Raw genomic sequence first — 72,089 nt, 5'->3', positions numbered from 1 at the left:
AAGATGATAAAATTTTAATTTGTCTTAAATATTTTTTTCTAAAAAGGAAGCTCCTTTGATACCGATGTGAAATTAAAAAGTTTGACATTGTAACTAGGGGTGTAAATAGGCTAGGTTTTGGCTTAAATAGGTCATGTCTGTGTAAAAAATATTGGGTATGACTTGACCTATTAGCCTGTGTAGGTCCCAAATTACAAGTCTGGTCTAACCTGTATTTAAAAAATAAAAGTCTTGGCCTAAGCCTGTTAGCCTGTTTAAGCCTGTTAAATATTCAACAATTTAAAGAATAACTAAAATAATTTATTTTATTTTTCAAAATTATTAAAATAATAATTTTATTTATTATATTTAAAATAAATAATATGGTATAGGCCAGTCTGTAGGCTTATAAGCCCGACATGTACAAAAAAGCTTGTGGCCTATTTTCTAAATAGGCCACTTTAAAAGTCTAGCCCTGTTCTATTTTACTATTTATAATAAGCTAAGCTTGACCTAATATAGGCTAGGCCGTAGTCTATTTTACTATTTATACTAGGCTAAGCTTGACCTAATATAGGCTAAGCTTGGCCTAATATAGGCTAAGCCGTAAGCCCCTGTAGGCTAACTTAGTCCATTTACACCCTTAACTGTAACGTCCCGTTGTACACCTCGAAACGTTAACATTACTTATGATATTAAATGCAGTTACAATCACATTGGTTCAATTAAAACTACGGATAAACTTTTTCACAAAAACATTGTTCATTTACTGACACCATATCTTAACCGTTGATTTTCGTGAATGTAATGGTTATTGTGCCACACTTATTAATTAATTATTAATTTTCAATAAATTATAACCTTCAGATTGACAGAAATTAACGATTAAGATTTGATGTGTTTTTGTTTGACACCGATGTCAAATGATCCTATCCTTTTTTTTAATTTGTAAGATAATTTTAAATGAATAATTATTTATTAAAATAATATTCAAAATAAATTTCAAATAAATAATTTTAGATAAATTTTATTATAATTTTAGTATTTAATTGTATAATAATTTTAATTGATAAGATCATAATAATTTTCTATGGATAAAAATTAGGAAAAAAAAAAACTACTTTTATTAGACACAAGGGGTATAACGTATATGTGATCCTTTTTTAAGTTATAGTTAAATTACATGGGTTAAATTATTGCAAAAACTTAGTTAATTATTTAAATGTTATTTTGAAAATTGAAGATATTATTTATGATAAATAAAATGTGACTGATCTCGAAAACATATATAAGCTAAATAAATTAAAATGGATTTAAAAATTTTATTTCCCCTTATTTTTATCACAATAAAAAATTAAACTAAATATTATTATTTTTAATTTATATCTCAAATCTTTATAATACTATAAATAAATTATATTTAAAAATAAACAATCATTTAAATTCGGCGTATTGTCTAAGATGATAAAATTTTAATTTGTCTTAAATATTTTTTTCTAAAAAGGAAGCTCCTTTGATACCGATGTGAAATTAAAAAGTTTGACATTGTAACTAGGGGTGTAAATAGGCTAGGTTTTGACTTAAATAGGTCATGTCTGTGTAAAAAATATTGGGTATGACTTGACCTATTAGCCTGTGTAGGTCCCAAATTACAAGTCTGGTCTAACCTGTATTTAAAAAATAAAAGTCTTGGCCTAAGCCTGTTAGCCTGTTTAAGCCTGTTAGATATTCAACAATTTAAAGAATAACTAAAATAATTTATTTTATTTTTCAAAATTATTAAAATAATAATTTTATTTATTATATTTAAAATAAATAATATGGTATAGGCCAGTCTATAGGCTTATAAGCCCGACATGTACAAAAAAGCTTGTGGCCTATTTTCTAAATAGGCCACTTTAAAAGTCTAGCCCTGTTCTATTTTACTATTTATAATAAGCTAAGCTTGACCTAATATAGGCTAGGCCGTAGTCTATTTTACTATTTATACTAGGCTAAGTTTGACCTAATATAGGCTAAGCTTGGCCTAATATAGGCTAAGCCGTAAGCCCTTGTAGGCTAACTTAGTCCATTTACACCCCTAACTGTAACGTCCCGTTGTACACCTCGAAACGTTAACATTACTTATGATATTAAATGCAGTTACAATCACATTGGTTCAATTAAAACTACGGATAAACTTTTTCACAAAAACATTGTTCATTTACTGACACCATATCTTAACCGTTGATTTTCGTGAATGTAATGGTTATTGTGCCACACTTATTAATTAATTATTAATTTTCAATAAATTATAACCTTCAGATTGACAGAAATTAACGATTAAGATTTGATGTGTTTTTGTTTGACACCGATGTCAAATGATCCTATCCTTTTTTTTAATTTGTAAGATAATTTTAAATGAATAATTATTTATTAAAATAATATTCAAAATAAATTTCAAATAAATAATTTTAGATAAATTTTATTATAATTTTAGTATTTAATTGTATAATAATTTTAATTGATAAGATCATAATAATTTTCTGTGGATAAAAATTAGGAAAAAAAAAAACTACTTTTATTAGACACAAGGGGTATATCGTATATGTGATCCTTTTTTAAGTTATAGTTAGAAATTACATGGGTTAAAATATACGAAGTACCGATACTTTACAAGTCCTGACGTGTCGTACCCAACACTCTCGGCACTTCAACACTTCAACATGCATTGCAGAGACTTAAAAAAGAGTTCAGAAGTTGCATTGTATTACATTTTTAGTTCCACCTATTAAATTCGTTGAATTACAATTATCATTTTATTGAATTTAATATAAATATTTGAGACATCTTATATTTCTTTATAAAATTGATGGGTATTATAATTTTAGCTTTATTTTTTTATTAAATTATTGAATATTAAATATATTATATATTACATAAATTAAAAATATTATTTAATATCAAAACGTATCTTAACGTGTCGAAATCTAATATTTTTTAGAATTAACGAGTCCGAGTATCGTGTCGTATCATGTCTCGTATCCTATGTCAGTGTCGGTGCACGTAGGTTCAAATAATACACTTCTGCAATTACAATATGTTTAAGTGATAAATTTTAAATTACGTGGAATGAAGTATTATATCATATAATTATATAATAATAAGGACTGAAAGTGTTTTTTTATTATTATTAATAATTGAACTAAACATATATTTAGATTAGAGTGAACAATCTCATATTTGTTTTAATATGATTATATCATTATCATGTAAATCGTGCTTAAGAAAGGTGGATGAAGAAAACTCAGAGAACAAATCTGTGTAAATCGTGCTTGAACAAACCTGTGTAGGAAACCGCGAACAAAGCTCTGTATTTTTTTCCTTCCGTAAATCGTGTTTGAGAAAGACAATAAAGTATGTTGTCCCGCTATTTGACTATTTTATCCATCATTAATTAATTAATAATTATTTTGTCCCTGATTCAAAACTATTTACTAATATGTCCTTCTTTAATCGACTACCTTGCATTTTTAATCGACTAAATAGTTGTTGGGAGATTTAATCGACTAAATCTCCCTACTTAATCGATTAAGAAATCATACTGACTTGTTTTCCTTTGTTGTCTGTTAGGAGATTTAGTCGACTAAATAGGGAGATTTAGTCGATTAAATCTTCCAACAGCCATTTTTGTCTGTTTTGGCCATTTAGTGGATTAAAAATGCAAGGTAGTCGATTAAAGAAGGGCAAATTGGTAGATAGTTTCGAAACAGTGGCAAAATGATTATTAATTAATTAATAAGGGGCAAAAGGGTGAAAAAGCCTATGTTGTCTGTTATTTTTATAAAATGAACTCACATTTTCAATAATATTTGATAATTAATCAATGGTTTAGTTTTTTCTGCAGTAAATGCAGATAAGTTATCTGCATTGAACCTAAAACAATGTCGTTTTGGGACGACAGAAATCAAGGTATTTTTATAATTTTAATTTATTTTAGGCTTATAATAGTCTTTATAATTATAATTTTTTAATATTTTAACACCAAAATGACGTCGTTCGGAGAGTAAATGCAGATAACTTATTTGCAGTAACTGCAAAAATATTTGTCTGTTAATCAAATATAAAATAAATAATTTTAATTCATTGTTTTTGGTAATATTTTAATGGGATAGGATATTATTACTACCAAATAATATTACTACAATGTCACTATTATATCTTAATCGTTGATTTCCGCTAATCAATGATTATCATTTATTGCGAATTAATAATTAATTAATGAGTTTAATTTATGAAAATAATAACCGTTGATTGACAGAAATCAATGGTTAAAATATGATAGTAACATTAATAATAATATTATTTGGTAATAACAATATTCTATCCATATTGTAATTTACTAAACAGTTTGTTTGGTAACTTTCTTAAAAATTTATTTTCCCATTTATGAGAATCATATATATGGGGACAAACAATTTATCATCTATCAAATGTGCCTTAAGTGGAATTAAGTGAGTCAAAACGACAAGTCAACTTTGCGTTTAATCAGCTACAACACAAAGCGTATCTGTCCGTTCATTTTCGCTCTTCATCTTGTTCTTCTTCTTCTTCTTTCAAGAAACACCAAATTCCAATCCTTGCAGCCATGGATTTTTCTGGCTACAACCATCAACACTACCAACAGCAGCAGCAGCAGCAACAACAACAACAACAACAATATCAACATGTCTATGACTACGACCCTTCTCAGATTCAATCCTACGATCAATCATATTCATACCAACCATATTACGCTTATAATAACCAATATGGATACTTTCCAAATACTCATCAACCCCAATTTCAATTTCAACCCGAACCCATCCCGGTTCACCCTCCTGGAGTCGCCCCAACCGCTCCCGAACCGGCTCCATCTAGGGCAACACATGCACCGGTAAAAATTTCCCCTTTTTCGCCCCCTTTGTAATTGTAGTTTAATTCGTAATTCTCTCGATTCTGTTTACCTTTTTATGTTTATTAGTTTATTTGTGGAAATTTTTAAAGGAAAATTTTGTGTTTTGGATCATGACCTAAATGAATTGTAGATTCAATTGTGTATTTGAGTTGGATTTGCTAAGAATAATGAATTAATTGGTATTCTCTATTAATTCTATTTACCTCATGGTGTGCTTGAAATTTGGTTCTTAAATCGGTTTCATCAAATGGAAGGAGTAGTTGTTTTTGTGTTGATTCAACATTATATTGGTGATTTGTTTTCGTAAAAGCTAACATATTGATGAATGTGACTGTGGTGTGTGAGTTATGTACTTGAAGTTTGATGGCCAACAAGAATCCTTTTGGGAGAACTGTTTGTGATTTTCTGTACTTGAATATTCTGTTCCCATTGCAACTTTTGTTATTCCGTATCTATCTCATTGTAGTTTCTAGTTATCGAGCAGGAGAGACCTAATAGTGATTCTATATGAAGTTTTGCTTGTCTATGTGTTTTTCTAATTATGATAACATACAAATATAGAAAACCAATTTTTCTGCAATTTTTTATGGTCTGTACCGGATTACTTTGTTTCATTTTAATATCATATTTTACTTCGATAAATATGTCATTGATTCATTACAATTTTTCTGGAATTTGGACCAACAACAACAACAACAACGAAGCCTTATCTCAGTAGGTAGGTTGGCTACATGGATCAATTGACTGCATTAATCTAAATCAAAATCCAAATTTTTATGTAAAGTAAGGTTTTCTTTGTTTAATGATGAAATATCCATTACCTTAAGGTTTGGTTGTTAATGTTCTTGGGTTGTGGTAGTGGTGTGTTTCTAAATGTGTGTGTGTGTTTTAAATACTCTGATTCTACTAATTTTGCTCAAAGATCATGACAGGGGGGGAAAAGGAAGCCCGGGTAGCTTCTTTTACTCGTATCTCTGGCACTAGACAAGATTAGTAGAACCAACCATGTTATGGATTTACGCCATCTTCCTTCCAAATGAAGGCTTTGACATAGTATAGTTTACATCCAGCACAGGCTCTGTATTTAATATTTCTATAGTGAGATCATTGAAAGAGATGTATTCTATTCTATGCCAATCAGCTTTGGCTCTGGCAAGTTGCTTTGCTGTAGCTGAAACAAGATGACTTAAGCTTGATTTAGTCAAAGTTAAGCCATTATTTGATATAGTTTATTCCTCCTCAACTCAGTTCAGCATATTTGCTACTACACTAATATGCTAGTTTCTTAATTCACTACCAAAAGACACAAATATATTTGAAGAAGTAAATAGAAAAGGCTGATGGAAGATTCTGCAATGCTTTAACTTTTTAAACATTTTGTTATGCTTTTAGAGAGAATATCTTGCTGTGCTCCCCCCAGGCTCCTTTGGGACATTCTCTGGACAAAAGGCCGATCCTGGAATAGGTATTATATCCTTAGCTTTTCATTAAAACATTCAGAAGATGTTGAGAATTCTGCAAGCTTGGCCACAACACCCTAGAGTGACCAGATAAAGACAGTAGTTTCACAATATAAGCTAATAATCAATTGTGGCTATTATCTTTGATGCCACAATAATGCAGCGTGGTAGTGGGTCTTTGCTGGTTGCTTTAGAGCTGATGTAGGCAGAAGATCATCTTGTTTCTCTTCTGAACTGTCTGGCCTTTTAAAGGAATAATGCCATGCCTTACAGTTTAGGAGAAGAAACTTTATTCTTTTAGTTATTCGTTGGATATAATTTTTGTTTGATTTGCTTTATTTCTTCTTTTGAGGGTGTTTCGTTTTCAGTTTCAGACTTAGGGAAGCATTGAGCATGTTTTCAGGACCTTAAATTGACCACTTGTCAAGGATTGCTTGATCAACGGTATCTTGAGGCTGATAAAGTTGTCGATGGGCATGAATTGGCCAAAATCCTTGGTCGATGGGTTGGTGTATTGGTTGATTTGAAAATTATGATGAAATGGTCTGTGAGTCATAGATGTTATACCAACCGTAATAAGGGAAATTCATGTTTGTCTTATGCCTTATAAACAAGAAAATTAATTTCAGAAAGAGGGAAAGTAAAATAGTTGATAAGTTTAAGCTCATCCGTGCATGCTTCAAGTTTCTATGCTCTCCTTATAATGCTGTTTTCTTTGGAGATCAAATGGACAAGGATAATTGTAAGAATGCTGGAACTCTTACAAATGCTGGATCCAATTGCTATTATTAGTCCACATTTGAATTTGGAATAAAAAAATGGTGGCTCAAATGCATGAGGGGCACACCTCTGATTTGAATTTTGGAAGGGAAACTAAAAATGAAGGAAACCATTTGAAAGACTAAAATTGTTAAGCTATGAAGCAAAGTGTTCAATCAAATTTCAAGTTGTTTTTCAGTTTCCTCCTTTTTCTGAGATTCAATTAGATCCTTATTATAATGTTAATTGACATAACTTGGGGCATTTAATTTTATGTTGAATTGATGATTAATGGTTTTAACTTTTAGCCTTGTTGATGTTTAATATTCAAAAGTTTGATTTTGAGATCCATGATTGAGCTATATATTAAAATTTGAATGATTCTGGAAATTCAGGATGCCTTGAAAGCAATTTCAAGGCCATCATGGTCTGTCCTATTCGTTAATGTTTGTGATAATTTAAAATGACTTTCTGTTTTAAATTTTCCCTAGATTATCACCTGGTTGAACCAGATTCCTTCTCTTATTCAGTTTTATCTTTCTCCATATCTCTTTTTTCCAGTATTTGCAGGCTTTTGGAGAATCATGAGTTTTTCATTAATTGACTCAATTTCACCATGTTGACAGATTATTGTGGTTTGGATTAACTATTGAGAATTTTAAGTATTATTACTGTTTTCTTTTACTTCTCTCTCTCTCTCTCTCTGTGTGTGTCTGTCTATCTCTCTTCTCAATACTACTACTCTTATGATATTGTGTCATTTGTGTGCACATCTTTTCATTATAATCGTTTTTCCTCAAATTTCCCATTTTTATTCATACCCGAATATTGCGAACAAATCAATATATGCTTGGGTTCATATTTGAATTCTTATTTACAGACTGGGCCATCTCAATACCGAGGTAGGGGTGGCAGGGGTGGTAGACCATTTAGAGGGAATGGTCGTGGTCGGGGCCAGTTCAATCATGAAAGTCCAGCCTCTCACTATGGTAGGGGACGTGGAGTGGGTGGTGGTAAACACTTCCCATCTCATTCTTCTGGACCTGCTATTTCTAATGTAACAGGTGCACCTACTGCTGCTGGAGCCACTTCGGTGGTGCAACCTTCATCATCAGTCTCTGGGCAAACACCGTTACCTAAACCAACTCAAATGCCAGCTGCCACCCGTAAGGCATGTTGTGAAATTTGTAAGGTTGAGTGCAATACTCCAGAAATCTTGGAGCAGCATAAGAATGGAAAGAAACATAAGAAGAAGATGAAAGTACATGAAGAATTACAGAGACGCAACGCCATAAATGAACAACAGAGTGGACAGATTCCTACCTCTCAGTTGAATTTAGCAGATCAAACAAAGAAAGTTCAGGAATCAGAGAAAAAAGGATACACCACAGAAAATCTGGGATCTGAAGTTACAGCTGATAATGATAAGGATGAAATAGAGCTGCAGAATAACGTGGGAGAGACTTCTGAAGTTCCAGCTGAAGAGCCTGAGGGGAAAACCACGGATAAATCTGCTGTAAGAGGCCGTGGATTGAAGCGTAAGATGAGGGGAGGCAAAGGAGGTAAATACATGAGGACTAATAACGGTTCAAGGCCCGTGGAACTTCCAAAACCTGAGCAAGCTATATCTTTTAGATGTGAGTTGTGCAATGTTAAATGTGAGTCCGAGGTTGTTTACCAGAGTCATCTGACAGGAAAAAAGCACTTATCAAAACTAAAGCGTGTCCATGGTCACCAAGCTTCCTCTGGAGTAGCTCACCAAGCTTTGGCTGGAGTAGTAGGGCTTCAAGGACTTTACCCACCTGACATTAATGCTCTGTCGAATGCAATTAATGCTCAAATCCAACAAGGTGATAATGATCCACAGGTACTTTTGGCTCAGCTCCTGATGACTGTACTATCTCAATCACAAGTACCAGCAGTAGCACCACTTACAGGCCATGTGGCTGCTCAGATACCAGGACCAGCATCTGTGGCTGGAGCAACTTATGAACCCCAGTTGTTGCAGACACAAATGTCAGAAACCACCTCACATGTTGAGATGGACAATCTTACTGGGGAAGCAAAAAATGAACTGTTATCTGTTCCACTGGAGTTAAATGCTATGCCAGGTTCTTCAAGCATTATCACCCAAATTGAAGGTGGAAATTCTGAAACTAAACAGCAGGTGCTAAAACATCCCCAAGATAGTTCAGTCATGACCCCCGCTGACAAATCAGGTGCAACAAATGACCACATACCTTCAGAATGTGAAGCTCCAACCTCATAGTAGGATCAAAGAAGACATAATTACTCTCTCTCTCTCTCTCTCTCATGATCTTTTTTACTCTTTTGGGCTTAAATGTTTATTGTTTATTATATGTTGTTGATTGAGACTTTCTTTTCTACCTGGGGGAGATATAAATGCTGTATGAATTGCTCACATTGATGTGACAATGTGCCAGAAATCCATTACCTTTTGCTTCAATGTGCTATGTTCGTTATCGGGACGGATTAGAAAATGCGGTAAGGACAGGAGTCACACACACCCACGAATAAGAGTAAAATGATCTCTCTCCATACGTGTGTGTGTATATATATATATATATGTATAAGTCTTATCATTTGACAGATTTAATCACACACACATACCATATATAAGTCTTATTCTGGGGTAAATATACACTATATATAAATCTTATTCTGAAGTAAAATGATCTCTCTTCGTGCGCGCGTGTGTATATATATATATATATATGACTTTAATATTTTTAAAGTGAATGTAGATAAGTTATTTATATTCTCTGCTAAAACGACGTCGTTTTAAATTGAAAAATTAAAAAATCATAATAAAAAAGAATATTATAACCCTAAAATAAATTATAATTACAAAAATACCTTGATTTCCGTCTCAAGATGACGTCGTTTTGGGTTCAATGTAGATAAATTATTTATATTGACGGTAGAAAAAGTGAACCCTATATATATATATATATATATATATATATATATATATATATATATATATATATATATATATCATTTGACAGGTTTAATGGTACGGAAATATATAGTATTATTAAAGAGTTTTTGGTCTTTTGACAATTTAATTAGATTTTAGAATTTAATTTGTCCCAAGGATAATGAGTGCGAATTATGAGAGTTGCAACTCTTGGGGAGGATGGAGAGATTTAAATCTGAAACTAAATTAGTCGTTTTTATTAGGGTTTCGAATACTAGTCGGTGTTTATCCGAACATAAAACATCATGTTTAATCAGAAATTTCTGGTTATAGACAAATCTGAAGAATGAAAACTTGCAAATTAGAGTTGACGTAAGCTAAAGAAAAAAAATTATTTGAAGATGGGTATTTTGTTGTAATAATGATTGCGCTTTGCGCATAACATTGATGTAGTAAAAAACAGCATTTAAATTTTTAGTTGAACTAGCGAAACAGCATCAACAAACAAGTTATGAGAGATTCATTATAGTCGTCATTCTAATATTTTCTCATTATAATGATTTAATTTTTGGGATAGAATATTCTATTTATCATTTTTTCCTTACCTATTCATTTTTAATACTATTGGATAAGAATTTTACTCTTTTTTTCTCTTCTTAAGATTTTGATCCAATGATATTGAAGATTAGTAAGTAAGGTAGGCAAGAAAAAAAAGTAGGAAGAATAATCTATCTCTTGATTTTTAGACATGAAGCTTTATTTATTTTTTTGGAGTTACCCAACCCTAATTACCTCTTTGAGGCGAGTTGGCTTCCTCCGGTATCCTCACGAGCTTCTACTCTTTGAGCTGGCTATGAGACTAATCCGGAGTGCGGGGGAGCAGTGATGGCTAAAGGTTCAGCCCCCTCCCCAATAATGCATTCAGCATGAATCGAACACATGTCCAACCCCACTAACTCAGCGTCAAATTACCAACTGAGCTGCACCCATTGGGTGACATGAAGCTTTATTGTTGTTTAGTATCTTATTATGTTTTTTAAACAAATTTAATTATTAATTGCTTTCAAAAATATTATATTAAGTTTTTTTTTTCAAATTTCAGCTATTTATATTTTTAAAGTAATTAATTTTAAATTTTGTTGTTTACGTTTAATTTTTTTCTTCAAATTCCAATTTTTATATTCTCAAATTTTCTCTTTACGTTAAAACTTGCTCTTTCGTTTTATTATTACATACAAAATTAGAATATTCTATTTTGAGAGTGATTCAATCTTTTTCTCTCCTTTCTCGTAAAGAATAATACGTGTTATTTTCAATTTATCTTTTTTGAAATTTTTATTTTTAATTCTTTTGTAGTAATTATTATATCTTTTTATAACTTCAAAATTTTACATTTTAATTTATATCATTTAATATATTTTCTTTTGATTTATACTTTTTAAGTTGTACTTAAATTTAAAATATATGTTCAATGATGAGATACTTCTAAAAGTATTTTTTATCAGTGTTAATAAAATCGGACCGATCCGGCCGGGTCGACTCGGGAAATGGTAAACCGGTTATATAACCGGTCCGGTTGAAGCAACAGACCGGCCATGCATCAGAATCGGTGCGACCCGGTTCGACCTGGCTGATTTTCATGAGAATCAGTGACTCGATCGGTTAATCGTTGACCCAGCCCGGTCCCAAAAAAAATAATTCCAAAATTGTTTTATTTTTCGAAAAAAAATGATAATGGACATATTTGAATATTTTTTTGCTTATTGACTTAGATAAGTTATGTACCTACAATACTAATATTATCTCAATTATGTATTATGCAGAAAATTTTGATTTTATTTATAGTTAGAGATGTTGTTTTCTGAACTTAAAGCCTCGTATCACGATCATTATATTTTGTTTGATCCTTTATTGGATAATAATATGTGATTTATTATTTTTTATATTAAAATATTTGAAATTTTTATCATTTTTTTAGATATTTGAATATGTTTACAATTTTTTAATATAAATTATAAAATTTCATATAATTACCGAGTCATGCGGTTGAACCAGTGACCCAATACCTCAACCAGATCAATGACCGAGCCAATTTTAATAACATTACTTTTTATTCTCCAACAACAATCGTCTTTTAACACTTTTCTTTTCAATTTTATTCTTACAAAGTTCGACTGTTAATTATTCTCTTCATAAATTAAAATTTAAAAATAAAAAGGATAAAATTGTAAAGGAAATAAAAAACTTCTACAACAATGCATAACAATGTCGAATCCTGTTTTTTTTATCAGTGGGTCTCATTTTTCTGTGTCCGCTACACCAAAAAAAGATTTCCAGAATGGATGGGTGACATCCTGGCGTTGTTATGTGTTACTGGGGGTGTAAATGGGCTGAACTTTGGTCTTTTTGGCCCAAGCCTACGTCAAAAAAAATTCAGCCTATCTGGTCTACTGGCATATTAAAGGCTTTATTTGTAGGCTAAGCCCGACTCATTTTTAAAAATAAGAAAGTCTGGCATGGCCTACAGACCTTGTAGGCCTCCCACTGTAGATACTAAGCAAAGAAAATAATTGTATAGAGCAAAGAAAGGTCCATTCATGCATGCACTAGTACTTCTCATAAGAAAAAAATGACAAACAAGAAAGAGTCAACATAATACCCCAGCTCTAGAATGTATATTATATACGAATAGAGTTAAAAAAATGGAGAAAATAAAAAAAATACAATTACCGGATGCTGAAATAAAGTCTACAAGAGAATGTCATTTATCTAAAAATCTTTAAACCACCATGAAGACAAGGGAAAGAAGAGTATTATTGAAAGATCTTCATCAGTAACATCATAATCCAGCAAGGTACCCATTACTCCATGGTATTAAGGTGCAACAGCATGTAAAATTTGGAGACATTAGACAAGTTTTCCTTTCATAATATAAAATAGCACAAAAAGTAAGAGATATTGGTATTTGGCACTTTGCGTCTTTGCCACATAAAATAAATATTATTTTATTTTAATAAATTAAATAGGCCAGCCTACAAGGCTGTAGGCCGGGCTTGACAAAATTGCCTTATAGCCTATTTGTTAAAAAAACTTTTTTATAAGCCTAAGCCTACTCTACTTTTCTGAAAGGCCGAACCTGGGCCGGGCTCAATGTAGGCCGGGCTGGGCCAGCCTGACCCATTTACACCCCTATGTGTTACTGCAGAAGTTTTTGTGATAGAAAAAATATATTTCCCTTATAAATATGATAAACTTTAAGAGAAGCTTAAGAAGTATATTTCCCTTATATATATTTTTCGAGGGATAAGTTATTCTACTTAAATTTTTCTTATGTTTATCTTATCTATCACTCTTCAACATCGTTAGATCAGAATCTTAATTAATGCTTACTATTTCTCTCTCGTCTTGATATTCTAATATAACGGTATTGGAGAATAGTAGACAAGGTAGACATAAAAAAAAATGATAGGTAAAATAATTTATCCTTTTTTTGGATGGGAACGGATACAGTTACCACTAGAAAAAGTTTACCACTCTTACAACCAACTTAATCAGCGTTGATTTCCGTCAATCTAACGGTTATAATTTATTGAGAATTAATAACATTTATTGAGTCACATTTATTAATTAATTATTAATTATCAATAAATTATAACCGTTAGATTAGCGAAAATCAACAATGATTAAATTGGTTCTAAGAGTGATAAACTTTTTTGGTGGTAAATATATATGTCCCCTTTTTGGATTAGTATTTATCCTTTTAAAGAGGATATAAAATTATGGGGGAATAATTTATGTAGTTGTGGCGGAAATCATCTCCTTTGCCACTACTGATAAAAAGTTAAGAGAGAGAAGAGAAAAAAATGTGAGAGAGAAGAAGATGAATGAGTCGATGGCATAAATTATTTTTCTGCTTTTGAGGCAGAAATAATTTTCTCTAATATTATATCATTTTAGTTAAAACTACTGTATTTTGTATTGAGAGAAACATAAATTACAGGGAGAGAAAGTGGAAATTTGTTTTAATTTAAATATTAAATAAAAAACATTAATTTTTTTTTTTTTTTGATAACATTAAGGGGCGAAGCCCCAAACAAAAATAAACAAACAACCAGAAACAAAAAATAACTATCCAGGGTCTATACCCCTACAAGAGGAGATTCCCTGAAGATCGTGATCAAATAACTGAGCAAGGTGAAACGGCATAACTCTATGACTCCAGAATCCAGTATCTTTGTGAAGAGCAGACTTGGCTAACCAATCAGCACAGGAATTAGCTTCTCTTGGAATATGAGAAAGCGTTACCTCCCAATCCTGACCGATGAGTGCTTGTATCTTAGCCACTATACGAGGCTGACAAGCTGCATTGCAATCAGCAAGCAAAGAGAATACTTCAGAAGCATCTCCTTCTAGTTCCACCTTCTTAAATCCCAGTTGCCAAACCAATTCCAGACCTTTTAGAGTTCCCCAAAGCTCCGCCATTAAAGGAGTGCAAGCACCAATATGATACTCAAAGCCTCCCAACCAAGAGCCATCATCAGATCTGATAATCCCACCACAAGCAGCCACCTCAGTATTCCTTTCAACTGCCCCATCAATATTAATCTTCACCCAATTTAACCTTGGAGGTTTCCATAAACTCATACGAGTTGGATGAATGCTAGTAGTAGCCATAGCCTTCCTACCCATGCAGTTACGAACTTCCTCTATATACATAGCAATTATGTGCGTTCCATGGGTTGGATGCTTGAAGTTAGTATCATGGACACTTTTGTTCCTCCATCCCCAAATGAACCAACAAGAGATAAAAAAGACATCACGCCAATCATCTGAATTACTTTGATTCCAAGCTTTTGAGATATTATTTTCAACCCAATCTCTAAGATCCAAGCTGTAGAATAAGCTCTGCCGATTAGCTGAAACCAGAGAATTCCAAACACTTCTAGCATGCTTACAATCTCTTAGAACATGGAGGTTTGTTTCCAACTCACCAGGACATATTTTACAATGACCAGATTCCCCACTCCATCTAGATGTGCGGTCTTTAGTAAGAAGGCGGCCATGCATTATGATCCACATACAAGATTTAACACGTTGAGGCCCATGCCATTTCCATATGGTAGTCCAAGAATTTTTCAACGGCATGAGAGGGAAACCAAGCATGTTATAATACGCGGTTTTAACTAAAGAGCAGCCAACCTTTTGATTTCTCCAAATAATGCGGTCATTTCCATCCGATGCGCTAGGAATGAGAGCAGCTTGGATCCTTGCAACAGCTTGATCATTGAGATATTGACGAATATAGGGAAAGTTCCATTGACCAGTATTGCTGTTCACGAAGGCACTAACAGGGAGATTCAACTCCAAACCAGTTGGAGTACGAGTAGCCAGAGAGGCAAGACACTCAGTTAAACCCAACCAATTGTCTGTCCAAAATAATGCATCATTACCGTCTCCAATCTCCCATTGCATTGCTTGAAGAAAAGATGGCCAAACACTACACAGATTTTTCCAGAAGTATGAGTCATATGCATTATGATTTACTTCCCTCCGAAGATCCAAACCTCTCTTATATTTACTTGTTACAACTCGAACCCACAACGAATCGGGCGAAGTAAGTATCGTCCATGCAAGCTTGTGAAAGAAAGCCATATTTTGGACACGAAGGTTAATCACCCCTAAGCCACCCATGCTCTTAGGCTTGCAAATATTATCCCATGCAACCAGATGAGATCTCCTTTGACCATTTTTATCACCCCAAATAAAGGCACGCTGCAACTTCTCTATTTCATCACAAATGGCTACAGGAAGCAGACTGTGTTGCATTTGAAATATAGGAGTTGCTGAAATAACGGAGTTGGAAAGTGTAATTCGACCGGCAAAAGATAAGACCTGGTTACTCCAACCAGATAACTTGTGCCTAATTCTTGCAACAACATCAGCATAATGGTTTTTGGTTACTCGACCATGTTTCATCATGGACCCAAGATATCTCCCTATATTGTGAGTTTGCTTGAAGCCACACACATTTGTGATATCATCTGCAATGTGAGCATCTGTATTTTTCGAGAAAAAAATACTAGATTTCGGAATACTAACCTTTAGGCCAGACATTGAACTAAAAGTCTCCAAGCAATCCACTATAACTTTGATTTGATCTAGAGAAGCTTCTGCAAACAACATCAAATCATCAGCAAACATCAGATGGGCTATCTTAGGACCTTTTGATCCCACGGAGATTGGCTTCCATCTCTTATTGTCAACCGCATCTTGAATGAGATGAGACAATTTTTCCATGGCTAGAACAAAAATGTAGGGAGATAAAGGATCACCCTGACGAACTCCTCTTGAAGGAAGGAAGTCACCTGCAATGGCTCCATTCCAAAGCACTGAGACCTTATCAGAGTTGATACAATTCATGATAATATTTGTGAACCAGTGTGGGATTTGAATTTCATCCAAAATTTTACGAACAAACTCCCAATTTAACATATCATAAGCCTTTTCCAAGTCGATTTTAATTGCCATGAAACACTTTCTTCCTCTCATTCTACGCATTGAATGGATCAGCTCTTGGGTGATGATGATGTTGTCCTGGATATGTCGTTTAGGAACAAAACTAGCTTGGAAGGGAGACACCATCTCTTCCATTAGGGGCTTCATTCTGTTAACCAGAATTTTACTGAGGATTTTATAAATGACATTGCACAAAGAGATTGGTCTGAGCTGTTAATTTTAACTTTTCCATAAACGGATAAACAATTTTTCCTTTTTTTTTTCTTAAATTATTTTCTCAATCTTCTTGTGAGGCAACAAAGCAAATTGGTTTCGAAGTACTAATTACTGTTTTTCATTATCCTCTCTATTATCCTTCTCTGTGTCCAATGTGTACCCAGCAACTGCTACATCTACCACCCCAGAAACTCCTCTTCTGTTCTTCACCTCCAAATGTTACAAAAAACCAATCTTTTGTGGAAAAGTGTTGGACCCAGAATGGTAAAAATTGTTATAGCAGAGTAAAGGCAACAACTTTGGATGAACTTCCCCCAAACGCTCTTCGCAGGAAAAGAGACCCTCAATGGAGAGGAGGCTTCAGCCTTGGAGTTGACTTGGGAATGGCTCGCACTGGCCTTGCTCTCAGTAAAGGATTCTCTATTCGCCCTTTAATGGTAAAAATCCATGCTTTCTTTCTGAATTTTGATGCCCATGTTTCTGTTTCATTTTCAGTATATAATGTTATCGTGTTCTCATGTGTTTTTTTACTTCAGATTCTGTGGAATTTGGGTGTGAACTGAGCATGTAATTTTTTACTGTGTTTTGGGGTTGTTTGTCCATTTTGTAAACATTATTGCAAAATGTTGGAAATAGAATTTCCTAGAGTGTATTTCCCCCCCCCCCCCCCCCCCCCCCCCCCTTTTTTTCAAGGGTCTGAAGAAAATTGAACTTATGTGGGCTTAAATGGTGTTGGCATGTAAAGTTTATCCTCATATATATGTATGTTGTTAGTTGCTAATGTACTGCAGAGTCTGAGGTAGTGATTGCACCTATGTCTATTTTGTTATGTCATTGGGATAGGTTGTGTCTGTTGTTTAGTATGTGGAAAGAAATCTTGTGTTTATGGGTTATGTATTTTGTAAGTTTTGATGATAAAATTTATGGGTGGAGCACATATTACTGCTGCAATTGGAAAGAAAATGTTGCTGTTGGTCTTGACAAGGTTAATATGTTGTTATTACTGCAAGTGAAATCATGAATCATGTTATTTGTGTTTCATCAGCCATCCTTCCCTTATAATTTTGTAGTTGCTTTAGGTTTTGGAACTGCGAGGACAGAAGCTTGAGGTCCAGATTCTTAACATTGCCGAACAAGAGGTCTGGATTCATCTTTTGTGTCTTGTAGTACTTAAAAAATTGGTTGATGAGGTTCTGTTTCTGTATAGAGATAACATGATTTTGAAACTGTAGGAGGCTGATGAGTTTATAATTGGACTTCCTAAATCTTTTGATGGGAAGGAAACACCACAGTCGAACAAAGTCCGTAGTGTTGCTGGAAGGCTCGCTGTTCGAGCTGCTGAGATGTAAGGCATTTTGATGTAGCTTTTACAATTTAAATTCTTCTATCTTTATTTATAAATTCCAAAACAAGAAAAGGAATAGCAATTGGATGAAATGTTCATTATACTCTGATCACAATTCACAAGCACATTCTTCTTCAGTGTCAGTTTTATATATTATATTCTATTCATTTTACAAGCTGCTAAATGAATAGAACCCTAAGTTATGACTTATGATAATGCCTCCAATACCCAAGGATTGACCTTAGCCATCATATTAAGATATATCTCGACTCTAATTTCAGGGGTTGGAGAGTATATCTACAGGATGAACATGGGACAACAACAGAAGCCGTAGATCGAATGATCAACCTGTAACTGCGTTTAAACTTCTTTATTGATTATATTATATCCTTTCCAATCATCTCTTTTTTGTGTGAAATGGCTAATTTCCTAAGTAATATGAATTGTTTAGGATCAATATCCTTGAATCAATTTATGGTAATATTGGTGATTATTTGGCATCGGTTACAATGACACCAAAGTGGAAAGTTTACACAAAGGTTATACTGCTTGCAGGATTCTGTATTCACTATTCACTTAGTGTATTTTATGGGACACAGTTCTCTTATACTACATGAAGGAAATTTGATGGGAAAAGAACCTATGTAACCTCCTGATTGGATCTTGTTCTCGAAGTATCATTTTAAAGTTCTTCAGTGTAAAACAAGTAAGCTAGTAGGTGAACGTTAAATCCTTCATAGTCTGTACAGAAGACTTCCTTGGGAATAAATATGCATGTTATCTCTTAAAACTTTGAAAAAGATTTTATAAAATTTTTTAATAGGGCAAGTCTTGGAGTAGTGGTGAGGTTGTTCCTTGTGACTGGAAGGTCACGAGTTCGAGTCTAGGAAACAGTTTCTTTGCAAAATGCAAAGGTACGTACAATCGACCCTCACCCTTACCCTCACAAGTCAAGGAGCCTTGTGTACCGGGATTTTCCCCTTTTTGTTTAAGGCCATTTTGGGTATAAAATTGTTTGCCTTTGAAGAAAGATGCTTCATTGACCCTCATACTAGTTATGGTTCATATTCCACTGAAGATATTATGTGCTTGAGCTTATTTTGAGTGTGTATGTGCATAAATATATTATATAATGGGGAGCGGGGAAATGACATGCTGGGGGACCGAAGGCGCCATCAACGGCATGTGAGCTTAGGGTCACTGGTAGCAGAGGAAGTACTTTCTTTTTACTGTTTTATCTTCGGTATGAGATGTGAGAGTCAAATGAAGATTCCCTCTTTTATACTAGAAGATTCCTTTCAAAAGATGTCAAGCACAATTTTGTATGGAATTTATTATTTTATTGTTTAATTGACACACTTACAACTTTTTCAGGGGCCTAAGTAAGTCCTCTCAGCAGAGCAAACTTGATGCCTATGCTGCCATGGTAAGTGAATATCATATTTGGTGCCTTTATGGCAATTTCATTCATATAAAGTTTTGTATGTGTTTGGTATATCTATCTTTATGCTCTCTATTTTAAAGTGCCAACCAGAAGAGAAGGAAATTCTGAAATAATTAAGAGTCTATGATTTTTTTTTCTTTTACCAGATGGTACTGGAGAGATATTTCTCCACATCAGGTGAGGATACTGAACTTGTTCTGCCCAGGAATCTAGAACTACAAGAGAAACTTCAAAGGGGACCTCCCAAAGATGTTGATTTTTTCTCAGATGAAGATTAATCACAAAATAAATGCTTTGTGCCATTTGCTTCTGTGGCGAATATTATGGTTGTTCCTGGTAGTAAGGGTTGATAACATGGGATGCAGCTTGTACCATTCCATCATTCATGTTTACAAATTACAAGTATGCATGAGAAAGTTGAAAAGAGAGAAAGATATTCTAAGAATCAGTAATGAACATGAAGGATTTGGATTTTACGACTGGAAAGGGAGGGCAGCAAGGAGAACATGACGTTTCAAGTAGCGACGTGCAAAACAACCAAAAAATTGAATCGAACTAAACTGCATTTAAAATAACTAGTTTTTAAAAATCAGTTCATAAACTGAACTGGTTTTTAAAAAATCAATTCATGAACCAAATTGGTTTTTAAAACTAGTTCAAGAGCTGAACTGAACTGATTTTTATTATTTTATTTTTTTAATGTTTTTTTCTTTTCTTTTTAGAATAGTGTTGACCCGAATTGGTTCCAAATCAAACTAAATTGTTTTCAATCGAATTGAACTGTTTTCGAATCGTTTAAACTAATTTGGTTCAATTTTTCAAAAGAATTACTTCATTTCGATCTATGCTCATCTCTATTTTCAAGGCATTAAAATTATGAATAGGAGGAGTGCTAGCAACGTACTCTTTGACACTCTTTTCAACACTTTCTCAATTATTGAGTCAAATCTTATATGGACCCCACTAAATAACCTAAGCTCACTCTTTGTTAGTAGGACCAATATGGGATTTTATCTTGCAGTAGATATAATATTAAAAAGAAGTGTCAAAAATTATTGTTAGTATTTCTCCTTAAAATAGTAGATATTATCAAGGTAGGTTGTTGCAAAAATCAACAGCACCTAAACTTTGGTATATTCAGAAGATTAAGCTGCTTGTGATTAAAATGATTGTCTAAGAACTAATGCCTCAAAACCTGATATCTCTCTTGCAAGTTAATTTGAGTAGCATTTTTTTTATTTGGTACGATAATTTGAGTAGCATTACTTGGAGCTTATTGTGCATGTTGCATTTTGTAATGGCTAGTTTCCCATCATTTCTTATTTTGTGGGTTAACGAAGTTTGAGACATATATATATGCATGATGATGGTTGAACATATCAAAAGATGCTCAAGCGTTCTTGACTCTTTAGGCTTCATCTTTATACAGATTTATGCTGCTTGATTTATTTCCTCTCACTGCAAACAAGTTTAAGCTTAAACTGATAGAAGCTACCGTAGTTGGCTTAATTAGGCTCAACTGAGTTGAGTCAAATGGGCTTTTAACTTTCAATGAACCAAGTCGATTTCGGCAGGTCCAACTTTCTTTTCGACTCTACTATCCTCAGTTTGGACCGCTCAAAAAAAGAAATGAAGTTGTATATATTTTTTAAATATTTAAGACACATTTACAAATATTAAAAAAATCGACTCAGTACATACACAACAATTAACACAAGATAAGATTTAAATGAGCAAATTTAAGAGTCTTAATAATGACATGAGATTATTCTAACTTAATCCCTATGTATGCATCTGTGTCAAAAACTTGGTAAAAGAGTTAGTATTTATGGTTTTTGCAAGAACCAACGGAGTTTTATTTATTTTTTTAAAAAAAACTTAGGAATTATCCATCTCAACTTATAAGGATGTAACAAATAGGCCTATACTTATGAAGAATGAAAGTGTTTGTTATATATTATTTATATGAATATAGTAGAACTAGATAAATGAAAAATGTTAAGTTTTCCAAACAAATTCTCTATTATTTTGTAATTTACTTAGAATAAATATTAAAAGCATAAGTACTTATCTTGAAAACATCAAAAGATTTTAATATTCTTTGAAAAAAATTATTAGTATTATTGAAAAGAGTTATGAAGAAAATATAAAATATTCCTATATATCTTCAAATCAATGTCACTAATAAAATAATTCTTAAAACTTAGTTTAATGTTAGCTCGTCTTACGCGCCTCACTAGTAGGTAGGACCTGATATCGCGTCAGATGATGAATATACTGCCAAGGAAGCACGGACACTTGTAAAAATAGGAAGAGTCAGATCCGACACGCTCCGACACGGCGACACGCTCCGACACGGTGTCGGACACGCGGTTGACTTTTTCCGACACGTTGACTATTCTGACACGCGAATTTGACCGTGTCCGACACGGTCAAATGGCATTTTCGTAATTTTTTTTAATTTTATTTTTTATTTTTTTTATTTTTTTTTTAAAGTTAAAATATATTAATAAAGCTTCCACCTGATTATATTAATTTTATCTTTTTGTCTTTTTTCCCCTTAAGTAGATAAGAGATCATCTCAACATCATTGTTGTCAATTCCTATCACGCTCTTGTTGTATCTTCTTCTCTCTGATCTCTCTCTAATATGATTTGATCTCTCTATCTGATATTATATCTCTCTCTCATCTCAGTTCTTATTTATTTTATTAAAGCTTCCATCTTTATAACGTGTTGATGGGTATTATTAATTTAGTTTCATTTTTTTGTTAAATTATTAAATATTAAATGAAATATACCCTGTATAAATTAAAAATATTATTTAATATTAAAATGTGTCCCAACGTGTCGAAATCCATAATTTTTTAAGAATGACGTGTCGGAGTGTCGTGTCGTGTCACGTGTCGCGTGTCGTATCGGTGCTACTGCTATAGTGGGTTTGCGCACAAGGCTTACACGATGACAAAGTTTCAACATTTCCAATACCGATTTCCATTCGTGTTCCACTGACGCAAAACTGAATGCACTGTTTTCCCAGTAATTTTTGCAAAATCTAGTAGTGTATTTGAATAAGCTCCGTCTAAGTCAAGTCTTCCTTCTATACAACAGACCATGGCAAGTTTATAGACTAAAAAATACTACTCAAATTATAAACAGCCATTCACTTAATGCAATGAGGAACAAAGAAAAATAAGGTATTTCAGTTAGTGGACCAAAATAGGCTTAAATGGGCATTGTGGAAGTAGTAGTATAAGAATTATCAGTTTTGAACAAATGGGCTAGACATTTAAGCATCGAAACTTGAAAAGAGGCCCTAGTGTTGAGGATCACTTTTACCTTTCAACATCATCGAGTGCCTTAATGCATAATAACCAAATTATTTGATGCAACTATGACGATTTATCATGTCAATTCCTAAAGCGATCAATTCCATTTAACTTGTTCTGTCCTTGCTTTCAAGTTTCAGCCAGTCTACACACCACAAAACCTGAAACGATAGAAGCTTGAGATAAAGAGTAAGGCAAACATAAAGATATGAAAGAAACTTCCACCTGGTACACAGTAATTCAAGCCGGAGGTATTTACACCAGAAACTTGCATTACCAGTGAACTAGAGTGCCATTTTTTTCTGCAGCGAGACCTGGTGCCAATGCAAAAAACATTAATTTTACTGAGGTGAATAAAACAGACCCAAGATTTTCAGGTGTAATATCGTACTTTCATTCATAAATGATCAAGTAAAGAAATCCATATGAGAAAGCTAGTAAAAAGAACTAAATTTTGATTGATCAATTATGTAATTCATACTACACAGCCCACAAAACACACATCAAGATAGAGTGTCAAATATCAGAAAAAGGGGTGTCCTGTGCAAAAAGCTTACAACAAAGGGAGGGTCACATGAATGCAGCCTTAACCCCGTTAGTGGATAGGCTATTTCTGCAACTAGAACCTGTACGCTTAGCCTCTATAAATCTCAAAAAATACCAACTAAGCCAAAAAAAAAAATACTGATAATACCATTTTCATGAAATAAGATTTTTAGACAACAGAAGGCGAATCTTGTAGCAGCAGTAAGGTTGTTCCTTGTGATCGGAAAGTCAAGGGTTCGAGTCTGGAAACAACATCTTTGCAAGGATACGACCACAAAATGTAAAGAACCAATTCAACCCAAAAGCTAAAGTTGTTGGGTGAGGCTACATTAATGGTTTTATATATCTCAACACACCCCCTCACACAAGAGCTCATTGGGCTTGAAGGATGGACAATGCAAAGGCCCACCTACCTGCGCGAAAAAAGAAATTCCACTAGAAAGAAAGTGGGGGGCGGTGAGGATCGAACCCGGTACACCGAGGCTCTGATACCATGTAAAGAACCAATTCAACCCAAAAGCTTAAGCTATTAGGTGAGGCTACATTAATGGTTTTATATATCTCAACACGCCCCCTCACACGAGAACCCATTGGGATTGAAGGGTGGACAATGCACAGGCCTACCTACCTGTGCGAAGAAAGTGGGAGGCGGTGACGATTGAACCCGGTACACCGAGGCTTTGATACCATGTAAAGAACCAATTCAACCCAAAAGCTTAAGCTGTTGGGTGAGGCTACATTAATGATTTTATATATCTCAACACAAACAATATACCCTCACCCCTATATATGGGAGCTTGTGGATCGAAGTTTGCCCTTTTTTAAGTTTTTAGACAAGACCTTTCTCCAATCAGTTGGCAGACAATGACTATCTTAATTTAGAGTTTAGTCTTAGCAATAAGCAAACTTAGTTGCAAAACAAAGTTGACATCAGTGGTTTCTCATGTGCCCAAAAACTGCCTATTTTTTTTTTCTTTTGGTATACCGACACTCAGATGTTGTATGCAGTTTTAAGTTGTTTACAACAGGAAACAAAAAACATTAAAGTACAATCAATGGAGACCAAAAATCAACATCATCTTTATCCCAAACTAGTTGGGGAATGGAGAGCAAACAAAAATAAATAAATCATGTGTAGTTTAAGAGGGAAAAAACACTTGCCTGACACTCCTGTTATTTATGTGACAAAGACTCAAAAACATCTTTTCCTCTTCATATCAACTGAGAAGAAAATGTTCAAAAACATTAAAGATAAGGAAATATTTAAAAGGGAAAAGTGTTTATCCTTTTAAATGACATAACTTGTGTCATTTCACTCTCATGACACAACTTTACATCCTTTAAAATAACACACACTTTTCTCTATTTAAAATGTAAATGATACAGAAACTGCTTCTAACTCCTGGATAAATAAGTGTGCGTACAATTTGCATCAGCAATATATCTGAACAACTCCACTGATGTAATTCTTAGCTATTGAAGAGCTCACTGGTAGAAGGCAGGGAATCAGGGGTTGAGCAGGAAGTAGCTTAAACCAACCAAGATGATCCAACAGACCTGAAGATGAACCACCAGTACCACACTGTCAAGGATAAAGTCCTAACCTAGTACTTGGCACCATGTAACAATGAAAAAACATATGAACAAATGCAAGAAAACGTCTTAGGCATACCTAGAGCTTGTAGCTCAAGGCATGAGAAAGATATTACATTGTTCAACTTCCGTACTCACCATTTAGAATACCAGCCTTCATTCAGTTATCAGCTTCCACATATAATCTGCCTGACGAGAGTAACAGATCAATATTTTGGCATGCTTTATGTTGCACAAGCCAAGAACCTGCCTAATAGAGAAATTTGAGCATAATGATTTCTATTAAGTTAAGGAATGGATATATAGAAAAATAACTTTAAGCTAGACTCTCAGATGGGAAATCATATTAAAAACAACTTTATTTATTACAACATATTACTGATGCAGATGCAGCGTATATACAGAAGCAGATGCAAAGGCTAATTGCAGATAGCATATAGCAGTTAGAGTAAACTAACGGTTAATCATTTCAGTTAGTTTGATTTCTTTTACTTAGTTATTCAGATAGTTCGTTGTGTACACATGTCATCAAGTCAGTCACATACAACCTATCAGAAGCTCACCCCTAGGTATAAGTGAGTCTTTGAGATGTATTACACACTTTTCATTCAATGAAAATAAGAGTTCATACGAATTTAGCTTGTTAGAGATTACTTCTTGGCATCCTAGAATCACATCCAGACAACCAAGGGTGATTCCTCTTGTATTTGAGTCTTAATAAGTAGCTTTCCACATCACATAGGACTTGCTTCTGATCTAGCCAAAAATTATTGCAATATTTTAGAATTCAAACACAACACATCATTTATATTTCCTTTTTGGTAATTTGAAACCTTAAAAGGGAATTTGCCTAACATTACCCAAGCAAACCCAATTTCCCTCAGCACAGAAAATATTCCCAAACTCAAATTTGTTTCCTTCAAAACCGATTTTTTGGCAAGCAATTTTCTTCAAAATCTGAAATCTCACACAAATTGGAAAAACAAATTCGGATCATAGTTTGTAAAGATTGGACAAGAGTATAATCTATCAAATAAGTTAATTGGAGACATCAGAAAGCAAGCTTGAGATAGTTAGCCTAACCAAAAGAGCATGCATGCTTACATATATTAGTTAGTTTAAAAAGAACTGAAACTATCAGCAAATGTCCAGGTCATAGTGATGGTGACGTAATAGGAACCGGAAATTTTATTAGTAACAAAATAGGGATGAACTCCAGGTACAATGGATCAAGTCACTCAACAAAATAAAGGACTAAATAATGCAGAACTTCGAGGGTATGCATTCTCCCTGCCTAGGGCTTTCGAAAGGCACTTGTCTCCCAATTCCCAATTTCTAACTGCTCAATAGTATGCCTAATGAGCCCCTCTTCTCTCCTATTTATGGAATCAATCACCCATAATTACATAATCAATCACCGTAAATCGACCTCATAAATAAAGAATCACCAATGATTATTAATATTGAATCCACCTATAATAAAATCCCTGCATTTATTATGGACACTTAGCATGGTGAAGGTTGGTGTGTTCCTATCAATACTTCCCCCTAAAACTTCCACCTTGTCCTCAAGGTGAAGGTCAGCCCACGAAAATCTTCCTTGAGGTCCCACTGCTTGAAATGTAGGGAGGGACCCACTTATGTAAGAAACATAAGAACTTCCACTTGGATCCCGTTGCACTTCTGCAACACCCATTGGTCGAGGATGATAGATTTACAACTTGGAGATTGTAATGCCAACCAGCATAACTTTGATGTCTTCAGCCGTTCCCAAGTTTGATGGGCCGAAACCAGGAGTCTTGGATCTGAGTAAGCCCGTTGAATCATGGGATCGCAAGCCCAAATGTCACAAATAAACACAAAGAAAAGACCCATGTCTCTATGTAAGCTTAGGAGTGAGAGTGCTTTGGGCTTGATCCATTTTGCTATTCAATTGGCCCAATTTTCCTAAGCTCCTCCATGACCTAATTTCGTCCTCTCTCTTCAGATGAGTTGGTAGCCGGCACAAAGATCATTCCTCGTGAGGGTTCAAGTCTGGTGGACCATATGGTGGCGGCAGCTTGGTGTTGGCGCTACTGGTACGCGCACATTGCTCGTCTGAGCCTCAAAATGGTGTGTTTCCTAGAGTAACTCGCATCTATGCCATGAGATGCTCGTTTGAGCCTCAAATGGTGCACTTCCTAGAGTAACTCGCATCTATGCCATTATCATGGACACTCAGTATGGTGAAGGTTGGTGTAGTCCTATCACACCGCAACTAGCGCAGCAAAGCAATCACCACCAAAAATGCCAGAGGAACTGGGATAACAGGGATGCCGCTACAACAAAAATGGCAGCTGCAATGAAAAGACTACAAAAAATTTGTAAAACATGCATAATTAATAATCCTAATTTTTTAAAAAATTTATAGTTTACACCATAAACAAATTAAAAAAAACAATTATAAACTTTCAATACTCAATTTATGATGCATTTATCAATTATCTTATTCAAAGCATTGAAAAAAACTAAAAACCAACAACAATGGTGTAGCATGCATAAGTAGGCAAGACACCTATGACACCCCCCTCCAAAAATGGACAGTGTTGTCAATTACCAAAAACAAAAAGACAGTAATACAAATTACCAAAAAAAGGACAGTTATGGCTTTTTCCTTTTGGTTGAGCTGTCAATATGGAAATTGGTTATGAAATTACATTTCCAATATAGCCCTAGTGTCAATCCCCTTAGGTTAAATTAGGCAGTCTTTCATCATTTTGAGAATTCTTAGATCAGTCCCTATATTTTTAAAACTTTAGAGACACTCATATTTAGATCAGTCCCTATATTTTAAGATCAGTCCCTGAACCTGGTTTATTTTTTGGTCCCCATAGAGACACAATTGAATCTTTTTTCTTTTCTTGGAACTATAGGGATTCATTTGTAGTTTTTAAGCTACAGCGATCTATTTAAAAATTCTCAAAAAGTACAAAGACCTGCAGATTAATTTAAACTCAATCTTATGGGATAAGTCCAAGGTCTACATGTAATTTGATAACTGTTTAACCAAAGAGTGATGTTATATGCACACCCAAATTTTCACACCCATTTAACACAAGTTAACTATGTACAAATTTTGAATTAACAAGTTGTATTGTAATTAAAGAAAATGCAATGTGGTAATCAATTACTTGCTTGTTAATCAAACAATACAATTTGTATGTTGTTAGCGAGTATAAAACAAGAGTGAAATTTTGGGGGTGCATGGATGACGAATCATTTTACTCAATCCAAATGAATCCTTTCCCCTACCGGATGCAATTCCCATCGACCACTCTAGCCACTATTAATTACTCTGATCCAGGCACTGTCAAGGTCTTATCAAATGGCAGGAGCTTCAACAAAAAACCAAACAAGAGTCCTCAATTACAAAAAAAAAAAGTGCCAGACCTCCAGTTCAGTCATTTCTTTTGACATAATAAGATATTTAAACTCTATATTCAACATTATTTATTGTAAAAAGATGGAGCAAAATCAAAGTCGAATTATCTTGATATTTGTCACTAATCATTGGTGACTTGAACTGTACCTTTCAGACAATAACCTTTCAGTCTTCATGTAGTGAGAATCTTATGATATATCGAGACTAGGGATGATTTTTGGAAGTAGTCTGCAAGGTGGCCTTGAACATGACTCGCCATCATTATTTAGGAATGCAAGTTCATTTTCAAGAACAGAATAAGCTTCTGAAAATGCCTGCAACAAATTTATAACTCATGAAAAACACTACCAGAATAGCCAAATTCATCAAAGCATAGTTTTTAAATAAAACACTGAGCAAGCAGAAGATGAATGAGCAATCAATACAAGCATAAATAAGTCTGAAAGAACTGGATCCGAAATTAGGGAATAACAGAAAGAAAATGGGAATTTTATTGAATATCCTCCAACTATGGATCAATTGGGCATACAACGATCAGAAGAACAAGAATGAATCAGATAGGATTATTCATATCGCGTGGCTAGAACAGAAGCCAAGAAACCTCTTGCTGTACGTTCTAAACCAAGTTAAGCTTGAGAAATGGACATAAAGGAATCAGACCCAAGCGTCACTGCATAGGGGATGGAGGCTCAATATAAAAAATACAAGCAATATTTCGAATGCAACAATGAGAAACTACTCTTAGTTTTTTATCATACATACACCAAATAGCAGTAGCACACATGATTAATAGATTAAAATTGTTGGATACAAGCAAGGTTGTTGAATCGCAATACGTATCGTGAATCGTTTGGCTGCTTTTTTGAATCGTGAATCGTGAATCGTATCGAATCGTAAGATTCAGAAACAAATTAAAAATAACTTAAAAATATATAATATCATATATAGTATACCATATCCAGTATTATCGAAAATAATAAAATAATAATCAATGTAACTCAACTGATTAATTGACCAAATGCAGTACTATATTCATATATATATATATATATATATTTTTATCGCAAAATGCAGTTACAGTATACTTATCTAATACCAAATGCTTCATTAGTTCATTGTAATTGACCAAGTGTTTTTTCATAGTGAAACCACGTAACCCAAAGATGCACCACGTACTTTTAATCAGCCCATCATCTTGTAGCCACATACCCATCAACTTTCAAGTTTCAACGGACACCACACATGACTTACATAATATTTTAATATATTTTTTTTAAAGTTAAATTACCAAACACCAATTATAAAATAATACCCAAAAGCAGTTTGCAAGCCTTCTTCACAGCTCATCTCATTCTCTCTGACTCTGAAGTCTGAATGTCGTTCTTCGCTTCGCTTCTTCACAGCTTGCAAGCAGTTTTTCCTTTTTCTTTTTTTCTTTCTGTTCTTTGATTCTCTTCTCTCTTTCTTGTTTTCTTTAATTTGTTTGTTTAATGGGATTTTGAATCCCTAATATTTCTGTTTTCTGAAGCAACCGACCTTTGAGAATCCAAATTTCGTGATCTTTCGAATTCTGACATTTGATTTTTTTTTTTTAAATTCAAATCCTGACTTTTGATTTTTATTTTATTTTTTTAATTTGAATCGCACAATATTTACGATTCACAACTGAATCGTTCGATTCCACGATTCAGCAGGACGATTCTGTGCAAAAACGATTCAATGATGCGGTTCGAATCGTTTTTTCCCCGTATCGGATCGAACCGTGCGATACGTATCGCGTATCGTGCGATACTAACAACACTGGATACAAGTAAAATTGAGACTTACTATGTAGAAAAGGAAATTTCCCTTGGAATTCGAGAGCCTGGTCTCTCCCTTCAAAACAAACTAACCAACTAACTGATTTTACTTACATTCTCCCCCTCTATTTATATCCTACCTATGCTACTGCACTTAGAGGGCTAACTAACTAACTCGTACAACTTTAACAAGGTCTAACTAACAGAAGCTTACCCACTTGGCTCTTTGGGTCATCCTTATTTCATCGAACATATACTTTCTTACCCATCCTTAATTCTACATATACTTTCCTAATTGGGGGTCTGTTGCTAAAGATTCCAAGAATCTCACTTCATTGTAATATTTGTGTGAGCTTCACCAATGACAGCTCAAGTGATGGACAATATACTATGGACTTTGACAGACTTCAAGAAGTTTAGACACAAATTACTCAGAAGAACATCAACATATATGTACCCATTAGAGTCCCAACTAACCAATATTTTATAATCTCCTGCACTAAATCAAATACTGTAAGTGTTTCTGTCCATCATTTTTCAGTGAAGAACATCATACACATTTTACAAGCTATATTGATATCACTAGCTCAGTTGATATTTCTAATGAAAGTATATTTGCAGGCCAACCCACTTCTCTCTTCATGCATTTACATTTCCAAAGTTACCAGTTTCAATTGCACAAATAAAAAGGGTGCGGGAGCCAGTAAATTCATATCATTAGAAACTTTAAAAAAAGTAGGAAAGAACTGAACATGAAAAATTATGTTTAAATTCCTAGGGAAAAAATAATGATTTAGTACTAGAATCATAAAAAAAAAGAGATAAAATGGTACAGTAATAGGTGAATACATATTAAAATTTTCTACATTAATCAAACTTTTCCGATTGACACTCCAATATTCAGCATTATATGCATAATAATAAAATAATAACAGCACAGCTTAATCATTTACTGTCAATTATGCAGTAAGTTTACAAAGATTACCATACTTCAACAAGACCTATCCATTCTCTACAACTTCAAAAATTAATTGCACAGATTCTCATAGATAATAACAAAGAGACAAACATGCCACATGGTTAATCAAAAGGCTACTAATTGTATATTTAAATTACTCGAATTTACAGCTACCCATTAACGAAGATGGTAGATCTATTGAAAAATTGGAAGTACATTTGTCATCCTCAAAAATTTCAGACGCATTATCATAGAAAAGTTTATATAGTATAAACACCTTCAGTTAATAAGGACAAGAGAAGCAGTTTTTACTGCAACAATTACATAAGCCTTATTATTCTCAGCAACAACTACATGAAAGATTTAGCTAAACTGTTTAAAGATAATTTAAATCACAGGTTTCTTTTTTCTGTTATCACGGCATAGCAAAGGCCAACTATAGGAAATATGAAAAAGCTGTTGGTTGTGACTGCATCATTACCTTAATACATTGATGTATTCGGAAGCAATTCCTTCCCACATTATTTGTAGGGAAAAGAGGATCATCTATGTGAATTGGATCAATGCTGCAAAAAAGTTCAATTTCAATTAGTTGGAGAAAATGAAAATTAAAAGGATATCACACTGTGGACACAGAAATATTGGTTTCTCTATTACCTACAACCTCTTTCTCTTTTTATATAAAGTCCACTTCCCTGCACTGATATACGCATTTGGCGAGGATCAAACACATTCCTAAAAGAAAAGTCATTAAATTGATTTCTAGCCAAAAACACTAAATGATTATACAATATCCACTCTAATAGCAACAAGAAAATATAGAATTATCATTAGTTTTCTCACCCAAAAAAGTAAAGAAAATCCATCAGAAGGCTTCCATAGTTCTGCAAGAAAATGGAAGAAAGATTTATTTAGAAGCAGTTACATATCTGAAATAAAAAGTAACTGAGCACATAAAAACTACAACTCTCCGCGACCCTGCTTGGTTCTTTAATAATAAATTCTCTTTAATTAAAAAAAAAAAAAAAAGAGCGAAGTCTGAATCTTTGTTCCCTTTCAATTTGTATCATTCAACCCTTGGTTTCAGCATAAAAGTCAGGTGATACGAAAATATTAGTCCTCTATGGCTATGAACAGTAAGATATAACTAAGGAGATCATTGTTTACTTGGTTTATTGGCCGGCCAAGATGGTGCTCATGCTGAAGAAAACGGATAATTAGTAACACCTACACACACAAAAAAAAGGCCAGTTTAGCAGTTACAGACTACATTTTTCTCAAGCAAGAAAATTCAAAGTTCAAGGAAAAAAGAGGAAGGCAAACCAATAATATATTTCCCAAACCAATAACAAGACAGCTTTAAATCCTGAAAGAATATTTTTCAGCAGCATAGTAGCAGACAGAAAAAAGAAAATTTATTACATACTACTTTTATACTAAGCAAAGGAGAATCAATCACGTGGCGTGAATCAAGGCTTTTTAAACAAAACAAAAAACCCACTATACCGTTTTATACACTTCCTTAACCATTGGTGACAAAAACAAATGATAAAGAGGAAGGCAATAAGGCATGTTATTACTGTATTTCCTAGCAGCTTTTGCCTTAAATTCAAAAAACAAAAACAAAAAATCTAAAGCACGGGTGCCCATAGAAAATGAGATCACAAAAATACTTTTTTGTAGAATATGTAGAATATTCTAGATAGTATTTATTGATGTAGTTGGTAGTTGTATATTTAGTTGGTATGTTGTGTATTTATTAATGTAGTTGGTGGTTGTATATTTATTAAAGTAGTTGAGGTAGTTGGATGTACTCAATATAAAAAGGACCCATTGGGTCTCTCAATGAATCAAGAAAGTGTTATTCAGACAAAACACTTCTACTTTTCTTCATGGTATCAGAGCCTGGTTGTATGAGTAACTAATGTGGAGTTTATAAGGCCTTGGGCACTCCCATGAAGAAAAGTAGAAGTGTTTTGTCTGAATAACACTTTCTTGATTCATTGAGAGACCCAATGGGTCCTTTTTATATTGAGTACATCCAACTACCTCAACTACTTTAATAAATATACAACCACCAACTACATCAATAAATACACAACTACCAACTAAACATACAACTACCAACTACATCAATAAATACTATCTAGAATATTCTACACTCCCCCTCAATTTGGGAGATATATATTGATCATTCCCAACTTGCTGATCAAATTCTCAAAGGTCGGCTTAAGTAATCCTTTGGTGAGGATATCCGTTGTCTGTTCCTTGGTAGGTATATATGTCAAGCATACACTACCGTCTTCTAATTTCTCTTTGATAAAGTGACGATCAACTTCCACATGTTTTGTTCTGTCATGATGAACACTTCTTGATTCATTGAGAGACCCAATGGGTCCTTTTTATATTGAGTACATCCAACTACCTCAACTACTTTAATAAATATACAACCACCAACTACATCAATAAATATACAACTACCAACTAAATATACAACTACCAACTACATCAATAAATACTATCTAGAATATTCTACATATTCTACATTTTTTCCTTTCCTCACTTAATTATTACTAGACTACCAAGGACAAGATTGCTAGAAATAATTATCAAGCTGTTTGCAGTTAAATAAATATAAATGAAATATAACCACAAATTCTGCCTATCCACATAAAGGGCCGACCCAGTTCAAATACCCACTTCGTGAGTGTCTGGGGAAGGGAATACTCTAGGCATCCTTCTCAGAAAATAAAATCATTAATGGTGTACAAAATTATTTACTCATCAAGTAAAGCAAAAAACATCACATCTCCATAGACTATCGCTAAAGCCCCATCAATTTGTGTTACTTAAGCAGAAAGGGGACTAGGAGTTGAGAAATGAAAATTGCACGTAAAAGGAAGCAATCATGCATACCAAACAGTAGGAACTTAAGCCACCAGAGTAGGACTGATCAAGGCTCCTATCAGCTAAAAACTGTTTTAGTGCCAAAGCAAGAGGAGTAGCAGCAGGAAATTGTTCTGTCAACTGCCTAACCTACAGTTGAAAGGAGAAATTCTGAATATAATTTTCCAACTTGTCAAGTACAAGCTACAATATATAGACTAACGAGAATAATCCCTAATAATTACAAATCAAATAGTTTCCTAATTTAAGGGAAATCAAATCAATGCAATATTTACAACACCTACAGGCAGCAGTATCATAATTTAAATTGCCAAGCAATAAAAATGAGAAGCACATGATACATTTGACATCAATATTTATTAATGTAACAAATTGTTTGAAGAATGGAAAATGCTTTTGTGGTCTTATGCGCATCCCGGCACCTATTCAAGTTTTACTTTAGCTCAAGGATGGAGATTGATTTAACGCCCACGCAAACAGAGAGCAGAGAGACCAAATGTAATGGAAGAGAATGAAGTGCAGCCCACACAGGAGATCAAATACCGTATCAAATCTGAATATAGAGTCACAGCTCATTCACTTATAATTAATTTGGTTTGCAGACTACTGGGACTGAACAATTCCAATCAACGGACTTATAGGGTTCTCTCGCTTTTAATCCAATTTCTTGTGGGGATAGAATCACCAAAAAATAATTGTGTTCTGCTGTGTCTAATCCAATTTCTTGTGATATGTTTACTAAACCAGGGAAGCCCTAGGCTGAATTATTTGTAAACATACCACCAGGGATGTATGACAGAAAAACATATGTCCAAGGCCGGAGAAATTACCATTTCTGTGGTTTGGAGTCCTGTATGTGATGGGGACTTAAAGCTGATGTCAACACGAACTGATTTGGACTCTTTCAAGGCATCAGAATTTATTTGGGTGCTTTTCGGCAAAGCTGAATCTTCTGACTGGATAATATCAGAATGACTGTCATTACCATGTTCGCCAGGAGTACAATGTGGCTCTTCTTTTAAAGATTGTACAATAGGAGCTGATGAAGTAACAACATCCTGAGGTACTTCCACCACGAGCATAATAATAGGTATCTAATTGCAAAAAGATACAGAATCATATCTTATACAGAAGATAGGAGTATACCTAATAAGTTTATAATAACAATTAACAGCTTAAGACGAGATATTACAGCTGTATTTTCCACCGTCTTCAGAGAATCATTTTTTACCCAATCCTGATTGGCAAGATACCTAGCTGCATGCTGGCATGTAAACATAATAGTGTCAATTGTCTGATATACTGAAAATTGTGTAGTTCTAACAATTATTGCTAAAATATTTACAAAGTAGAAAGCAGAAATCATTATATCCTCCAAATACATCGTTACAAAGAAAATGAAAGGAAAACAAGAATAAAGTACAACAAAAGCAAATTCTTTTTACACGTCAAACAAATCAAACCTCATTCAAACAGAATGGGAAAGACCAGTTAACAAGATACATAAAAAAATGCATTGCGTAGTGTGATAGGGGTAGAGCAAAACACTTTCTAACGTCTCATTTTTTCACGAAAGCCATGTTCAAGACAAAACCATCAAAAGTACATTAAATCCACACTCACAATTGTCATCATTCCAATATCTTTTATCTCAATCACCTCACCATATTGTATTTCCAATTCTTTCAAATAAAATACAACCAGTTTGTAAACTTTGTAATAGAAAGAAACCAGTCAATGAGCTGGCAAGTTCAGATTATTTAAAATCAGAATGGTGCAATTCATATATTCGTTGTAGTTGTCACAAACTCTATACAAATCCTACATAACATAGATGTGCACACCCAACACAGTTAAGATGGGGAGTACAAAGTGCAAGTACAAGGCCTAATATATTGCCAATATACCTGAAGACATGTTTCTTTAATACCATTACGACCTTCCAGTATTCCAGCTTCTTTAATAGGTTCCTAAAAATTTTATTAAAACAATTAAAAAGAAACAAAAAGAAGGTTAATCCATCAAGGAATGGCATACCAAGTCAAGAAAAAAAGGATAAGAAGACAAATTTTACCAGGTTCCTCACTGGAGGGAGACAAACCACAAGGTCAACGTCACTTGTTGGAAGAGACATACCAGTTGCATTCGAACCAAATATGTTTGTCCTGGATCTGGGCCAAAGAACCTGCAGAGATCGGGTAACTCTCTTGACAGCCCAATTAATGTAGGGCCTCCTTGCCATATTTTCTGCAGCAACCTTGGATTCCATCATAATCATAAGTAACATGATTGAAATCTTTTGTCTTGTGGTGATAATATAAAGAAATATAAGGTGTCTACAGATTCAATCACAATTCTATTTTGAAAATTTTTAAACAAAGGACTGGAATGCATATAGGAAGTAATGATGACAAATTAAGGACAAAGATACTAGCACAACCTATGTAAGGTATTCCAAGATCAGGATCATTCAGAAAAAAGCAATAATGGAACAAGGAGTTATCAAAAGGCCTGCAAAGGAGTACGTGAGAAGTGTGCAAGTGTAAGCATGTGTTTGTAACATCACTCACAAAATAAATCCTATACCTGTTTACAGAAAGAGTCAATCTCATCATGGAGAAGGGCATGCATCAAAGATAAAGACGCACTCTGTGCAGAGCAGCTTTGCAACTCAGGAGGTTGCAAAGGAAAGGTGACATCTGGCTGTATAATTAAAAAGCCCACAATGAATAACAACATATATGTATAAAGAATGACTTTAAGTAAGGATCTTTCTTACATGTTCCTGGTCACGGGCTATCTGTGACATTGCAATCAGGCGATCCTGCAGCAAGGCAGCAGGTAAAGGCTGAATCAAAGGTCGCACTGCAAGATTGTTATTTCTCCAAGAAGGCCACACAACTTCAGCACCATCCATTCTCAAACAAGCTTCCTCCAAATTACTTCCATCATGATACCAGCCTCTCATTCCCCAGTGCCTTGGGCTAGAACTACCAGATCTAACTGTTGGAAAACCCCTTTGTTTCCTGGAGTCACTCACAGGGGAGGGTGGGGGTGGACGCGGTGCTCGCGGTACACAAAGCACTACAGGTGATGGTGGCCGCTTTATGCGAGGCTGCTCCCGCCTGGTAGGAGGAACACAAGGGCTTTTATGATCGACACATCTTGACCTTTCCCTTGGCAAATTAGGAATAATTATTGGGCGTAGAATGGGATATGGATGTGAATCGCCTGCCTTACCTTCAATCTCCCCAAGTAAATTATTACCCAAAGAAACAGAAGTATTTTCATCCACTGCTGCATCTGTAACTGATGAAGAATGCAACACCTTTCCAGGTACTACTTCATTACCTGACATCACATAACCAACAGTCTGGGGCCCAGTCCCTACAGGATCGAAAGGAGAACAAAATGTAGCAGCAGTAGGTGAAGTTAAACCATTTGTACTATATGAAGATGAGAAAGCAACCATGTCATCCACTGTCCTATTCATGTCAGCTTCCCGCAAAGCCCATAAACTGTCATCAGAGCTAAGAGAGGGAGGCCGGGAGAAACCTTTTCCAGGATAATCAGAAGGGTTCCAGTACATTATGCCGCCACCAAAATGTTGATTATAATCTATACCAGAAACAGCATGAACCTCATACTCTTCCTCTGATACCCAGTGATTATCAGATTCATCAGCTAGCTCCTGCGTATTTGCTGGATCAGGTAAATCCAATATATCCCCAGAATACTTTCTTTCATCATCAGGAGCTCTTGCATCAACCTGCACACTGTGAACAGCCAACCCTTTTGAAAAGGTACACTGCCACCTAGACATAAAGCCAGAGTCATAATTACAGTTTGGTGATGCGGTCATGCCACCACGAAAAACTGGGGGCCAGTCGAAACTCATAGGAAAAGGCCGAGACAGAATTTGGTTGCATCCTCCTTCAATTGGTGTATTTCCTGCCTGCTGTAATGCGGGAACAAATGAATGGCAGAAGTGATTATGCCAATTGCGCCCAACATCCAGATGCAATCTATCTGTGGCAGGAGGGAGATGTGAGTTAAAAGATGGAAAATAGATAGAAGGTACACCAGGCCACTCATATGGACTGCATTTTGAGAAAGCTGAATTTCTACTTTTAAATAGAGATCTATCTTGCTCCTTCAACAGCCCACATTCTTTTACATTAACCTCTCTAATCGGTTTGTTGGGAACAGTTGACTTTACATCAGCTTCGGCAGCACATATTGAGTTCAAAGGACAAGTATCTTCATTGCCGAAGGTACTATCATGCTTCAATGCAGATACTGATGGAGTTATAGCATTACAATCTACATCACAATTTACAGTATCTAATCCAGAAGACAAAGTTTTCCTTTCATTTGACAAAAAACAACACTGAGTGCCTAAACTATTGCAACTTTCAGCAAGATCTTCAATATTCTCTCCTTCAACTTTCCTGGTAGAACTTTTCTCCTTAGTAGGCCCACTAAGAGAACTACAAAGGCTTGAATTTGAAGCAAGGATGTCATTACCAATTGAATTGTCATTTTTGACATTCTGAATGATAGAACTATCAAAAAATCTATCACATTTTGCCACCTCACCTTCAGGAATAACAGGGGCAGAGGCAGCATCCATAATCGACTTTTGAGAATCTCCAACTGCACTGTCAACAAGGGTATTTTTATTTTTATTTTTATTTTTCTCTTTTCTACTCCTTCTTGAAGTGGTTCGAAGTTTGCCAACGTCCAATCCTCCAGTATAATCCTGATGACAAGTGGCTTGTTATAAACCATTTAAATCTTAAACAAGAAAAATGATCCAGATTAAAGAAAAAAGTTTGCAACCATATTTGCAGTTGATGATGAGCTCCCCAGAGGAACATCAGGAAGTTTTCTGGATCCCACTATATCAGTCTTGTTTTTATTATCCACTATACAATCAATATCCTGGAATATTATCATATGGAACAAATCAGAATTTTAAATTGTAGCATTAAAGCAATAAAACTATTCAGCCATCTCTTTGAATATAGATTAGTACCTTCATTGGGTTTTCATGTGGAATACCATCCACACACATCTTTTGAACAGGATTTTTCCTTTTAGGGTTGCGGGTTCGTCCCTTCTTTTTACGGTTAGAAACACTAAGCTTTTCTTTTGGTTTACCTGATGAAGACTTGTCAAGTTCCTCTTCTAGTAGTTCAAGTTTTGTGCAGTCAAGGGAAATAACCATCAGAAATCCTCGAATTTTTCTTAATATACAATCAGATATTGTACAGACAGAACCCAACGAACTAAAGAAAAGGTTTTCTATATCATAATCACTATTAAGACTAGATGTTATCATCCTATTAACATCCTGAAGCACAAATAAGGAATTAAAGACTCTGGCTAAAGCAGCAGGTTTTTTACAAAAAGTGACTGGTGAAATAACTGTTCCAAATTCTATATCATCAGGAAATGTTGGAATGGTCCTTTGAGCTGACGGAGAATGATTGTATTGCAGTAGTTTATTTGATCCCACAGTGTATAGCCAAATCTCATCCTCAGAGGCACTACTTGCTACTTTCAAAACCTCGCAAGTCTGAAAACTTATGAATCAAAAGTCAGCCTAGTACTTAGAGAAGGCCTCAAATATATTAACCTAAAATGCAACATGTATGAATATACTAACTGATAACAATCCCTGGTATTGTGAAGTCATAAAAACAGAAAGTAAAAAAAATATTCATCATATCCAAGATTAGATAATGAAAAGTAGCTTTAACATACATATAACATGAAGCATCTGGCTGGAATAAAAATTGGTTGAACCAAGTTTTATCCAACATGCAACTGATTTGAAACATCAAATACGTCATTTAGAGATTAGTTTATAAATATTACAATACCTGCAATAGTATCTTTTTAATGAACAAGAAAATGAAAGTTGGAAAAAATGAAAGAGTTTCTCAGCCTTCTATATCATTATACCCTACTCTTTATTTCAGATACTAATTATTATATCTATATTTTCAGATTACTGGCCTAACAAAATGCAATTTTTATACTATTTTGGATAAAATACAACTTCATAATTATCAAATACTATACAAAACTCTATAAGACAAATATAATTCTATAAGACAATCTAATTCTTTTACTGAGAAATTAGCATATTAATTTTGAACCTACGTGCAATACAATACATTAATCTGCAAATATATCTTTAATCATATCAAGCTATCAGCAAATTCAAGGAACCACAATAAGCAGCTTAAACTAAAGTAAGAAAAATGTCCCATTTCAAAACTAAAAGCATATGTGACTATTAAGAAAGTCTCTTCTCTCCTACCCCTTTCGCCCAAACAGGTCAGTAACCCCGCCCACACAAAATACTACTAATTAGCCACCCATGACTATAAAGTTTAGAATATATTTTATAATTAACATCATCAGTACCAGTAAACACCAATAGTATCTTTCACTAATGTTCATACATCAGTTAAGCTTAAAACAAAGGAAAAAGGAAGTTGCTTTCCGATCCCAAAACCATGGAAGCACATGCTTCTTAACATTGTAAAAATTTCCTTTTAAAGAAAGAAACAATTTTTTAGAATTATAATTACTTTCTGGTATAACTGTCAAAGCATGTATAATAGCATATAATGGTGCGTCACTCTTTTATTAGTTTTCGCTTGTAGTGAAAAGTGGATAACAAAATTTAGACTCCCTCACATCATCTGTCCAAACTATGTTAGGCGGCCAAATTTTGACAATTTAATGGATCCATTAAAGTTTATACTTATAAGCAATATATGCCACAACATAGTAATCCCATGTTGAACTATTCCAATGGACATCATCCTCTAATACAATGTACCATGTTGAACTATTCCAATGGACATCATCCTCTAATACAATGTATCCCGTTAACATCCAGTATCAATCTTTCCAAACCATCTCGTTAACATCTTCCATGAACCTTTTTATTTTTTTTCAAAATGGAAAAATGTTAAACAGGGAGCATGAATTATGCAATTTACACTAATATTCACCATCATATTAATAGTTTTAAAAGTTCCCAAAAAAAGTACCAAAGGTTTTGCAGCTTTCATCATGATGGTTGACAAAACCTTCTTCCTTGTCACAGCATCCAAATTCCCCCACCAGTCCACGCAACCTTTCTTCCTCCAAAACACATTGGTTGCGACACCAGCCCCATTCAACTTCTCCTTCAATTTCACACCCCTCTTCCTCCCACCACTGCTGTTCAACCAAGCCAACCTCATCGAAACCTCGATCCTATTCGCGAGAAAAGCCTCCACGCCATAATATCCTTTCGATTTCAGCCAATTCAGCTCAACCCAATCCGCCCCAAGCTCAGTCTCTTCCCCTCTCAGGAACCCCCCATTGGAGATCCAGTCCATGGCCTCCACGAACCGGTTCATGTCCTCCACGAGGCCCTCGGCGACAGTCATGGCGTCGAGGCTCCTAGCCGAGCACGAGCAGGCAGCGACCTCCTCCCCTTCCCGTGACTCGAACAGCCGCGCGGAGTCCAAGAGCAACCGCTCCGCGCCGCCATTCGAGTCGGCGGCAGCGACACGGGCGAGGAGGCCGCGCGACTTCTTGAAGCAGAGGGTGGGGAGGAAGGGCGGGTCACCGGAGGGGAGGTCAGGGAGGAGGATAAAGCAGCCATGACCGTGAGCTTGAAGCTTCGCGATCATCTGGAGAAGGATCTGAACGAAATCGGAATCCACAATGGTGAGGTGAGCTTGGCGCTGGTGAATTGAGAGAGAGGAGAACCATTTGAGGATCGAGATTCTCGGGTTAGCGTTAGGGTTAGGGTTAGGGTTTGGAATTTGGGAATGGTAGAAGGAAATGTGTGAGGTGAGCGAGTCCATGAGTTGACGGTGAGCCATGAGAGCGAGTTAGCTCAGAAATGTTGAGAATGAAAATGAGAGAGAAGAATTCTAATTTGATTTGGGAATTTTGGAGGTTTTTTGGGTTTCAGCAATTTACAGGGATCATGTTATTGTTATTTGTTAGTGAGTGAATTTCCTTTTGTTTCGTTACCTTTCACACAATTTAATAACATTTGCTTTTCCGTTTCTTTATGGTCCTCAAGGGATTTATTATATTAAAACTGGAGCGTGTTTATTTTCTTTACTTGCAAGCAAAAATGAACTAAGCATGCACGAGTACGTTGATTATAAATATATAACACGAGGTAATGCGAAACTATATACACTTATTAGATAAAAAAAAATGTTATTAAAATATGATATTAATATTTTAATATTGTAGAAAATAAAGTATCTCTTATATAGGTATAAAGGTGTGTGTCATGTTTTAATCACATAATCCCATATATTTTTATGTATGTAAGAGATATTTTTATTTACTACAATCCAAGAAACATTAATAACTTAAAATAAAGGGAAAAAGTGTGTATAATTTTGAAGGATGTAAAGTTGTGTCATTTTAAGTGAGAGAAAAAGATAGATAAAGGAGGAGAGAGGATAAACAAAAAAATATAAAAGTGTGGGTCTCACCTCTTTGTGAGAGTGAAAGAATATAAGTTGTGTCATTTAAAAAGATAAATATTTTTCCCTAAAATATATTACAACGGTTACAAAACTAGTAATTAGGTAAGAGTATTTCAGAATTCAAATTGGGTTGCGGGACCTATGGTTAAGGTGGTTAGTATTATTTATAAATTTAAATTTATACAAACTTCTAAGTTTAAATATTATTTATAAATTTTTGTGTGGTTAGTATTATCATTGATGATCCCCTCAAAATTTATGAAAATCTTTAATTATGATACTATGTATTTTTATTAGGAAAAAGTGTTTGTCATTTTAAATAATATTAAGTTATGTCATTTTAAGAGAGAGATAGACGCAAGAAAATATTTTTTTATTTAAAATTTAAATTAAAAAAAACTACACATTTTCTCTCCCATGATTTTCATTCTTTGTGTCTATCTCTTTCTTAAACTGACATAACTTATGTCATTTGAAATGACAAACACCAAATCTTTTTTTTTATCGTATAAATGGTTATAGTTTTAAAGAAAAATATAATGCCGTTCATTTTCGGGTTGCCGTCCTATGATTACTTAGGGGGGTGTATTGGATTAGGATTTTAAAAGACTTTTTTGAGATAAAAAATCCTACAGATTTTAAAAGACATTTTAGAATTAGAGAGACTTTATAGACTTTTTTTACAATCAAGATTTCATAGGATTGGATTTTAAAGGATTTTAATAGAATTCATGAGATTTGAAAGGACAATATGGATTTATAAGATTTTAAAAAACTATATGAACTTTTAAAGAATATTTAAAATTACAAGAGTCAATAAAAATAAATAACAAAGAAATGCAATAATATTAATAAGAAAAAGTAAACTTAACAACGTGTTGAAAATTATCTCAAAAATTACTAAGCAACAACTCTCCACATATCAATAAAATCTAATATAATTTTCTCAATGAGTTTAAGTTTGATTTGCGAAAATAATAACCATATATCAACGGTTATGTAACACCCTCCCTTGTATGCATCCAAGAGAGTTGTTTGCTAAGCGGAATTAGAATTTTTGACATCATTTTAGTGTTGCTAATTAAAGCTATTAATTGAAACCAAGTTCCTTACAAAAATCAGAGTATATTTCTTAAGTTGCTGAAAATATTATTTTCCTGGTAGACCTTGCTGTCTTTAAAAATTCGTATAAAATCAGTTTCGATGATTCAAAAAAATATTCCATATAATCTAGAAAGAGCATGTCTGGGGTTTCGCGTGCATATAAAATAATAGTAAATCAGAGTTCGTTTGCCCCTTGTAACATAACTCGCAAAGTGCTCGCAAAACTGTTTGAAAATCAGCACTTAATAAAACGTCAGAAATTATTTTCGCAAAACGTTTCTAGAACTTGTTTCCAAGGTACTTGCTGATCATAAAAGTCTGAAAACAGTAATAAAATCATAGTTCAACAGTAATCCAAACTTCTCAAAGTAATACAGTCATCCATCAATTAAACAGCAACAGCAAAAGTCCAAACAACAAATATCCATAAAATCTTGTCCTCAAATGCTTTTGCGTCCTCCTGCAATTTTATAAAGATTGCAGCCCCTAAGGGGTGAGAAAAATTCCAGTAGTGTGATAGCAAAACCAATAATGTAACAGTATTAAACTAAGCACAAAATTATAAAACAGTCGCATCATCATTTCATTTTCCTGATAAATCTTAACATTTCATAGTGCGTATATAACGTCATCATAAAGTACGTCATAACACCGTCGTGCACGTACAACCTACACAGTGGATATTCCATAATGGCTCCCTCAAAGGTGAATTCCAACTGTGGCCTATGCGGACAGAAGCCAAGTGTCCCATACACTGGTACCGAAGGGATGCTTATATGATGCGTACTCAAACGAATGCATATTTATATAGATATTATTATTAGTCAATGCGACATGAAATTTATGCACGTATGACATGCTATGCTTTCACACGCCAACAGAAAAATGGATGCGGTATGATGTAATTGTGCATGACTAAATCATAACATATTCTTCAAGCTGCCATATAACAGTTTTACCTCATAACAAAATTACCATCAAGACATAGGCAGAATACTTTCATCATAAATGACAGAAGAATTGTTAGGCACATGCGGCAACATGTCGCAATTTTATACACTAGTTAATAGTCACATTAGGTAATATCACCTAACACTTACCTCGCACATCACAATTAATTTACCAGGCAGCAGCTAAAATGATCCAAAGTCTCACAAAATACGTGCACCTATATATACAAGTGCAATCCAATCAGAATACTTCTAAGCTATTCCTCATAATTTACCAACGAGTTTTCAAGTTTAAGATTTCATGTACTCATTCGGCCACGCCTTGGCTATTTTCCCAAGAATATTCTGACATTAATTTAAGCTTTACCAACGTTAAACAGCGAGGATTTCTAATGTTCCCCACCAAGGCAGATTCGGTTATGACACAAAAATTATACAAGACTTTATTCATAAATTCCTACTTCTCTACTCAAGATGCGTAAAGAGGGAAGCCTATTTATCATACTGTCTAGTTAGTTTAAAAGGAACTTAGTACACACCAAGGCCCACCAAAACAGAATGGGTTTTATCATACAAAAGCTCATGACATTAATTTATTCGAAATGTAGCTCAACAAGAGCAAGGGTGGGTGAAGAGTAGCCTAATTAACCACAAGCTGCATTTTAAATTAGAATAGGACTTAGCTCATATCCAAGTTTACCAAGTGAGAATCGATTTTAAACTAATCAAAGCATCAAAGATAATTTACTCTAAAGCTCAACTAATCCATGTATGGTGCGCTTCAAGAAGGTTTAAGCATGCTGTCCTTAATATTCTAGTTCATGCCAAGTTCAAAACATACAAGGTACAACTAAAGAGCCCTTTAAATTATTTCAAGATCATTTATAAGTTTATTTTTCATGCTCTCCATCTAGAGTCCAGCGGTTTATTAAGACAGAACCTAGGAGATATAAATTTTCTGGACAAAACTTGCTAAGGATGCATTCATTACTCGGCCAAGGGGTTTCAACAAACAAAATAATCCAGCCTTCCTAAGATACAATAAAACCGAATAGCAAGAACACAAGGGGATATGGGAAGTAGGCTTCGACCAACAAGAGAAGGAGAGGAAAACGCTGCACTATGCTTGCTTCTTGCTCATGGAGCTCTCGATTTGCAGCAAGGAAAAGGAGAGGATAGCAATTGTAATTTTTCTTGGTGTCTCTACCTCACTAAGGTCACGGTGTTTAGGGAGGAGAGGGTTGGGTGAGTTCTTTGGTTTGATGAAGTAAACTTAGTCCTCAACTTACGCTCCCACACAATCAGCGCCTATGGTAAGAAGGATGAGTGTTTGAGCTGATATAAAAAGCCATAAAGGTTCAGAATATACTAGACTCCCTCCCCTTCTAGCGCACAAGGAAGCAATAAAGAGGGTGAGAGATTTCTGCCCCAATAGAGTTACATGCAATCTGACTTACACTCCTCCTTGTAGGCTGCATGCAATAAAGCTGGATAATTTTTTAAAATAAAGCTGAATGGTTTGGTATAGAACAACAAGCAAGGTCAGCTTTTTGTCTCCTCTAGGTGCATGCATGTGAGTAAGGAATGGAGAGGGCTTATTTGAATTGTTTAGAACAAGGTTAAGGAAAAATACAAAAGTTGGGCTTAACCTTATCAAACCTCAAGGCCCTACCTAAGGCTTCGGCCAAGCAAGGATTTTGGGGACCAAAATACATAAGCCCATAAATGATACTAATTTAGATGCTAACCCATAAAATTATAACTCCCCACCCCATGTCTTTTAAGTCTTTTAATTATTTCTAATTCTCCCTATATATTACTACTAAATTATTCCTGTATCTTTTAACTAAAATTTCACATGCCCAAAATAAATCCTCACCTATTATCATAATTCAGTAATTCCCTAACTCAACATTAATTCCATACTAATAGCTATATAATCCGAAATCAAAGCATGCTTTGCACATAACTCCAATTTAACATGAGTATCAATTCCTCATAACAATTATGTATTTTACTAATCACGTGGGATGTTACAGGTTAACTTCCAAATTAAATATTAATTAATGAGTTTGATTTGTGAAAATAATAACCATTGATTGACGGAAATCAACACATAAGATATGGTTGTAAAATGTTATAAACAAAAATAGATCGTAAGTATAATATTCCCCACAAAAAATAACAAAGCGATGCAATGAAATTAATAAAAAAAAGTAAACCCTAATATAATTTTCTCAAGAACTATTGGTTTGAAGATTTTAGTTCCTCTGTTATTTTTTCACCGTTTTATGTTGTTTTTAATACAAAAATGACACGTTTTTGTTTCAAAAAAAATCGCGACCCATAGCTTGAAAAATTACTTTTTAAACTTCTTAAATTTCTCAAAAATGGCTCAAAAATATGTTATTTTTGAGATAGATTATATTAAAATCTTGTTGGTTTGTTGTTTTGTGATGAAAATCGCTCAAAAATATGCTCTCTTTTTTAGTTTTGATGAAGCTCCCATGGCGGAACCTAATTTCGAGCAGTCAACCTGTCAAAGGAAGAAGAAAACATTGCAATAGAAGAATCTCAAGAAATTGACTGGTTTGAATATTATTGCGTAAAATCGGCAAGTGCACCGATCGTACCAAGTAATAAAGAGTGAGTAGAGTATCGTCTCCACGAGGATTGAGGCACCTAAGTTGTTATAACTATTCCTCTCTTGTTGGATTAATCAAAATAGGTTGAGAATGATTGTAGTTCATTAAACAAACTAAAACAATTAAAGTAAAAATGTAAATGATTCCAAAAGTGCTTTCAGAATGCAAGAACAAAAGATTAAGGATGGAGAAAATATTTGAGAAAATATTGCGGTAAAGAGAAACAAACACATTTCCGATCCCCACCTTGCAACTTGAATTACGTTTACATTTACCTATTCAATTGATCGAACAATTCATCATCTTTTATATGGGTAGTTAAGCCCTAATCCCTTAGTGACTTTAACCTTGTTAACTCTATTAGAATCCTAATCCCTTAGAAATCCCTTTTCGAGTTAACCCTTAGAATCAATTAACCTTTAACGTTCGCTGTTCATATAGCCTATTCCTAGTGCGTACATGAACAATTATCTTATTCTTTGTCAGGAATTAGAATTCCAACATCCCTATCGAAAACCCTAACCCTCGTAATCCTACTAGATTGATCAATTCCAATAGAATTATAAAATGAAGAACAAGAAAAGATAAACTCAATTAAAATAGATAAACATAAATTTCAACCAAGGTACAAGGGGTTCACATCAAGGGTTGTGACCCTTACCACAATGATAAAACTAGCCAGACATGTTCATGTCTGACAAAATAACAATAAAATAAAGTAGCATTTAAAACCTAGAAGAGAAAGGGAAGATGAACATCTTCCGTCTTGATCGATCGAATCCTTGAATCTCCGAGAAGCTCCAAGGAATCTCCGCTCTCTTTGTTGTTTTTCTCCTCTTGATTCTAAAAAAAAAAAGTTTCTTCTTCCTCTGTTTCTGATCCTTTTATTAGGTTTTGGGAAAACCTATGTTCACTTGCACTCCAATTGGGCCTTACTTTGGCTGATTCGCAATAAAAATTATATCGCCCACGCACGGGGCGCCAAGCCTGGCGCCCCAAACTTGGGAGAAACAGAAGTTGAATCCGTAAATGGCGCCCCGAGCGCCAACTCTCGCGCTCCGCGCGCCAGGTTGGCGCGCCGTGCGCCACATCTCGCGCTCCGTGCGCGTCCGAAACAGAAGCAAATCGTCAATTAGGCGCCTAGTGCGCCAGATACCGCGCCCCGTGCGCCAGATACCGCGCCCCGTGCGCCACATTCCGCGCTCCGTGCGCCACATTCCGCGCTCCGTGCGCGGCCGAAACAGAAGCAAATCGTTGATTAGGCGCCTCGTGCTCCAGGTACAACGCCCTGTGCGCCAGTTTGGCGCGCCGTGCGCTAACCTTCGAGCGTCGTGCGCCAGCGGGAAATTTGGTTTCTCCGTTTTTGCTCCTTTTTGCGGCGTTTCCTGCTATTTAACATATAACTTGAGTGTGAGCATGATTGAGAAGGAATAATCAATATTTCTTGCATTTAATGACTATTTTCACACATTTATGATTAAATCCTTGCTTCTTTCAAGTTAGAAAACATCATATGCTAGATGCACATCAAATATTCATCTTGGTGATGCCTCGTTTGAATATTCATTGAGATGGATGCAAATAAAATATTATCCATCTTGGTTTGAATATTTGTATTTATGAAAAAACGAGGCATTTTTAAATACAAATATGCAATAAAGTAAGAATCTTTTCTGACAATTTGATAGAGAAAATAAATATATTCAAACCAAGATGGATAATATTTTATTTGCATCCATCTCAATGAATATTCAAACCATAAAAAGAGCATATAGCAGCATCATATAAATCACCTCCACCGTAGTCGTACCCATTTTACAATTCAATCATTTTCATTTCCCAAATCCATGGCCATTTCAAACTCTCATCATGCTGCACTTCTAAGTTCACCAGGAATGGGTCATATAATCCCCATTCTAGAGCTAGCAAAAAGCCTAGTCACTCACCACATCATTCCCAAAGTAACATTATTTCTTGCTTCAATCAAAAGCACTGTTCCATCCAAAGCAGAGACCCATGTTCTCCAATCTGCCATAAAGGAAAACCTCTTTGAAATAATCCAACTTCCCCCACTTGACATCACCAAGTCACTTGGCTCAGATGCCACCATAGAAACAAGAATAGGACTCATAATGCATGAAATCCCACCACTCTTTCTCTCAACAATCTCCAACATGAAACTCAACCCAACCATCCTCATCACTGACTTTTTCCTAAGCCAAGTTATACCTCTGGCCAAGAATCTCAAAGTGCCCATGTATGCTTTTGCACCAACAAATGCATGGCTCCTTGCACTTGGTCTTTATACTCCTACATTAGACAAAGAGGTGCAAGGACAATATAACGAACCTATCTCAATCCCAGGTTGCAAATCCATACATCCTAGTGATTTGTTCGAAATGTTGCTGGACAGGACACATCCGCTGTATCACGAATATCTTGGCACGTGTGAAGGGGTAACGTTTTTCCCATTTATAATATAGTTTTCTTAGAATGAATTTAGTTTTTCTTATTTTTATAAAAAAACGAGCAAAGTCAATGATCGACGTGAGTTACAACATTTAAGCACTTGATTCCAAGAATTTTGTATTCACAACATTCGTTACTTCTAATTCCATTAAGAATTGTGAATGATTTTAATTAACTATATAGATATAGTATTTCAAATTTATAGGATTATTGGATCAAGTGGCAATTCCTTAGAATATCAACCATCATGTCTTTTCCTTGGAGCATCAAGAATCATGGTCTTCAACCTAAAAATTAAGGTTCTAATTTTTTCATGTGATCCTATTCAATTTATAATTTATTTTTGCTTAATTATAGGTAACACAGGCTGATGGGATCCTTGTTAACACATTTAACGAGCTAGAACCTAAAACACTGGCAGCACTCAGCAGTGGACAAATCACGAAGGTGCCAGTGTATCCAATTGGGCCATTGATAAGGGAAACAAACCAAAACAATGATGAGGAAAAGAGAAGTGATGTTCTTGATTGGCTAGACAAGCAAGAAGAAGAGTCAGTGATATATGTCTCATTTGGTAGTGCATACACAATGTCACAAGAGCAAATCAAAGAGATGGCTTTAGGATTGGAGCTAAGTGGGAAAAAATTTGTTTGGTCTTTGCGTTCATCATCTGCAATAAAACCTGGCAATGAACACTACCTCACAGCAGGTGAGTCTATTGAAACTCCTAGTGTGTCTAAACTTGAAGAGTCAAGTTCTTTTCCAGAAGAGTTCTACAGAATACAAAACAATGTGTTTGTGATCATAGATTGGGCACCCCAGTTGGATATTTTGAAGCATTCATCTATTGGTGGGTTTGTGTCTCATTGTGGATGGAACTCAGTGATAGAGAGTGTTTCATGTGGGGTACCAATGGTTGCATGGCCACTCTATGCAGAGCAAAAGATGAATGCTGCAATGTTAGCAGAGGAAGTTGGTATTGCAGTTAGAATAGAGGTTCAACTGTCTAATACCAACATGGTTAGGAAGGAGGATATAGTGAAAGCAATAAGGAAGATAATGGATAAGGATGACAAAGAAGGATGTGCTGTGAGGAAAAGGGTTAAGGAGCTTAAGCACATAGCAGAAGAAGCTTGGTCTCATGATGGTTCCTCCTATTTTGCACTTTCAAGAATCAGTCTCTCAAATGGTGAGTGATAACTTATTGGGATACTGAAAAGAAGTACTCTTTGGTAATAAAAAAAACAAATAAAATTCCGTTTTAGAATAAATAGCTGTTTACATTCTGTGACTTTAATTTTTGTTTTTTACTTAGTCATTTGGTTTGTTAATTATTATGCTTGGGTTAGAATGAGACTTGAATTATTGTGCAAATAAATTAAATTATATTGTGGTACGTTAGCGAAGATGATGAGGGTTAATAACTATTGAAAGGATATTATTTTGGATATTCATTTGGAATTTCGAATGTCAATGTATTTTGTGCCAGCTACTAATCAAAACAGATCAACTTGGCAGCATACTGTGGACCATAAATGTATGCTTTATAAAGACCATGTGCTGCTTCCAAAAACAAGAGTGCTGGCTATTATTTATGAAAAATAACCTCATGCGTGGTTGAAATTGTTGCAGCTTTTCATTTATGAAATTTATATAAAACTGCTCTATGCTGCACAGAGGTAAGTACATATTAGTTGGGATTTAAGATATTTTTAAAGTACCACAATGCAAGCGAAAACTTGCTTTTTATTTATTTATTTTCTAAATACCGATTTAAATGATATTGAGAAAGAGGTGTATTTCTCATGCTACATGAGATAGTATTATCTCATGTAGAGACATAATTGGGTGGGTCCTATGGTTAAAAGAAAAAAAAAAATGCTGGCTCGGATTGCGATGTGTCTACGACATGAGATAAAAAATTTTATGTAACTTGAGAAAAACATTTCTCTTCATTCAAATAGTATATGTGCTTAATTTCGCTTAAGTAAATGGTGGAAATCGACACACATAATTGAAATAAGAAAAATTAGAAAGGGAAGAGAAATTGATTTAGAAATCCTAACAGCAGCTATTCATGAACTCAAGTCCAAATTATTAAGAAAAAGAAAATAAAATGCCATAGGCCCATAACAGTACGACCAACAAGGGTGAGCGCGATCCCAATTGACTTCCTGTTGACCCCACCAACAAGGGTGCTTATATGAATGTGAAGTATGAGTCATATCCAACAGTAAAATCTTGTGTTCAAGTTCTTGCAAATATAAAAAAATTCATTTAGGAGAACTAGCCCATCAATTCACCATGATGTTGATGTTTTCAATTCTAACAAAATTGTCTCCTATAAAAAATACTTGTGATTAAAAGAAGAAGAAGTAGGAATAGTGCAATGTTAAGTGTACATTATATTCATATGAATGAGTAAAAGTTGGTAGTGTAATAAATTTTGAATTGGCGAATTTGATCCCATTTAATGACTCTTTGGATGCACTTGATAGCTACATGTTACCAACATAGGTCGGTCACGTGTGACTTATGCCACCAACCTTTGATCACAGGCAAGCTAGGCAGCATATTTTCAGCTCCACTAAAATATGTAATAAATTTGTGTTCTAATATCAATCAAAACGTGAGAAATTTAGCAATAATATTTTTTCCTTCATTGAATTAAGTAGTTAGTTGTTGCTCGGTCACGTGTGACTTATGCCACCGACGAATTGAGTAATTGCTACATCAGTCGTTTAACCATTTCACCCCTCTCTATAACACTATAAAAATCATTGTATTGTCTCTAGAAAAAAATATCTTCATAGTATCCCAGTAGTACTACTGAAGAGCATTACTTACTAAAATTGATAAAATTAACGTACTTAATCTAACAACCTTAGATTATTAATCGAGAAACATTATATACATACATTAAACTCTAATTATACACATACATTATAACGAAAACTTAAAATCTAAGTTTATAGAAAATGACTTCATTCTGAAATGTCAAAATATAAATCATCAAACCGACATAGGAGATTAACTCATCCTTGCAAAATGCAAATACCACAATCAAAATATAATTATAGAATAATACGAAATTTCACAACTGAGCAGAGTGAGAGTATGTGTTCGATTCTCTTCAATATCAATTTTAGAATAGGTTTAAAGCCTTAATCCTGAATCCGCTCCAAACAGAATTGCCTCTCATGAAAGATACATGTAGTTTATCCAAAAAAAAAAAATCACAACTGAATATAAACACACTGACTATGTTGGATAACATTTTTACCTTAGACACCATAACATCTACTTTAGGCTATCATCCACATCTGAAAACCCACACTTAGTGAGATATTTATCCTAGTAAAGATAACAATTAAAAAAGTTTTCATAAAAATATAATGTTTCCAACGATAACTTAGTACAGAAAAATTCTTTATGGTTTTAATTTAATAATGTTAACATCATAATATTTTAAAGGGCATATTTACTCTCATGTTGCATGAGAGAAAAAAATCTTATGTCATAGACACATAGTAGTGGGGCCCACAACCTAAAAAATAAAAAGAAAACAAAAGAAAAATGTTGCACGGTTATCGAATGGTGTATAGGAAGGAAAACATACCTTATATAACATGATAATAGTTTTTCCCTATTTTAAAATAGTTTAACATTACAAATATCAAGACATTTTCATAAGTATGCATTTTTCTCTACTGATAATAAAATCAATTATGAGATTGAACTATAAAACTTAGGTTATATGATTTAATTCTTGTAAGAGTTGGGTTTGAACTTTGGTAATGGATTGAGTCTAAATTATTGGTATAAGGCCCAAAATAAGCAAATAACAAAATAACTTGAGAGAAAATATGGTATTTACAATACTCTAAAAGAAGTGAAAGAAAATCAAAACTGAAAACCTTCTAAGCGATATGGACTACATATTTTGATGATGACAAAGTGTTTATAAGAAGTCTCAAATTGAAAATGGAGCTTGAAGACATAAGTAGTTAGATTTTTAGATACACACTATATTATATCACATAATGTTTCTCTAACCTCCATTGCATTATATGCATTTTATTTTCATGTGGCTTCAAAAAGAAGTGAATGGAAAAGAAAATCAAGTCTTCGTCATTCTGAAACGCTGATTCTAATTTTTCTTCGAGAAAAATCTGATTCTTAATGTGAGATCAAATCCCTTGAATCAAAAATATTTGGAGCTATTTACGGTATATTTAAGAAACTTAAATCTTCTGTGAATCTTTGATTTGAAGATTTTAATATGAAATTTTCAGATTTATTAGTTCATATGCTTTAGGGATTTTGAGTAGTATAATCTGAAAATTAAATCTCGAGTTATTCATTGGTTTAGAGATTTATTATTAAAATTATAAATCTGATTTTTTTTATTTCACCGTAGCATATTCTGAATCATTCAAATTCTTTTGTTGATCATAAATTAGAAGCTTAATCTTGAAAAAATCCAGATTCCTTATTGCGCTAATTTTAGAGATTTTGAGACATATATCATCAGTTTGATTTTATGCATTAATAATAATTTCTTAGAGCTTAGTTTGATATTACCATGATATATTTGGTGTGATAGGACATTGTATTGGTTGAATATTTTTCTGTTTTGACAAGTCTGAAAATTTTGTTTGGTGTTCTAAAAGTGAGGTAGTTGTGTGTGAAAAATCTGTCTTAGGTGTGTGAGTGCCACCGAGTGGATTGGCTATCTTGTGCTTAGCTTAAGAGTGTGTCTCAAGGCTTGGAGCCTCAAGAATCCACAAGGGAGTGTTGAGTTCTTGTGTGAGGGGAGTTGGTGAACTCCTAGGTTCGTCTTGAGAGAATTCCTAAAGCTTGGAGCATTTAGGCACTAATAAGATTTTTGATATTTTGTCGGATTGCCAATATGACTCATGTTTGTAAAGCGGTACATTTGAGATCAAAAAAATATCCTTGGCTACTTCAGTCTGGACGTAGCATCCCTTTGCAAAAAAGGAGTGTGAACCAGGATATATTGTGTGTCTTTGTCTTTCTGATTTAATTTTTGAATATTCTGTTTTGAGACTAAAAGTAACACCGTTTCTGGTTAGTTATATTTCTGATGTAGCAATTTTCTATTATATTTCTTAAAGTGTTGTAGCACCTTATTGATTTTGATATAACTGTTGTAGCACTTAAACTGTTTTTCTAATATTTGGAAGTTATTCATTTTCTAGTTTCTGTAAGAAAGCTTGTTGTTGTGTTTGCTTTGTAAAATAAAAGGTCAGATATGTTTTCTATTGATATACATCATATAGAAATCATTTTGGGTATATAGGGACCTAAGGTAAAATTAGTAAAATTATTATAATTGTGTGATTGTTATCTGAAGTGAATTTGCAAAATAATTTGACAACGTCAACAGTCAATCTTGTCGTGTTGGTGTATTACTTTGACTATTTAGTTAAACTTTGTCTAGATATATCAATTTTGTAATCTACTTGTAAAAATATTTTTGAAAATTTTTGAGAACATCTGTTCACCCCATTTAGGTATTCCTTAACATAGTCATGTAAGGAAGCTACTTGCCCAACAAAAACTTCTTGAAATATCACTTAATTCTTGTCTAAGTTACTTAAGATAAACATATGTTTTTTAAAAATTAAATTTATAAAATGATAATTTTGAATTATTTCCAACTAGCAATAGGAGAAGAAAATATATCTTAAAAGCTTAAAAAAAAAAAAAAAAACTTTCACACACACACACACATATAAGAGCGTATGTTTCTCGCATCTACCTGTACTACTTCACGCCTCAATAAACTAACCATGTGTTGTGGGCTCAATGGGGAGTTTACCCATCTTTTGGATATAGAGTGGAATACAGTATTCTAAGGCCCATAGCCATTTCTAACTCTGAAAAGGAAATAAAATACTAAATACAGCAACAGTATTAATTTTGCCATTCAATTATGTAACCGTACACTAGATATAGTTGTGCGCAAGTATATTCTATGGGTTTTGATTTGCTTATTATAACTAGATAAAAAAACATATCATAAACATAGTGGTAGGTATGGGAAGATATTTTACATTTTAAAAATTGAGTTTATAGCTAAAACTTTTATTAAATTCCAAATTTTGAAAGCACTAGAGGTTGGCGGTATCAAATAAACAGGTCTTAGTCTTGTTTTGTTTTTTGGGCTTTTCCCCTTCTTGTTACTAAAAAAAATAAAAAAATAAACAGGTCTTGGCATGTTTTTGGTAGGCATCAAACAATGCATTAGACATGCCATTCAGTCCAGTGCATATGCAACCATATTGTCCCATTAATACCTTGCACAAGTCTTTGCAATAGTCTCTTCTTCATGCTCCTATGGTCTTTCTAGTTTCACAAATTCCGAACTCATCTCTCGCAGTACTGATGTTACCATTGTTGCAAAACGAAATTAGACCTCAAGATTGTCTGAGAGAGAAATTGTTTTCTTTTAATATTTCACTAGTTCGATTCGGGACGGGTCTCGGATTAAAATTTTAAACTCCTCTCAAAGATAATACTGGAGAGGATCGAACAACTCCCTGCTTAGTTCTCTGACCAACTAAGCTACTATCATTTGGTGAGACAGAAATTGTTAAACAAATTTTTTTTCACAAATTCTTTGAGACATATTTAACACTTTTCTCTAGGTTTAATTCGCGCTACAAATAAAAAAAATTGTATATAAACGGATAGTGACAAAATTTCATGTAGGATAAAATGAACAATACTTGATGAGTTTTGCACCACCGTGATTAAATCTACAACATCAATGATATTTAATAGAATGTTAAATTCTCTATATTGCTGCTTATATACAAAAGAAATTGAGAAAATGATTTGAACCAAACCTATTTAATTGATCTAGATCTTAACTTTCCTATGTAACGTGACATAATATAACCATGTAATTACCCTTGGTTTCAAATGACACAAAATAAGGTACATGCTTCCCTTATCTCCTAGGTATGTCTTTTCCTGCTTCATTTTGAAATGTTCTACACCTGGATAAATTGATCTGATCCTAATAAAAGAAATCAAGCAAATTGGGTGAGTCTAAGTATTCTGGAGAGGTTACATTGGTCTAATTTATTGGGTCAGCTACTAAAATTTATATAAAAAGTTACACATTTACACCATTATATTTTTAAAGTGAGATTTTTAGATCCACTACAGAGAATCTTACTCCCGTTGCACAACACATCTTACACCTCATGTATAAGGTGAGTGTGTTTGTCTCATACCTAGTGAGACCCACAAGAGTAAAATGATTATATCTCATTTTCTCACTCATCATTAGATAATCTACTCGATCTACATATACCCCTCTTCATTTATAAAAGAGATAAATTTGTACACACAAGCTATAGAGCTATTATGCTGCTGAATTCTCTTCACACAGAATCATCATACCCAACATATTTCCCTTGATTCTCAGCCTTCACCTAAGATACTATTCACGATGACTCTTCATTAAATTAAGAGTAAACATCATTTTTGGTCCCTAACAAAAAATACGGTCTCCACTTTAATCTCTTACAAAAATAAATTAGTCAGTTAGTCCCTAACAAATTCAAAGTGGACCTATTTTAGTCCTTTTGAGGGACTAATATGGGTCTTTTTTGAATTTGTGAGGGACCACGATTTCAACTAAATGGATCCACTTTGAATTTGTTAGGGACTAACTAACTAATTTATTTTTGTAAGGGACTAAAGTGGAGACCGAGTTTTTTGTTAGGGACTAAAAAAGGTATTTACTCTTAAATTAAACTTAGGTTTATACCTTTATCTCATATATCACTGTTACATTTACATACTAATCTCATTAGGGGAAACAAATCAATCTCCATCTCCATCACCCTTATACTTTACTAAACAAACTCATATAAAGCGACCTCTATGGATAATCGTACAATATTATGAACGCAATATTGTAAAGTCGTATAAGTATCATTTTACTCTGCCGAATATACTGAAATATCCCTTTGACATATTCCCTAGAATAGGCTACGTTGTGTACCACTGAAATTATCTTTGTAAAAAGGACTTGTCTTGTTCTTCCCTTCCTTAATTACTTTCCGTTTATTGTTATATTTGTTTCAATTTTATAACTTAAAAGGAACAATGAGCATTGGTTCCCTTATTTTACTTTTAACCACTCCAATTCAATTGGTAGAGGAAGCCATAATCTTCTGTAGTGATAGTAACTTCATCACAAAGATAACTTGGCAAGGCTATAACCATGTTCCTTATGGAAATTAAGAAAGCCAAATAAACCAAACCCAATACGACAAGAGCTGCAAAATCTTAAACGTTATATAGACGACGTGCCATTTGTGCCCAAATAAACAACCCAACACCGTGACCCAAAAAAGTTGGGTGATCTTTAATAGTCATGGCCCACTTCAAGAATATAAAGCATTTTTTAAAAAAATGCCTTGTAGCTCAAAATCCACATATTCCTAATTTGGTTCCTTCCACAATAGCCAAAGTCCCATATATTACTCCTACTTTCATAATCATGAATGCACATTTTTCCATTTCCATGGGCGATTCTTCGAAGATTCCAAGGAATCATCCTATCTCCCTACATCCCGCATGACCCCTTTTACCCCTACTTCAACAACATTTTCATTCTTGACAAGCCAACGCAATCTCTTCCTTCTACATCACGCATCCAATTTTTTTATTTTTTTTTAAATATAATATAAAACTATTAACCTGATTTTCACCTAATAATTTAAATTTTTAGGTTAAAATAATTCTTTATATGATATCAAAGCTATGATCAATGTTATAAAAACTGGACCGATTCGGCAGGATCAACCCGAAAATCGATGAACCAGTCATATAATCGGTCTAATTTTCATATTGGACAGGCCATGTAATGAAACTGGTGCGACTTGATCGATTTTTGTAAAAGATGACTAAGTCGGTTCAACTAGTGACCCAGCTCAGTTCATAAAAAAAATAGTTTGTTCTCATTAATTGATGCCTTTCTTTTTTTACTTTCACATACAAATGATTTGTTTTCTTTTGAAATATTTGAGTGATTTGTTGTTTATTGAATTACATAGGTTATGTACCTATAACACTAATTATTATCTTGGTTATGCAATATGCAGTGAATTTTGATTTAATTTAGAGTAAATACCCTTTTTGGTCCTCAGAAAATTTCATGAGGCCCATTTTAGTCCCTAGCAAATAATTAGGCCCATTGTGGTCCCTAAAAAATTTAAATTGGACCAATTTTAGTCCTTTTGAGGACTAATATGGCTCTTTTTTGAATTTGTGAGGGACCACGATTTCAACTAAATGGGTCCTTTTGAATTTTTGAGGGACCACGATAGGCCTTTTTATTTGCTAGGGACTAAAACGCGCCTCGTGAAATTTTTTGAGGACCAAAAAGGGTATTTACTCTTTAATTTATAGTTAGAGATATCGTCTACTGCACCTGAAGCACAAGTATTAAAAGTATTATATGTTTGATAGATCTTTTGTTGGACAATGATGTGTAATTTATTATTTTTCATATCAAAATATTTGAAATTGGTATAATTTTTTTTACAGGTATTTGAATATATTTATAGTTTTTTAATATAAATTATATATTTACATATACATACCGGGTCATGTGGTTGAACCAGTACATTGATCGGGTCAATAACATGGCCGAATTTAATAACATTGGTTATAAGTTCCAATCCTCGTTATCTCTATTCTATTAATAAACAATTGAAAAATTATTGAGTTTCTTACCATGTATAGGTAAATTTATACATTATTTGTCTCTTGCATGAGAGGGTGTGTTAAATAAATTTAATATAAAATTATTAAAATGACCCTTACTTAGCAACTATCCTCTTGTGTTAGTGGTATGTTAGAGAGTCTAATATAAAGAGATAATTGTTTTAATATTTTGTTATCCTTAGTTTAATTTTCCATTTTATAATTTATTTATTTCTCTTCAATTGACTTTATTTTTTTTTTCTTAATTGATAAAAAAAATTAAAAAAAGAAAGAAAAAGAAAACAATAGGGCCCATTACACTAACCCCACTTCCTAATGTTCCCCTAGTTAGAATACCACATGGTGCTACCACCAAGGAAAGGGGCAAGTTTATTTTTCAAAGTCTTAAGTATGACCATGAAAGAACTAGTAACCGAATATGCTTCCAAGAATTCTCATGCTCCTCCAACGACCCTTTTATGCCCTTTTCTAACCGCCACTTCATCACGCTAAGCATATGCCTTCTAATATTCTAGCAAACCTTTGCTAATAAAACCACCCTTAACACCCTTCTTTTCCATCTTCTTCATCATCATCATCATCATCATATCACACCAACCCATTTTCTCATTTGATCTTCCTTCTCAAACATATTCACACATATATTATATTTATACATTCTTTTTTTTTTTCTTTTCCTTTCCTTAAATTTTCGTTGTTTTTAACGTTATGAAGTTTGGAAAGAGACTCAAGCAACAGATTCAGGAGTCGCTCCCCGAATGGAGGGACAAGTACTTGTCGTACAAGGAATTGAAGCAGCTTATAGGGTCGATTTCGGAGGCGCCGACGTTGTCGGAGTACGCTAAGGCGGAGGATGAGTTTCTGTACTTGTTGAACAATGAGATTGACAAGTTCAATGGCTTCTTCATGGAAAAAGAAGAGGATTTTATTATCCGCCATAAGGTAATTTATGCTCTATTTTCTTATTCTAAGCGACTCTTTTTCGTTTCAAAAATTGAAATTTTAATAGTTTACATTTGATAAAATATTATAAAACTAGAAAATATGTATGAAAATAAAGTGATTTATATTCCTAAACATTAAATCCTAAATTTTGTCGAATGAGACAAAGTAATAGTTCACTATTACTGTGTCTTGTTCAACAGTTAAGAAATTTTTATTTTTTTTCTTTATATAAATATAAATTAAGCCACTAGGGTTGGTCTGGTCTACTACTGTTGTGTCTTGTCCAACACTATGAGTTAAGGAATATTTTCTTCTTTATATAAATATAAATTAAGTGGCTAGGATTGGTCTAGGTTTGGGTAGGATATATGTTCAATTTTGTGTATAAAAAAAATATAAATTTAATATTAAAAAATTAAGGTAATTTGAACTTAGATGTGAAAATAATGTGTGTGTAGCATTTAAACATTATTTGGAGATACTGCAGTGTTTTTTTTAAAAAAAGTAATGGGGATCAAACGTTTAATTTGGTGGGCAATTCATTCTTCGTCTTAATTACGTCGTTTATGCCTTTGGAATATTCGTTCGAATGTTTCATTCCTCACGAAGGTGAATAAAAATATCATTCCTCACAAAAGAAATGGGAATTAAAAAAAAAAATATTTTAAATTCTCTTTAACTCGCACTGTTATTCGTACATTGTTTTTATGAACGGTCTCGATTTTATTTACTCACGTCACGTGTATGTGTCGAGCATGTGTTGGACTTGGTGAGAAAATTAATGAATAAAATAAACCGGGTTGGCTTAGTAAGTGGCCCAAAGTGATGACGAGGAAGAAACTCCATGAAGCAACTAGATATTATGAATTACGAAAACCAATGATCTTCACCTTCGTTAGATTTTGAAATTTTTATTGTTGAAATTTCATGTTTCCGACAAACTTGTTTGATTGTTAGTCTTAAGACACAATGCCTATTAGGCACAACTAATTAAAAAAAAATTATTGTTGAATTATTTTAATGTCATTTTGAACCTTTTGATTGGTTGCTTGTAATTGGCATAATTGTTTTTTTATTTTATTTATTGGTTTAGAAAATTGAAATCGTTATATAATTTATAGTTGGACAAACTTGTTTAAATAAAAAGTGAAATTATTAACGTATTCACTTCAAATATTTTCATGGGACACACCGGAAAAAAAAGAGAAGAATGTATCTTTTCATTCCTTATTAATATGGTTATGTCACGTGTGAAAAATAATAATTCTTTCTCATTAGATCAATATTTAATAATTTAAATAATTATTTCAATTTCACCATTTTAAAAATTTTGTTTTAAATTACAACCATTACATAAGAGTATTCATTTATGAAAGTGGAAGCATTCTAGGTTATCACGTGGAACACCGTCAACCGTGTTTGATTGAGCCTTAGCTTTCTCGAACATTGCCATCAATTTGAGATCTATGAAAATGGATACTAAGTGGGCCCCTTTTTTTTTTTTGGATACTCTTGAAATGTTCAATGAATTCAAACCAGATCTCGTTATTTTGTGGGTCCATTACAAGCGCCTTTTGCACCTACTATCTATCTGTTGCACCGCGCTAGGTGTGAACATCTTTATGCGATAATTTTCTATTTCAATTTTTGCACGTTTTATGCATAGAGATTTCAAGGACAGCCAGTACATTACATCCACCGGACATAATTACGCAATTAATTAATTATATTAGGCAAAATAATGTTACCCTTTCTGGTCTTGATTGTTTCTTGTTGTTTGTTGGTTTGTGAATTTCTTGTTCCCGTGGAAAATATGCTGCCATGAAATTTATGATAACAAGTAAAATTGAAAAAATAATGTTAGGTATGATATTTAATAAATAGATGTTGAAAGCAGGAGATACAACAGTGGATCAAGAGAGTAGTTGATTTATGGGGACCAAATGGTAGTAGGCCTTCAGAAGCGGATTATAAGGAGGAGATGGCAAAAATCCGAAGAGCTATTGTTGATTTTCACGGTGAAATGGTTCTCCTAATAAACTACAGCAACATTAATTATACAGGTAATCTTCTTTTTCCATTTTTTTTTTTTTGGGTTTCTAGATGTGTTCACATCCATTTAAACGGGACTAATCTTTTTTGTGGTATGAAGTGTGAAAGTGTTTGCCACCGATCTCAATTTTTAAGTTTTCAAATGACGATGAAAGTACAAAATCTGGTTTAGTTTTTGAGGTTGCCTCACCTTTTGAACTCTCATATTTTTGAAGCTTTAGCCATAACAAATAAGAATTGCATTTTATAGTTTTTATTGGTTCAACAAACAACACAATTTTGAAATTATGGGGTTTTCTTATTGATTAGAAGGCAAAGGAATACACTTTCATATAGTTTCAAATGCATCTCTCTTCCAACAAAATGTATTTAATAATTTTTAGAAATATAATATAATATCGTATTTTTATATATTAACTTAATTTTTTGATAGAGTTTAGACATGACCAACCAAGAAATTTAGAATTTGATCTTTGTAAATTACTTGGTCATTTGTACCACCAAACATGTGAATCAATTGGTAACGGATTGTTCTAACTTAACTAGTGATTTCGAGTTTGAATCTCTGAGAAATGCAGCTATGTTAAAACTTGATAGGAAGAGTTTTGCTGCCTATATGATTTTATTTGACTCGAATCGAACTAATCGATGAACAAATGAATAATATCAAAAAAAAAAAAACATGTATCTTCGCCTAACGACTTAAGTTTGTACGAGAATTGATTCATAACAATAATAATTGCTATTTGATGAAGAATTCAGTAAGTAATAAAATTGAGGTTTTTTTTTTTTTTTAGGGTTAGCTAAAATTCTGAAGAAATATGACAAGAGGACAGGAGGGCTGTTGCGTTTGCCATTCATTCAGAAAGTATTGGAACAACCCTTTTTCACAACCGATCTAATATCAAAACTTGTGAGGGAATGTGAAAGCATAATTGATGCAGAGTTCCCAGCAGAGGAAGAATCTGAAAGAGCAAGAGAAGCCACTATAGTAGCTGGAGAAGGGATTTTCAGAAACACTGTTGCAGCTTTACTTACAATGCAAGAGATCAGAAACGGTAGCTCCACACAGAGTCCCTTTTCTCTGCCTCCTCTCAACTTGCCAGACTCTGATCTCATTCAATCAATACAACTCAATGCTGCTGTGCCTATTGTTTAGTATATAACAAAGAAAAAAAAAACACTGAACTTGTGTCTCTAGATGACTATAGCTACAACAGTTTGATCAGAAAATAGATTAGTTATAATGGGATGTATTACATTTTGGATGAACACTGTAGTTAGTCAAATACATCAGTTACTTGAGATGGGTAACTTAGAGCCTTTTTCAAGGCTTAATATTTAGTAATTAAATTGTTTAGGTATTTTACATTGTATTTTGAGGGTCATATATGGTCAACATATTGGGTTTTCTATGTATTTTAAAGGAAATAAAAAAAAGAAGGTATTTGCATGTCTGTAGCTTAGTGGTCTGTTAAATTAGCTTAGACACAAAAGTATAAGCTCATATATTAATTTGATTTATAAATGAAATTTTGGTTTGAAAAGTTATAAAAAAAAGTTTTGTTTTTCTTGTGAGATGACAATCACGCAACTAGGAAAAAGATAGATAGAAATTTTATTATGTAAGGACGGTGCATGATTGAATATTGGAAAAAATATGTGTCATTTTAAATGACATAAGTTGTGTCATTTTATAGATATAAAAAAATATGACCCATATTTTTATTTTTTTTCTAGTAGGATTCACACCTCTTTGTGTCTATGAAATGACATAACTTGTATCATTTTAAATGACACACGCTTATTACAAAAAGAAAAACACACACACACTTTTCCCTTGATTATTACTTCCAATAGTTATGTTGTTATTCAACAAGATAAGGGAATTCATGGAATTTTATTTTTAAAAGTTGCAATTTAAATAACAAATTACAAAAATGATGTTTTTTAAAATATTTTATGCAATTAATATAATCAATTATGGTCAAATTGATATGTATCTAGTTGTGTGCACAGTTGTCATATGAGTTGCATATAAACTGATGCACAATTAATTACGCATCAAAATGTTCGCAACTCACAAGAGCTTGTCACGTGGCAATTGCATTGAAATTGATGCGTAACTAGTAGTGCATCAATTTACACACGTAATTAGTTGTATTAGTTGCGTAAGATATTTAAAAATGACATTGTTTTTATAATTTATTATTTAAATTGTAATTTTTAAAATTTTTAGCTGGGGATTCATATATATTATAAAATGAGAATTGATAAGACTTTGATATAAAAACCTTTCTTTTGAAAATGATAAAATTTAAATTTATTTGATTTTTAAATAAAATTATTTACTTAAAAAGTTATGAAATAGGAATTAATTTGATTTTGAAATCCTTTTAATCTTTGCGTCACGTTAAAAAATTCAAATTAGATGGGATTCATATAAACTTGAATTTTGAATAATTCGAAACACATCTAAAGAGATGTAAAAAATGGTATGAAACGATAAAAATTGTTGGGTTAAAATATCTAGACATGTTTGTATATCTTCTTACATATATTATTATCACCCCTGCAATGGTTCCTATATTGGAGGATGCTTTCCCTATGTGCATTTACCAAACTAAGCATATTTAACCTACAATTATGTTTGTTATAAGTATAACATGTTTTAAAATTGTGCTCTTAAATCTCAAGAGTTGGGTCAAGTGACAATATAAGCTCTAACATGGCTGTCCCCTAAAAAAAATATGGATTCAAATCCTGAAAAGAATTTTTGATAATAAAGTTGAATAATTGTTATATCGCTAGGTCGGAGACTTGTACGATCTCTCTTCTTATTTAAGTCGTGGGACAGAGAACCTCACATTGAAAAGACAGAGAATCTCACATGAAAAAATCTTCCGTGCTATAGTTCATTTATCCTAGGATACATAGACGAATCCTGCACAAATTTTTAAAATCGCAGAATCCGCCTACGTATCCTAAGATAAATAAACTACAGATGCACTGAAATTCAGTCCATCGGTTGCACTGAAGTTTTATTCCACTTACACAAAAAGATAATTAGAGTTATGAAATTAAAAATAAAATAAAGTTGTGCTGTTACCCAAAATATTGAAAGCATCCATAATAAAAGCCTTATATATGGCAAATTAGTATAGGGACACGTAATGGACTCCTGATTCTGAACTATGACTCTTGAGATATATTTGGCACTGCAAGAACATAATTTACCAACCACATCCTTGACATCTTCCGAATATAAATGAGAAGTAGATTGCAAACAATCTCTTTCTAAAGTGGCATGACAAAAGCAAGTGGATGAATGGTGGAATGAGTCTTATAGTCAGAGCACAATTTCTAAGATCTTTGAATATAATGATGAGATAGATGGCCACTATTGTACCCTTTCTTCGGTTCGTCCATTTGGTACAGCATTACACTAATTGGCTTACGGAAGCATCACTGTTAGAAAATAAAATTTTCCTGTTGTCATGAACAACATTAAAGTTTAGATATCTGTTCACATCACAAAGTCAAAGTAAAAAGGAGGGAATTTTTAAGTGTAGAAATGTTGTCATTGACAACTTTGACACGTTCATAAAAGGGGTTGACAATTATGTTCCAGAGATAAAAAAGTGGTCTGGTCCCATGTATCAGTTTTGTTAAAACTTTGGCATGATGGATTCAACAAACCTTGCTGAATTTTCATCTCAGAATTTGAAAGCATGTACCAACGATTTCAATGAGAGCAACCTCATTGGATTGACACAATTTGGAAGATTTTTTAGAGGCAACCTTGGAGGTCAATATGTAATAGTGAAGATATGGGATAGTGAAAAGTTGGAATGCTTAAGTTCCAAATATAATGATGAGTATTTGATTATCAGAGCAAGTTCTTTCTTTCTCTCTCTCTCTCTCTCTCCCTCCCTTTTGCATTCTTGCGACTTCTTTCTTATCTTGTTTGTTTCTGTTTTGTAGGAGGAAATAAAATTTTGGACAAACCCAAAATTGAAAGGTTATCCTAAATTGGTGACCTTAATTGGTTATAGTTGGGAGAGAGATATAAAGGGGGTTGTTTATGATCTCAATCCACTTGACACATTGGGAAGTGTAATAATGAAAGGTATTACTTTGTCTGTGTTCTGCATTTTTGATTCCTTACAAGCTTTTATGTTAATCCCCAATTCCCCATCAAATGTCAACGGTTGAGGGAAAATTTCAAAACTAGTTTTCATTGGAGAGAAAATGAGAGAATCTCTAATGGGTTGTAGGCCTTGTGTTGTTATTGAATTGTAAGTTGATAAAACTTTAGGTATTCATCTACATGAGTTTTGCTTTTAGTACATGAGAATTTGTCAGCAACCAAATTGTGGAATCAATTTGGTTCCTTGAATTGTTAAGGTGTACTTGGAAACAATGATAAACTAAGGGTTTTATGTTTATCATTTAACATAATATAACTTCACTTTCCTACACACACATTAAAGAGGTGGGGTCCACATGTTTTTCTTTCTCTTTCATCATTCCACTTTCTCTCTCCCTTCTGATGTGAGAGTTGGAAACAACACTTACATTATGTTACATAACACTAATAAAACCCATAAATTATTTGCTTTGATTTCATGTTATGATTTCTTTGCTGAGGCAGATAGTCTGAATTGGCTTCAAAGAATAAAAGTAATTCATGAACTTGCGAAGATCTTAAAATTCATTCATGATCAGGAGAAGCAAAACATGGTGTTAAATATCAGTGCATCTCATATACTTCTTGACGAGGTTAGCACACTATAATAGCAATAATTCTCTTCTCAACTTCTGAATGATTTTTATACATTGATGTTTCTTGCTTAATTCGTAGTTTCTCTATTTTGACATGCAACATGAACACTCAATTTTTCCCTCAGGATTGCAGGCCAAAACTATTTGATTTGTTGTTGCTTAGCGAATTGAAAATGCCGAAGGAGCAATTAACAATGTCAACTAGTCATATTGATCCTTATTTTTCTCTAAGGGGTAATTCTTTTAATTAATGCATTACAAATATTTCTTTTTAATTTGTTATGCTTCTATAACACTCTAAAATATGTTACTGTTTGTATACAGAATATACGCGTAACTACATTGTTTAAACCAAAATTTCTTTTCCTGTCACCAATTCTAACCGTCAGTCACAAAAGAACAGTTTTATCATTATTATAGGCTTGTTTTCTTTTAAATTGAAGCCTAAGATATATAAAATCATTCATATGTCTTCATTTAATAATTTAAGTTTTTGGGATAGTTGATTCATGGCATTAAACAGATATTCAAAATGCACAACAATTTTTTTTTTTCCCTACAATGGCAGGTGGTGAATGGGATAAAAGCTCCGAAGTGTTTTCGTTTGGTATTGTTTTGCTTGAATTAGTAACCAAAAGAATATCAGACATTGTGAAGACAGAAAATGACACCCTAAACTTGGATAATCTAATACATATTTGGGCTAAAAAGGAGTACAAACCAAATTGTTCTTTTGTCCACAAAAATCTACAGGAAGATTGGCATTATTGTGCTGAAGATGGTGTTACAATAACTCTACTGGCGATGCAGTGCATAGAATTTTTTCCATCAAACCGTCCAACAATGAAGGATGTCTTACAGAGTCTAGATAATCTTTCAGTGTTACAACATTTGCATGATGCTAGACCAACAAAAAGGGAAAAGAACTTTGTTTTATCTTGATATAAATTTAGCTTTGGTAAGCCAAATAGAAAAGAAGTTCCTGTTATCCAAAAAAGAAAAAAAAAGAAAAGAAGTTCCTTCCCTAGTCCATTATTATTATAATGAAAAAGAATTCCTCCACGCTTTTTTTTTTTTTTTTCCTTTTGTAGATTTTGCTAATAAATTTATTCAAATCTTTTAAATTTGTAGTCTTTTTAATAGGATTTTATTAATCTCATGTTAAAGAAGATAAGTTATCTCATATCATAGAGACAAACTTGTAGGCTCTACCACATGAAAAAAAAAAAAGATAGCACAGTTATCGAAGAATGTGTAAGAGGAAAAACTTATCTCATGTAGTATGAGAATAGTTTTTCCCTTTCAATAGATGCCAAAAGTTTAGCTTTAATTTCTTATATATGCCTCTTTTATGTATATCCAATTTTTTATCTTTAGTTATATGAGGTTAGTTACATGCTTTGGCTTTATGGAATAATTAATAAGATCTTTGGATTTATTGAGATAAGAAATCAAATGTGATATTCTTTACAAACGCATCATATTTGCACTAGTTTCTGCAGTGAAAAATGCATTTATATGGAGAGTCTAGATACCAAAAGTAACTATAAAGATCAAGGATTAGTTTTTGATGAATGTTGTGTTTATTTATTTATTTTCTGGTATTTATTATATTTTAGTGGAATTATTTTGCTACTAAAGAAGAATGTAAATGAATTTGAGTTATTCATGAATTGTTTGAACTTTAAACTTGATTATATAATTGAACCAGAGATAGTTTATAAAAAAAAAAGTTGTGTGTGTCTTCATGTTTTATAGATAATAATAGTTTGTATTTTTTATTACTTAATAAATATATTCTATCTGAAGAATTGTAATGAATCTTTTATTCTCTTTCCCTTCTTATTTTTATTTCATCTTTTAGCATGAAAATATCTATTGAATACTAAATTAATAGGCTTGAAAATATTTAAAGAAGATATTTAATAAAAGAAAAAAATCAAATCATAAAGAGTTAAATAAGCGACTTCAAACTTTAAATAAATGAAGTAAGTTTGAACAATTTTTCAAATGTAAGTGTGAATTAAATTTTTTTTTTTTTGGGTATATTAAGTGTGAATTTTAAATGATTAGCTTAATTCACTCATTTATTGTAAGATATTGTAAAAAAATGCAATAACAACTTCTATCTGTTGTAATTAAGGGTTATTATGTGTCATTATTTGGTTTTATGATTATAATTTAAGGATTATTAGGTGCCATTATATGTTGGGTTCGCTTTTTCTGCACTTACTGCAGATAAGTTATCTGCAGTAAGCCCAATACGACGTCATTTTGGAGCGGAAATCATGGTATTTTTGTAATTTTAATTTATTTTAGGGTTATAATAGTCTTTATGTTTATAATTTTTTAAGAGTTCAATATCAAAACGAAGTTGTTTTGGGAATAAATGCAGATAACTTATCTGCATTAACTGCAGAAACATTTTTCTCTTATATATTTTATGGTTATAATCTTTAGCATTTCTAATTAATGGTATATTAAACTACACAATATATATAGGGAAAAATATTTATCGGGCAACTTGAGATAGAATTATCTTCGGTCACCTTAAAACTACACCGTTTTGTTTATTTATTTCTTTATATTAATTGATTCATATTTGAATAGTTATGATTCCCTTTTTCTCTCTCTTCCTTTATCACCATTGATTCATCTTTATACGGTTATGATTTAGTAGCCGGAGATAAAATCATCTCAAACAACTTGAGAAACGATAAGCTCGTATATATAATTATAATCTCATTCATCCTTGTTCCCTATCTATATAGAGACGTCTACTTGTGCAGAAATGAAACAGAAGAAAAGAAAAATAATTCTTGAAAAATTAGTCTTTTGATAATCCATTATGTTCTTGGTATTTTCAAAGCGATGCAAGGTTTAAAATCCCGTTCTTCCCATTTCCTCATAGAAAATTTAACTTCAAATTATCTATGCCAAAATAAATTAAAATAAGTTTCAACGATGGACTCAAATGACAATATAAATCTCAAGATGGACAAATTACTAAAAAAGTCGGGGTTAGAATCCTAAATAAGACCTTTGGCGATAATTAAATAAGGGATAAACGAGCTTTATGTCACAGGAAAAAAAAAATCTCTAGCTGATAGTTTGATTTTTGTGCCAAATATTTTTTTTTAATTTCTTTTTTGTCATATGTGAATCCCACAAAATTTTTTCTCTCACAAACATAAGACAAGAACTCTTATGCAACACTAAAATCACTTTTCTCATTAAATAATTCTCTCGTTTAACCTGTGATTAGTCTCATATCTATTGAAGTATCTTCCCCAAATGAATGAATCAATTCATGAGCGTGGGCTTTTTGACCCTTTTGCCCCTCATTAATTAATTAATAACCAATTTGCCCCTGATCAAGAACTATCCACCAACCTGCCCCCTTTTAGTCGACTACCTTGCTGTTTTAGTCGAGCAAATGGTCAATCTTCAGAAAGTGGACTACCGCAAATTTAGTCGACTAAAAAATCATCTTAATCGACTACATTTTTGGGATATTTAGTCGACTAAATGTCGACTGAAACCCTATATTTTCCATGTTTTCGGTCTCATTTCGATTGTTGTTGTTGTGTAAACCTAAATAGCTCCCTTTGTTCATGTGTAATCCTCTCAATCCGATTGTATTTCATCTCACCATCTCTACAGACCTAATATTGTGAAATCATTGTCATTGCCCAATTCCAAACCCCAAAATCCGAACCCAAACCCCCAATTTCAGAACCCAAGTCCCAATTTCGTGAGGAAGATGAGCACAAGTCCAAACATGTATGTGACAATGATCTACTATGATGGAAAGCATTATGAAGGCCCCAATGGTGTTCAATTTGAAGGAAAAACGAAAATGTTGAAAATCAAACGGGCACTACATACAATGAGTTAAAGGAGAGAATTCAGCAAAAATTGGGTTTGCAAGGCAGCCAATGCGTTCAACGGATGATTGCCAGGGTAGAGACAACAGTTGGTAAGGGTGTTATTTACTACATTGGTAACGATATATGTGATGATGAAGATGTCGAATGTGTCATAGATGCAATTGTTGACCGAAAATTTCAAAATTTTATTGAGATATATGTTGAATTAGATTGTGGTCAATCTTCATCTGCACCCATGCATACAAGAAGTGAACCGTATTTTGGTCATGAAGAAAGAGTAGTCGATTTATCTGCACCTGCACATGTCATAAGTCAGATAACACTGCGGGAAATAGATGAGGATGAACAGGATGCCGATATGGACAGCGATGAGGACGGTGAACCTGAGAGTGTTATTCCACTAGGTGACACGTCAGATACTGACGTAGAGGGTGATTTCGACGCTGACACAAGCTCACCATCCCCGGGTTCGCAGGTTACGAGACCACTTCGTGTTGACCCTGTTAGCAGTGGTAAGATTTGTTTTTTAAAGATTTAATTTAGCAATTATTTTTTTTGTTATGAATGGTATTGACGGTGGCATTATAATGCATCCGTAGGTTCTGAGGTCGAGCCATTTTGGAATGAAAGCTCACATTATACCTTCATTAATTGGGCCCACCCTAATGATGAGACGGAGATATTGTATGGTGACGATGATGATCACGGTGGCTGGCAATTAGGGGATCCTTTATATTTGTATCAGGAGTTTCGTAGCAAATCTGAAATGCAACATGCAGTCAAATTATATTGTATGAAGGCT

At 33.6% G+C, this 72,089-nt stretch overlaps 6 protein-coding genes across 14 annotated transcripts; 5 read left to right on the top strand and 1 right to left on the bottom strand.

The window, feature by feature from the left end:
* Nucleotides 1-4,538: 4,538 nt before the first annotated feature.
* Nucleotides 4,539-9,580, top strand: LOC133290921 (uncharacterized). The gene is made up of 2 exons (XM_061489071.1): nt 4,539-4,894; nt 8,015-9,580. Exons 1-2 carry the CDS (start codon nt 4,607-4,609, stop codon nt 9,401-9,403), a joined length of 1,677 nt encoding a protein of 558 aa, XP_061345055.1. The 5' UTR covers nt 4,539-4,606; the 3' UTR covers nt 9,404-9,580.
* Nucleotides 9,581-16,914: 7,334 nt separating this feature from the next.
* Nucleotides 16,915-20,093, top strand: LOC133290928 (uncharacterized). Its single transcript, XM_061489086.1, has 6 exons — nt 16,915-17,244; nt 17,887-17,946; nt 18,040-18,152; nt 18,434-18,502; nt 19,527-19,578; nt 19,743-20,093. The coding sequence occupies exons 1-6, from the start codon at nt 16,960-16,962 to the stop codon at nt 19,872-19,874; spliced, it is 711 nt and encodes a 236-aa protein (XP_061345070.1). The 5' UTR covers nt 16,915-16,959; the 3' UTR covers nt 19,875-20,093.
* Nucleotides 20,094-24,646: 4,553 nt separating this feature from the next.
* Nucleotides 24,647-42,107, bottom strand: LOC133290922 (uncharacterized). 9 transcript variants are annotated; one of them, XM_061489079.1, is made up of 19 exons: nt 41,222-42,107; nt 39,187-39,729; nt 38,991-39,092; nt 37,970-38,910; nt 36,928-37,888; nt 36,735-36,851; nt 36,223-36,405; nt 36,056-36,118; nt 35,341-35,412; nt 34,979-35,242; nt 34,158-34,277; nt 32,409-32,468; nt 32,085-32,125; nt 31,899-31,976; nt 31,723-31,807; nt 28,632-28,798; nt 25,202-25,309; nt 24,895-25,027; nt 24,647-24,691 (listed from the first exon to the last, which is right to left on the bottom strand). In XM_061489079.1, the coding sequence occupies exons 1-16, from the start codon at nt 42,044-42,046 to the stop codon at nt 28,673-28,675; spliced, it is 4,581 nt and encodes a 1,526-aa protein (XP_061345063.1). In that variant the 5' UTR covers nt 42,047-42,107; the 3' UTR covers nt 24,647-24,691; nt 24,895-25,027; nt 25,202-25,309; nt 28,632-28,672. The 9 variants fall into 9 exon arrangements, with proteins under 9 accessions (XP_061345063.1, XP_061345058.1, XP_061345056.1 ...); XM_061489074.1 differs by having other exon boundaries at nt 25,202-25,313; nt 34,979-35,214; nt 35,295-35,412; nt 36,928-38,910; XM_061489072.1 differs by having other exon boundaries at nt 34,979-35,214; nt 35,295-35,412; nt 36,928-38,910.
* Nucleotides 42,108-49,219: 7,112 nt separating this feature from the next.
* Nucleotides 49,220-51,038, top strand: LOC133290924 (anthocyanidin 3-O-glucosyltransferase 5-like). Its single transcript, XM_061489081.1, has 2 exons — nt 49,220-49,828; nt 50,199-51,038. The coding sequence occupies exons 1-2, from the start codon at nt 49,220-49,222 to the stop codon at nt 51,036-51,038; spliced, it is 1,449 nt and encodes a 482-aa protein (XP_061345065.1).
* Nucleotides 51,039-60,290: 9,252 nt separating this feature from the next.
* LOC133290927 (SPX domain-containing protein 3) lies at nt 60,291-63,908 on the top strand. The gene is made up of 3 exons (XM_061489085.1): nt 60,291-60,557; nt 62,458-62,623; nt 63,410-63,908. The coding sequence occupies exons 1-3, from the start codon at nt 60,324-60,326 to the stop codon at nt 63,769-63,771; spliced, it is 762 nt and encodes a 253-aa protein (XP_061345069.1). The 5' UTR covers nt 60,291-60,323; the 3' UTR covers nt 63,772-63,908.
* A 2,388-nt stretch (nt 63,909-66,296) lies between these two features.
* On the top strand, nt 66,297-68,339 carry LOC133290920 (serine/threonine-protein kinase BIK1-like). The gene is made up of 5 exons (XM_061489070.1): nt 66,297-66,506; nt 66,597-66,741; nt 67,267-67,394; nt 67,523-67,631; nt 67,966-68,339. The coding sequence occupies exons 1-5, from the start codon at nt 66,297-66,299 to the stop codon at nt 68,337-68,339; spliced, it is 966 nt and encodes a 321-aa protein (XP_061345054.1).
* The last annotated feature ends 3,750 nt before the right edge of the window (nt 68,340-72,089 follow it).

Source organism: Gastrolobium bilobum, unplaced genomic scaffold, assembly GCF_033153095.1.
Source record: "Gastrolobium bilobum isolate Gb01-03AN ecotype WA unplaced genomic scaffold, APGP_CSIRO_Gbil_v1 utg37943, whole genome shotgun sequence".
NCBI classification, from domain to species: Eukaryota; Viridiplantae; Streptophyta; class Magnoliopsida; order Fabales; family Fabaceae; genus Gastrolobium; species Gastrolobium bilobum.
This window is presented reverse-complemented; position numbering and strand designations above follow the sequence as displayed.

What these genes read in the sequence shown, in the direction of transcription:
- LOC133290924 (XM_061489081.1), top strand. Translation starts at nt 49,220, where the DNA reads ATGGCCATTTCAAACTCTCATCATGCTGCACTTCTAAGTTCACCAGGA. An exon ending in ATCTTGGCACGTGTGAAGGG is followed by an intron (nt 49,829 to 50,198) that starts GTAACGTTTTTC and finishes GCTTAATTATAG; the next exon opens with GTAACACAGGCTGATGGGAT.
- LOC133290922 (XM_061489074.1), bottom strand. Translation starts at nt 42,046, where the DNA reads ATGGCTCACCGTCAACTCATGGACTCGCTCACCTCACACATTTCCTTC. An exon ending in CACATGAAAACCCAATGAAG is followed by an intron (nt 39,093 to 39,186) that starts GTACTAATCTAT and finishes ATAATATTCCAG; the next exon opens with GATATTGATTGTATAGTGGA. An exon ending in TAGCCCGTGACCAGGAACAT is followed by an intron (nt 36,852 to 36,927) that starts GTAAGAAAGATC and finishes TTAATTATACAG; the next exon opens with CCAGATGTCACCTTTCCTTT.
- LOC133290927 (XM_061489085.1), top strand. Translation starts at nt 60,324, where the DNA reads ATGAAGTTTGGAAAGAGACTCAAGCAACAGATTCAGGAGTCGCTCCCC. An exon ending in ATTTTATTATCCGCCATAAG is followed by an intron (nt 60,558 to 62,457) that starts GTAATTTATGCT and finishes TGTTGAAAGCAG; the next exon opens with GAGATACAACAGTGGATCAA. An exon ending in CAGCAACATTAATTATACAG is followed by an intron (nt 62,624 to 63,409) that starts GTAATCTTCTTT and finishes TTTTTTTTTTAG; the next exon opens with GGTTAGCTAAAATTCTGAAG.
- LOC133290928 (XM_061489086.1), top strand. Translation starts at nt 16,960, where the DNA reads ATGTGTACCCAGCAACTGCTACATCTACCACCCCAGAAACTCCTCTTC. An exon ending in TCTCTATTCGCCCTTTAATG is followed by an intron (nt 17,245 to 17,886) that starts GTAAAAATCCAT and finishes TAGTTGCTTTAG; the next exon opens with GTTTTGGAACTGCGAGGACA. An exon ending in TTAACATTGCCGAACAAGAG is followed by an intron (nt 17,947 to 18,039) that starts GTCTGGATTCAT and finishes TTGAAACTGTAG; the next exon opens with GAGGCTGATGAGTTTATAAT.
- LOC133290921 (XM_061489071.1), top strand. Translation starts at nt 4,607, where the DNA reads ATGGATTTTTCTGGCTACAACCATCAACACTACCAACAGCAGCAGCAG. An exon ending in CTAGGGCAACACATGCACCG is followed by an intron (nt 4,895 to 8,014) that starts GTAAAAATTTCC and finishes TCTTATTTACAG; the next exon opens with ACTGGGCCATCTCAATACCG.
- LOC133290920 (XM_061489070.1), top strand. Translation starts at nt 66,297, where the DNA reads ATGGATTCAACAAACCTTGCTGAATTTTCATCTCAGAATTTGAAAGCA. An exon ending in GGGAAGTGTAATAATGAAAG is followed by an intron (nt 66,742 to 67,266) that starts GTATTACTTTGT and finishes TTGCTGAGGCAG; the next exon opens with ATAGTCTGAATTGGCTTCAA. An exon ending in TCCTTATTTTTCTCTAAGGG is followed by an intron (nt 67,632 to 67,965) that starts GTAATTCTTTTA and finishes CTACAATGGCAG; the next exon opens with GTGGTGAATGGGATAAAAGC.